Source organism: Leptodactylus fuscus, chromosome 1 (assembly GCF_031893055.1).
Source record: "Leptodactylus fuscus isolate aLepFus1 chromosome 1, aLepFus1.hap2, whole genome shotgun sequence".
NCBI classification, from domain to species: Eukaryota; Metazoa; Chordata; class Amphibia; order Anura; family Leptodactylidae; genus Leptodactylus; species Leptodactylus fuscus.
In genome coordinates, this window is record NC_134265.1 from 93,731,560 (window position 1) to 93,803,648 (window position 72,089).

Consider the following 72,089-nt stretch of genomic DNA (forward strand, 5'->3'; position numbering starts at 1 on the left):
GAGGAAGACAGCCGAGTCACTAGCCACTTAGTGCTTTTAGTGTAGCAGCCCACAATGGCGCTCGGTGACAGGTGGTCGCCCCCTCAGCTAGCCGCTCGCCCTCCACCCCTCTTAGCATGCAGGACAGGCAGCTCATCCTCACAAAGAAAGCGCAGCTGCTTTGTGCGGCCTCTGTAGTCCCGGGCGGGCTGGGGGTTGCTAGGAGCCGCTATTTATTCAAGTCCTATTATCAGTATAAAGAAGCGGCTTCAGGCTCACACACAGCTCTCTGCACGGAGGTTACCTCACAGCCTGCCGCCGGGGAGTGAGGGGTTAATGCGAGCGCTAATAGCACACAGGATTACACGGCGTCCTCTGTCAGGTATCTCCTCGGTAACTGCTGTCTAAGAACTGAGCCCCTCCTGGGAACTTTCTCCATTGCCGAACACACAAGGTAAGGAACATGCGGAGGAGCCGCACGGGAGACACGGAAAGCCGCCTCATCTAACAAGCAGCGCTCTGGGAACTGCGTTACTGGGACGACGGGCTCCGCCTGGCTCACTGAGGTCTGACTGGTCAGCAGCCCCGCACATAGGACGGAGAGCAGCTGCAGCTGGCGGCCTGCCCGGGCTGTGCACTCTCATGCCGGGGCTGACAGCCGCTCACTAGACCAGGTAACGTCATGTCTGTCATTATGTATGTGGCGGCTACTGTGCAGGGCTCACTGACTGCTGCAATGTGACCGGCTGGCTGCACATCGCTCATTGTGGAGGTATCCATACATCTCCCAATAATTGTATAGGCAATTTTAGTCTCACTTTTAATATTTGTATTTTTCCCAATATGGCCCCTATATATATATCACTCAGGCTTGTCGTCAGACCTGCAAACCTGTTCTCTCATTCAGGAGCCAAGGAAAGTTGGTGACCACCCTGTTACCCTGCTGGTAACATTGTTACCGGCATTACAGAAATGGCTGGAGCTATGTACCCCCCCCCCCCCCCCAATCCTTTACAGAAATGGCTAGAGCTATGTACCCCCCCCCATCCTTTACAGAAATGGCTAGAGCTATGTACCCCCCCCCATCCTTTACAGAAATGGCTAGAGCTATGTACCCCCCCCCCATCCTTTACAGAAATGGCTAGAGCTATGTACCCCCCCCCATCCTTTACTGAAATGGCTAGAGCTATGTACCCCCCCCCCCCATCCTTTACAGAAATGGCTAGAGCTATGTACCCCCCCCCCCCAATCCTTTACAGAAATGGCTAGAGCTATGTACCCCCCCCATCCTTTACAGAAATGGCTAGAGCTATGTACCCCCCCCATCCTTTACAGAAATGGCTAGAGCTATGTACCCCCCCCCATCCTTTACAGAAATGGCTAGAGCTATGTACCCCCCCCCCCATCCTTTACTGAAATGGCTAGAGCTATGTACCCCCCCCCCCATCCTTTACAGAAATGGCTAGAGCTATGTACCCCCCCCATCCTTTACAGAAATGGCTAGAGCTATGTACCCCCCCCCATCCTTTACAGAAATGGCTAGAGCTATGTACCCCCCCCCCATCCTTTACAGAAATGGCTAGAGCTATGTACCCCCCCCCCCCATCCTTTACAGAAATGGCTAGAGCTATGTACCCCCCCATCCTTTACAGAAATGGCTAGAGCTATGTACCCCCCCCCCCATCCTTTACAGAAATGGCTAGAGCTATGTACCCCCCCCCCCATCCTTTACAGAAATGGCTAGAGCTATGTACCCACCCCCCCATCCTTTACAGAGATGGCTAGAGCTATGTACCCCCCCCATCCTTTACAGAAATGGCTAGAGCTATGTACCCCCCCATCCTTTACAGAAATGGCTAGAGCTATGTACCCCCCCCCATCCTTTACAGAAATGGCTAGAGCTATGTACCCCCCCATCCTTTACAGAAATGGCTAGAGCTATGTACCCCCCCCCATCCTTTACAGAAATGGCTAGATCTATGTACCCCCCCCCATCCTTTACAGAAATGGCTAGAGCTATGTACCCCCCCCCATCCTTTACAGAAATGGCTAGAGCTATGTACCCCCCCCATCCTTTACAGAAATGGCTAGAGCTATGTACCCCCCCCATCCTTTATAGAAATGGCTAGAGCTATGTACCCCCCCCCCATCCTTTACAGAAATGGCTAGAGCTATGTACCCCCCCCATCCTTTACAGAAATGGCTAGAGCTATGTACCCCCCCCCCCATCCTTTACAGAAATGGCTAGAGCTATGTACCCCCCCCCCAATCCTTTACAGAAATGGCTAGAGCTATGTACCCACCCCCGCATCCTTTACAGAAATGGCTAGAGCTATGTACCCCCCCCCCCCCATCCTTTACAGAAATGGCTAGAGCTATGTACCCCCCCCCCCCATCCTTTACAGAAATGGCTAGAGCTATGTACCCCCCCCCCAATCCTTTACAGAAATGGCTAGAGCTATGTACCCCCCCCCATCCTTTACAGAAATGGCTAGAGCTATGTACCCCCCCCATCCTTTACAGAAATGGCTAGAGCTATGTACCCCCCCCCCATCCTTTACAGAAATGGCTAGAGCTATGTACCCCCCCCCCATCCTTTACAGAAATGGCTAGAGCTATGTACCCCCCCCCCATCCTTTACAGAAATGGCTAGAGCTATGTACCCCCCCCCCCCCATCCTTTACAGAAATGGCTAGAGCTATGTACCCCTCACCGTCTATCCTTACAGGTGTACCCTACCTGCTGGATAGACATTTATTACCTTATCCCTGTTGCATGGAATCCTTGCACCCACCCACTTCCTCCACTATTATCGCCCCTTTTTTTTTATTGCACTGCATTTTGGCTTGTGGCGTTTTCTATTGCTTTCTAACCATAGGCTTCTCAGTAGTTGAAAAATGATAAGAAAAAACAGACAAGTTCCACTAAGGCTGGGTTCACACCTGAGCCTGCTCTCCGCTGAGGGATCCCGGTTCCCATTCCACTTGAAAAATACGGAGCGCTTTTCTCACCAAAATTTTTTTGTCATTTTTGGGCGGAAACTGGGTGGACCCCATTACAGCCTATGGGTTCCACAGGCTTCTGCGGGTAACTGCTTTTTTTTTAAGCAGATTAGGTTTCCGTTCAGGGGGTCAACCGGTATAATTTGAAGAGGAATTTAAGATGGCTTTGCAAATTGCAGCATGTCAATTATATCTACGGAAACGCTGGCGGCTTTCCCGTAGATCTAATGTTAAGAGAAAGTCTGCAGAGGAAAACTCTGTGAACTTTCTCTTAAAAGCGCTGAGCTTGGGTGTAGGGCCCTTTATCCCACTGTGCCAGTTGGTCACTGTTGTTGTTGTTGTACATGAACCCTCAAATGTACAGCACCATGGAATTAACATAATAATGTAATACACCATGGAATTAATGGTACTCTATAAATAATTAATAATAACAGAAGAGAAACGTCGAAGTGATTCCTCTTATATATTTTTTTTTCCCAAGCCATTCCTGACTTTGGCTCAAAAAAACGCAGCAAAATCTGCAACAAGAAATGTTGCGTTTCTGCAATGTAGGGCATTATACTTAGATTGGGGCCCCACGTGGCGTAAACGCTGCGGTAAAAACTGCCGTGTTTAATAGAGATGAGCGAGTACTGTTCGGATCAGCCGATCCGAACAGCACGCTCCATAGAAATGAACGGAAGCACCTGGTACTTCCGCTTTGACGGCGGCCGGCCGCTTAACCCCCCGCGTGCCGGCTACGTCCATTCATTTCTATGCGAGCGTGCTGTTCGGATCGGCTGATCCGAACAGTACTCGCTCATCTCTAGTGTTTAACAGTCAGCGCAAAGTGGATGGGATTTTAGCTATTTGTCAGAAAAATGCGTGCAGTGGAAATGCTGCAATTTCCAAAACCACCATGTTTTTTGAAATCTTGGCGTATCAATTATACCTACGGAAAATACCTATGTATTTTCTGTATAGGTATAATTGAAGCAGAAAGTCCACATAGGAAAACTCTGCAGACTTTCTTTTGGAAAAACTGCAATGTCTTTCCACCTGAGTTTTTCCTGCACTGCTTTTGTTTTTTCAAAATTTTTATTAAATTTTCATAAAGAAAAAGACATACAAACAAGTATGGTATAAACATTAAAACGAGAAACCGTACAATAGTTTTATAAACCTACAAAAGTAGAAGAAAGAGTTCCACAGAACGCCGCTATGACATAGCAGAAATAACACATTGGGTACAACATGAAAAAGAAAAGAGATAAAGGGATGAGGGAAAAGGGAAGGACCAACCTGCAAAGGGTTAATTAACACAGGTGTTGGTAGAAATATGTGTGGCAACATAAGTAGAGAGAATGAATGAATGGAGTAAGCCCAGGAAAGTAGAATACATTTAGTTAGGAACCAGGGATTGGATTATGAGGCAGCCATGAAGCCCAATTGAGATAGAAGTCCTTGAGCTTGCCTTTCTGGCAAACAATCATGTGTTCTTGTATGCAATTAGTAGAAACAATAGATAGTAGTTCAGCAAGGAATGGGATGTGAGTGGATTTCCAGTGGCGAGTGATTAGTAGCCGGGTGGCATGAAGGAAATGGCAAGTAATTGTACGGGATGTAGAGGAGACCTTGTGAATACCAAGCAGAAGGAGAGCCAAAAGGGCAGAAACCCTGATATTGCAACAAATATATCCATTGATGTTGGCATGCCAGAAAGGAGCAATGTACAAGCAGTTCCAAAAGATATGGAAAAGGGAGCCAATTTACTTACACTGCTTTTTGACTGTAGCTTGCTACGTGGGGCCTTAGCCTAAAGGGATTTTCTGAAGGGGAAAAAAAAGCCAGGGTCAGGGACTGTTGTATAATACTGTAAGGAGAGTTACAGCTCTGGAGCTGTCCGCCACTCCCTGTTTCTGGCACTTAAGTGCTAGTTCACACTGGGGAAGTTGGCAGCGGATTTTGACGTGGAATCAACCTCAAAATCCACTGCCAAAAAAGGGCTCCCATTGACTTCAGTGGGAGCCGCTCACTTCTTTTTTCCACTAGCTAGTAGCGGAAAAAAAGAAGTGAGCTGCCCTATCTTGCCGCGGTGCGAGGCTCCAGCCCATTCATTTGGGCACAATACATCGCGGAATGCCAGTGCACTGCATCAGCATCTGCGACGGAATGTGTGCACGTGGACTTCATTTAACTCCATGTGAACTAGCCCTAAGAGATGTCATTTATTGATTTATTTATATTCTTGCTTATTCTATGCTTTGAAACAGGCATAGGGTCAGTCCTGTCAGTGACTCTTTCACTGTATACTTGGACCTCTTCCATGGCTGTATGAATGTTTCTTAGCATAGAAAGATAAAAAGTTACACTTAAGGGGGCAGACTTATTAAGACTGGCAATAGTAACGCCAGTCTTTATAGTCGCAGAGCTAACTGATGGTGTTCCTCATATATGACCAAGTGCACACCTCCTCAATAAATGAGGCACAGCCTCAGCTAGGCTGTGTGCCAAGGGGAAAATGGCGGGTGCACTTTACAATTATACACATTGAACCTCATTTTCTATGTTGATATTCAAACACTCAGGTTACAAGCAGACATGGACAGACCAAGTACATACATTCTGCGTTCTAGTCATTATTGCAGTTAAAACTGCATGAACCCAGCCTTTTGTTGTTTTATTTTAACCCACTGTTGATTTTGACTGCAAAATCTGTATTGAACATATAGAACATACATATTGAACATATAGAACATGTATAGATCATATGTCCTTCCTCTAGTTTAGTGGCTCACAACACCTATGTAAAGGCTTCCTCAGTGCCCCATGTGTAGTATAATGGCCCCCCCTCAGTGCCCCAACACTTCGTATAATGGCCCCCACACTTCAGTGCCCCAGGTGTAATATACTGACTCCCACATAGAAGATAAAAACTCACCGTGCCACAGTGGTCAGTATTGTGGCCCTGTATGGCCCCTCCATGCAGCATAATGGCTCTGTGTGGCCCCTCCATGCAACATAATGGCTCTGTGTGGCCCTTCCATGCAACATATTGGTCCTGAGTGGCCTTACATTATGGCCCTTGCGTGGAGGTGCTAATCAATGCCAATTCCATAGCTTCTGTAGATTTTGCCATCATTTATGCCACTTTTATGGCATAAATCATTATTAATGTGCTGCAGTCCTTGGTCTCGCCCATTCTTGTAAGAGGGATAAGACGGGTGAAAAATGACACTTGCAACTATCTGAGTCGCAAATCAGCGATTTCTGACTATTTTGCGCAGAGAGCATCATGAAGACCAAGGAACACACCAGGCAGGTCCGAGATACTGTTGTGGAGAAGTTTAAAGCCGGATTTGGATACAAAAAGATCTCCCAAGCGTTAAACATCCCAAGGAGCACTGTGCAAGCAAACATATTGAAATGGAAGAAGTATCAGACCACTGCAAATCTACAAAGACTGGACCCTCCGTCTAAACTTTCATCTCAAACAAGGAGAAGACTGATCAGAGATGCAGCCAAGAGGCCCATGATCACTCTGGATGAACTACAGAGATCTACAGCTGAGGTGGGAGAGTCTGTCCATAGGACAACAATCAGTCGTACACTGCACAAATCTGGCCTTTATGGAAGCGTGGGAAGAAAGCCATTTCTCAAAGATATCCATAAAATGTCTTGTTTAAAGTTTGCCACAAGCTACATGGGAGACACCAAACATGTGGAAGAAGGTGCTCTGGTCAGATAAAAACAAAATCAAACTTTTTGGCCACAATGTAAAACGATATGTTTGGCGTAAAAGTAACACAGCTTGTCAAACATGGTGGTGGCAGCATCATGGTATGGGCCTGCTTTTCTTCAGCAGGGACAGGGAAGATGGTTAAAATTGATGGGAAGATGGATGGAGACAAATACAGGACCATAATGGAAGAAAACCCATTGTAGTCTGCAAAAGACCTGAGACTGGGACGCAGATTTATCTTCCAACAAGACAATGAAGCAAAACATGAAGCAAACTCTACGATGTAATGGTTCACAAATAAATGTATCCAGGTGTTAGAAGGCCAAGTCAAAGTCCAAACCTGAATCCAATCGAGAATCTGTGGAAAGAGCTGAAAACCGCTGTTCACTGAGCTCGAGCTGTTTTCCAAGGAAGAATGGGCAAGAATTTCAGTCTCTCGATGTGCAAAACTGATAGAGACAAACCCCAAGTGACTTGCAGCTATAATCGCAGCAAAATTTGGCGCTATAAAGTATTAACGCAAGGGGGCCGAATAATATTGCACACCCCACTTTTCAGTTTATTATTTGAGAAAAAAGTTTAATATATCCAATAAATTTCGGTCCACTTCACAATTGTGTCCCACTTGTTGTTGCTTCTTCCCCCCAAAATTAAAATTTGATATGTTTGAAGCCTGAAATGTGGCAAAAGGTTGAAAAGTTCAAGGGGGCCAAATACTTTCACAAGGCACTGTATATTGTTTTTGTAGGCCCACAATTTGTGGCTCACATTTACTGATGACTAGACAGTGTAAACTTAGCCACAACACAAGACACAAACACTACCAGGAAGTACTCAAAATATGAACACAACTTGGAAAAAATATAAAAATATATTTTATTAGTAAATTTAAAATGCCACAAGACAATGCAATTACACCAACCAGGCCTTTATTAGTAATGCATCCACAATCCTGTAAAAGAATTTATGTTTAATGAACACCAAAGAAAACGTGTACTGAGGATATAATATCCATCAAAATGTACCCATGTGTATATAATAGATTGCTGAGTAGCTATATTCAAATAAGGCTCCCTAGTATAAGATAAGGTGATCCTTTAATAATTCCATTCTGGGGAAATTTCAGTGTTACAACAGCATGGTAATACAGGTACAGGATAATAAACAGTAGGCGACACACATAAACTGAGAAAAATACTAGGCATCCGTAGCAGCTAAGGAAGAAAAAGAAAGAAGACTTCAGGATCATTTAGCTCTCTCTCTTCGCTTGGTCTGATGTAGATTATACAGCCTGATCGCAGTTGGAAGGAAGGACTTGCGATAGCGTTCCTTCTCACACTTGGGGAAAGCAGATGGTCACTTACAGTGCTGCCAAGTACCATCAAGGTCTCATACATGGGGTGGGATTTGTTCTCCCGCATGGAGCTCTCCACGGACAGTGTCCTTCTGTCACCCACCACCTGTACTGAGTCCAAGGGGCTCCCCAGGACAGAGCTGGCCCTTCTGATCAGCCTGTCAAGTCTTTCTGTCCCTGGTTGATATACTGCTCCCCTAGCAGGCCACACCGAAAAATATAATGCATATAGCATAGCATATAAAGCCATAACAAGTGGTATTGTCCAAGTGAAGAACATTATATATAATAAGATAAGCTATATCAAAACAATGTTAACCAGAGTAACACTCCTAAGAGACCTAAAGTCAACATAACCACACTTCTAATTACATGGTACATATGAGGTATGCAAACCCATATCAAGATGTAGGGCCCTGGTGAACCCCAACGTACGTTTCGAAAAGCTTCTTCCAGGGGTGAGCTTTTTTGCTGCAAATTCAGAAACTGCTGTGTTTTTTGTAAATTGGAGCAAGTCAAATATATCAATGGAAACGCTGGTGTTTTCCGTATAGGTATCATAGGATCAGAAAGTACACAGAGGACAGCTCTGCGGAGTTTCTGTGAGAAACACTGGTTGAAAAAACAGTGTTTGTGACATGGTCTTTTCTGCAAAATTTTTCAGTCCCACTTTGCAGAAAAGCAGTTTGTTTGTTTTTTTCCTTCAGCCAAAGGCTGTATTTTATTGAGCAGAAGCGAGATGTATAAGTCCTTCACTTATATTTCCCATTTATTTTTTAACCACGCCTAGCTTGGCTCAAAAAAAACAAAACAAAGTAAAATAGTAGGATTGGACTTCATGGACCTCTGTGTCTTCATCCTACCTCATGTATTATGTAACTGTGATTTGTCGAGATGGGAATAACACTTTATGGCTAGAATTATTAATTATACAATTATTAAGAGACTCTAACCTTCACAAAGTTTTGCCTGTGGATTTTGAGACTGAATCCTCCACCCATTGTAACAAACGGGAGGCAAAAACTGTCAAAAATTGTGACACAGTGAAAAATCAACTAGAGGAAAAAAAAAATTCTGCTGTTCATTGAAATAAAAGGGGAAGGCAAATTCCACCTGCAAATTTTTTTTTTGTGTAAACCTAGGATAAATATTTCTAGGATACATTTGACAGGCAGTGTTGTCTGTGCCCCACACTGTCATTTTTGTGCTCCACACGCCTTGTGGGCAAGTGGTACATAATTGGTGCAAAAAGGGCAGTGTGTGATTTTTTTCACTGTGAGAACACTAAGGCTGGGGTCACACAGGGTTTTTTGGGCCAGATTTTGAATCCATATTAGAAGCCAGCTCAAAAAACCGCCTCCCATTGAAATCAATTCAACCAGTCATTTCCTTTTTCCGCGAGCGGGAACAGACCAAAGAAGCCACATGCCCTTTCTTCAGGCGGATTCTACGGCTGATTCAGCCGCTGACGTCTGCCTCGTAACACTCCCTCCCGACTAGGCCCATTCATTTGGGCCTAATCCGGAGTGGAATGCCGCGATTGGATGCCGGTGCACTGTATCCAGTTGGGAATAGCCACCCCTTTCATGTCATTGCCTTGACTGGTTGCAAGGAAAAGACCATTATTCTAATAATAAGTTAGTTCCAGCTGACTTGACCCCACGTGCCCCACCTCCCCACCTGCACTCTTCCTCACTACATATTTAAAGCTTCTTGGATTTATAACCCACTCACCATTCTTTATAGATACTCTAACTCCATAGAAAGTGGTCAGGGGACCTTTCAAGCCGCTGCATCGTATGTCCAAGTTCCTAACCACATGGACTCCTCCTGAGTTTACTCCCAGCACTGAAAACTCTGCCCTTGTGGAGAGCTTAGAGGGTTCACATCAGTACACAACTTTTTACAGGTGCCAGAATTGACGTACCTAATGTTTGGGGGATGCTGTGCTCAAAAATGGGATTTCAATCTTTCTAATATCTTTCTAAGGTCCATCTTTAGCCTCTCAGCATTTCCTGTCGTATTTCTTTTAAGCTTATGCTTAATGCCATTTACAGCTTTAATATTCCTTCACATCCCAAATCAATTGTTGGGGTGTCCTACATGTCATTTACTCAAGTGCTTCTTTATCCCAGTTTATGGGTGTGCCTAGCCACCATTTTGGGCAGAGATGTGCCAGCCTATTACTCAGATATGTTATCTTGGTTTTCCTCTAGAGCCACAGGTTGTGCTGTTCCATGCAGTCCCAGCGGGGCTTATAGTTTCCCCTTTGGACTAGGTCATGCTATTATTATCATCTGCACAGGCTCTAGTCGACTATACTCACTACTGTGATTCAACAAATGCCACATTTTCTACAAATGGACAGGTTGGAAACAGAAGTTTTTTTCTAGTGCCTTTCATTTGTTTCATGTGGAAAACGGTTATTTGTACTTTCCTGTCATAACAGGAAATACAACAACTTGTTACTCTCTTCAGATCTACAGAATGGAGTCTGAAGACAGATATATGACAAGTGCCCTAGGCAAACTGAAAATCCACTAGGACACCAATAAATATGGCATTATTTACTGATCAATTCCATCTATCCATGGGAGAGTAGGGGCTGGGTAAGGGGTTGTTTTCATGTCTACATGTTTCATTACCAGTATAATAAAGCGATGTAACCAGCTTTCCCATATTGAGTCTTTACACTTCGCCTATATACTGTCTTTACTGATCTGATCAATATGCATATTGATAAAATCTTTAGCATTTCTATATCTAATTTTTTAAATAAATAATTGCATGTTTTAGTCCATCCTAAAACTATAGTTATGCTTTAGACCCATTTATTTATTCATGTAAGAAACTGTTAAAAATGTATGAAGAAATGGCAAATAAGAATATAGTTTATAGGAAGTTTATATAAGAATATAGACTCAAGGTCAAACTAAAAGATGACACGTACATATCCTGTATATTTATATTCTATATGGCGTTGTTTGGGTGTCATGTTTATCCTTGTTTCCAAAGTGTAGTAAAAGCATTCTCAGTTGCACTTTATGCTGTAATATACATGCCAATAAAAATAGTAATAGCATTGATAAAGACTGGTTTAGCCAACCTCTCTTTATTTATTTATTTATTTGCACATAGACTGAAAAAAAAAAAAAAAAAAAATATATATATATATACACACACACACACACACACACACACACACACACACACACACACACACACACTTAGTTTTTAAATGGATAGCAAACAAAAAAACAAACAAACTTAAAACTAGTTATTAGTATTCCCTAAACTTCATTGTCCTTTTGCAGTTTAGAACATACAATGAGAAACAGGCGTTAGGGCAAGAGGTATGTACATATGAGGCCTTAGTTGCCTTATGATGGGTCCAACAAGAGTATTTTGGAGTAGCTTAAAGGGGTCATCCAGGCAAAAATGGCCATTGACTTTATTGTTTAAATAGGCTGGGGAAGTGTGTGTGTGGGGGAATCCTACTTTCCTTTGGCGAATGCTCCGATGGCTCGCAGTGCGGTCTGGTCCTCTCTTTCCAGTGTTACCGTGTGGTGGAAGTCCCGCTGATTGGTCTAAGCGAACACATGACCACTGAGGCCAATTGGTAATATCAGCAGAAGGGATCTGTGAGCAGCCAGTGTGAAGTTTCACTATGAGAAGATGCTGTAGCAGAAGGATCGGACTGCACTGGGAGGACCGCCGAGAAACGGGACAGGTCAGTATGATATATATATATATATATATATATATATATATATATATATATATATATATATATATATATATATATATAATTTTATTTTTTTAAATTGGCTGGGAAAACTCTGTAAAGCTGCACTAGATTTTAATGCTAAAAAAAAAACATTGTTTGGCAAAAGCCACGTTTTGAGGAAATGGCATTTTTGTCCATAATGAAAACTGGTGTAAAAAACCCCAAAAAACCTGCATTTCACAGTCCCAGCAAATTAAGATTTAATTTCACACCTTACCCACACATTGCAGAAGAAAAAAAATGCAGAAGTGAGGATATCTGAAAAGTGTAGCATGTTAATTTTAGCTATGAAAATGCTGTGGGATTTTTTTTATTTCCCCTGTTGACATATATGGGGTGATTTGGAAAAAAAAATATGCAGTAATAAACAACTTAATTTCCACAATGGAAAATGGCAAAACAAAATGAAAAACTCAAAGTGCAAAATACATTTTTCTCAAATGCCTTCCATGCCAGCACCACAGGAGGTTGTATCTCCATCCACAACAGGGACAGGAAAAGCACACAGTAATTTTCCTGTCCCTATTAGGGGCATATTCCCCAAAAGAGTAGTGATAACTTCTATGCCATCTCCTACTCTTCTCCTGGCTCTGCCTGATGGTGTCCATAAACTACTGCACATAGAAATTATTTGTCCTGTTTTCCCTTTAGAGATAGAGGAAGGTCATTATTACCATCTGTTTATGGTAAAAAAGAAAAAAAAAATAATCAAGTGGGACATAAATAATTATTAACTTAAAACCATGAAACAAATATATATTGAAGATTCAAGATGGAATCAATAAAATCCACAATTTCCCTGGTAGGGTAGGATCATTTCATGGCCACCGTCAATCTTGAAGATGCATACTACCACATCCCTATTCATCCCCTCTACCAACAATTTTTAAGATTTGCAGTCCAGCATAGGAAGGTGGGGAAACTCTCCCATTTCCAGTTTCAGGCCCTCCCCTTTAGAATATAATCTGCCCAAGGATATTTGCAAAGGTGATGGTAGAATTAGTATCCCTCCTAAGCAAACAAAATATGATGGTTATCCAGATGACCTCTTACTGGTAGCTTGGTCTTATTCTCTTCTACAAAATCACAGATGGCGTCAGACTGTGAAAATATAGGATGGATCATAAATTAGGAGAAATCCAAAATAGCCCTAAGGTATTGCAAAATATTTCTGGGTATCCTGCTCTATTCCTATCTGCAAACATCTTTTCTTCCATCAGACAAGATAGTGGCTCTAATATCCAAAGTTATGGTCTTTCAGGGGAAGACAAGAGTATCTATAAGAGAAGCAATGTCAGTACTGGGATCAAAGACCCTTTTTGTCCAGGCAGTACCATAGACTCAAGCTCATTCAAGAAATCTCGAATCCATGGTGCTATGAAATTGGGACAAAAATCAGCTGTCATTAGACAAGCAGGACTCTAAGTCTCACAATGTGAAAGCCTCCCTTCAATGGTGGAAGCAGACCTCAACTCTACAACAGGGAATACCTTGAAACCCCTCTCCAGTAATTCAAATTACTACAGATGCACACATATCAGGTTGGGGAGCAATCCTCTCTCAGAAAATGTTATAGGGGTATGGCCTTTGGCTCTCCATAGCCATTCCTGGGCAGAGAGACACCTAAAATTCATTTTGGCTCTCCATCTAAACAGATCTTGCCAAGTATATTTTGCCATATCCGCCTCAAAATCCTGACCGAAAAGACGGCTCCCATTGATTGATTTGGTCAGTTCTTTTTTCCGGGAGCCGTTTCTTCCGTCTCGCAATTCAGCCTGAAGACACTCCCACCTCCCAACTAGGCCCATTCATTGGGCCGAATCCGGAGCAGAGTGTGTGACTGGATGCCTGTGCAGTGCACCAGCATTGACGCGGCTACCCATTTTTTGGTCCAGAACCTGAGGCGGCCTCTGCCTCAGGTTCTGGTCCAAAAACCCTGTGTGAACCCGGCCTAAAGGTCTGTATTATAGATCAGAATGCACCCATGTGCATGAGGCTTTAGGGTTAGTTCACTTGGGAGGAATTTGCTGCAGATTTGCGTAGTGGATTCCATACCTGAATCGGCTTCAGATTCCGCCCAGATTTTTAAATGGGAGGCAGAGATCACAGAAGGACACTGAAAAGCCATGATTTCTGCTGCTTGAGACTCCCTGCTGACTAGGCAATTCATCTGGGCTTAGTCAGCAGCGGAAAGCCGCAACTGAATGCTTTTGTTCTTCATTGGCATCCCATCTTGTGTAACCAGTGGCCAAAAAACTGTAGAAAATGAGGATTTCCTCTTCGTTTCCCTCCATGTAAACTTACTCTTAGACTTTATTCACCACAAATGTTAAAAACGTCTGTTTTTAGGTCATCAGTATTTGAGCATCTCACTCCCGGTCCCTATCTTTTCTATCAGCCTTCAGGTAATAGAAGGAGCGCTACAGCTTACTGGAACCGTCGCTATGCAGTGGATCAGTCATTAGTATGAAACTTTGCTTTACGGACAGAAAACCCCAATCATCCATATTGTCTGCATGTTGACTCATACAGTGCGTGCTGTTTGTTGTTTTGTTTTGTTAATGCCTAATAAATGTAACGCTAGAGTTTAGCTGTCGCCTTATATGTGTCCTCCATATTGTTTTTGCACTACTTGTGAAGATCTGAAAGGTCATTAATATATTAGATTACGTTTTTTCCTTTTATTGCTTAGGGTATATAATTAAATGATGTCCTTCTTTAAATGCAAATTGTCACCCAAGTTCATGGTTGACAACATATTGAAATTTTCGATTCTATTGGGCGTTTCTCAAAGCTGAGGTGCATTCTGGCTTAAAAAGGTGCAAGTTATAAATACAGCGTAAAAGGATCACCATTTAGGCCACACCCTTTTTCTCACCAAAGCGCAAAAGTGGCGAGAGAAGCATTTCAGCATGAAAAAAAAGTGCAAAGGTTTCATAAATGAAGTGTTTCACAGAGAGAGACCTCAAAAAGGCGCAAGTAGCTTAATAAATGTGCCCCATATAATTTTTAATTTTGCACGTTTCTATAAATTTATTTTGCCTCATTTCTTATTGACATTTTGTTCATTTTCCAGGTAAATACTTGAATCTCTGCACAGAGATGGTTCGACGACAGCGAAGTTTTGTGCTCTATACTTTGTTTTTGTCAGCGTTTGGGCTTTTTATCTACTTTTACAAAGATTCTAGAACAGGTGTTGACCCTGTTGTCCTTAGAAAAGCAGATCCAGAAAAACAGGACTATGTCTTCTGGGCTCCTCCTTCCAAAAAGGTCACCCAGTGTTATCCCAATGAATCTGCTCTCAATGTTTCCTCCACATTTCCTGAACTGCACCGCTTATTCTTGATGTACAAACACTGTAGGAATTTTTCAACTCTTATCATGCCTAAAGAATGTGAAAAAGATACCTTTTTAATATTGGCCATAAAGTCTCTTCCTATTAATATAGATAGGAGGATCGCTATAAGAAATACCTGGGGAAAAAGGCAAGAAATTGAGGGGAAGAAGATCAAGTTGGTGTTTCTGCTGGGCAAGACTGAGGCCACTGTCCCAGCTCAGTCACTGGACCAACTCTTATCCTATGAACACAAGGAGTTTAATGATATCATCCAGTGGAATTTTATAGACAACTTTTTTAATCTCACTCTAAAGGAGCTTCATTTCTTGAGATGGTTCACTGAAGAATGCTCACAGGCCAGCTTTGTTCTGAAAGGTGATGATGATGTATTTATTAACACGAACAATATTGTAGAGTTCCTCAAAGAGATGGATCCAGAACTTGATCTTTTTGCCGGGGATGTTATTAGTAAAGCGATTCCTATTAGAAACACTAAAGTCAAATACTTCATTCCACATGAAATGTACAATGAGAGTCACTATCCTTTATATGCTGGAGGAGGAGGCTACTTAATGTCCAGAAGGACTACCCAACGTCTTCGAAGCACAGCTGAAGCCATCGAGCTCTTTCCTATTGATGATGTTTTTGTTGGCATGTGCCTTGAAAAGATGAACGTGACTCCACAGTTTCATGCAGGTTTCAAAACATTTGGTATTCGGAAACCTGTCAATCCATTCGATCCGTGTTTGTATAAAGGGCTAATGGTTGTTCACAAGTTAAATCCTACAGAAATGTGGATCATGTGGACTCTAGTGAGCGATGAAGAGATGCACTGTGCACAGTTAAAAAAGTCTTTATGAAACATGAACATTTATATTTTGACGATTCTCTTGTTAAAAAAAAATGCAAAAGACACATCCACAATTGTATAATTTTGCAAATATTCCTACCTGAAGTGCTTTGCTTGAAGATGAAAAAAAAAAAAAGGATTCTTGAAGGTGTTTCAGATCCAGATGGGGGGCACCAATTGTAATTTATCTCTAGTTAACCAGTCTTCACTGTGGTTCCAGAGGATATAGCACTTTAAGAAATTAAAGGGGTTTACCATTTCTATAAATGTGATCTGTCTTAAGCATTGTTTTGCTGGGGATCCAACCTTTGCAGAAAGGGAGAGGTTATCAGACTCCTAAGAGGAAAGGCTGTCTCTGTAGTACTTGTAATCCATGCTGCTGTGTATAGTACAGTAGCTTAGCCTCATATACTTCAACATGACTGAGCTCAAATACTGCAATACTGTGGTTACCACAGTGATGCACCGCAGAGTAAGGGTCCATTCACACGGAGGAAAATGGTGAGGAATTTGAGCGCTAAAAAAAAAAAAAAAGCCTCCCATTGACTTCAAGGAACCCATTTTTTTCGGCGCTGAAATTCCACACCAAATTCCTCACCGTTTTTCCTCCGTGTGAATGGACCCTTATAGCAAATATCTAACTTGTTTCTTTCTCTTCAATAGCACTTGAGCCTCACAGGTTAATCATTGATGCTGCAATGTTACTTCAAAGAAAACGCTTTAAGAAATCACATTGGACCTTGTTTTAAAAACTCTTACATATGCAAAACCTGTGCAACATAATACAACCATTCATCTAATATACTGAACGTGAGAAGCTGATTTTAGGGCTAGCTAATGTGAATGTATTAAAGGCTTCTGTCAGTATTCTGTACTGAACCGATCGTGGCGCTTGTGTTGTCTGCATCTGGTGGTCAGAACACCGGCTCTGATATTTGTCACACACTAAAAGATAACATTGTTAAAAACTAACTAGAATTTTTTTAAATTAATGGTTCTGAAAGTCTAATAAATGTCTTACAAATTCTGTGGACGTGTCCCCTTATACATAAATGTGGTGTCTGGTATTATCCTGTACTATAAGAATAAAATAGGCAGCCAACAGCAGAAATATTTCCTGCAACACACTGTGAGATCTGACATATCTGTATATCTACTGTAGAACATATATATAACAAGCAAGCTTAGGCTAGGTTCACACCAGCACTCTGTCTCCGCTCTGGGATTCCGTTCCCCCTTCTGCTTTTACAATGTCTTAGCATGTCAATTATACCTGCCGAAACGCTGGCGTTTTCTGTATAGGTCCACAAAAGGAAGACTATGTGAAAGTGCAATGAAAATTGCTGTGAAAAAAGTGAAGCGCTTTTGCCATGTTTTTTGCTAAATATGGCTTTTTTTTTTTTTTTTTTTTTTTAGACTGTTTAGTTAAAGGGATTCTACCACTAAAACACTTTTTTTTCTAGTTACCACGTCGGAATAGCCTTTAAAAAGACTATTCGTCTCTTACCTGTGGAAGTGCTCTCCTCCGCGCCGTTCGTTCAAAATACCGGTTTGTACCGGTATGCTAATGAGTTCTCTTGCAGCGATGGGGGCGTCCCCATCGCAGGAGCAGCGATGGGGGCGTCCCCATTGCAGCTTGAAAACCGACCGCAGCGCCGCCTCTCTGGTCTTCTGTATCCTCCCCTTGCCTCTTCAGCGTCTGTCGGACGCCTGCGCAGTATGCTCTCTGTTCGGCGAAGATTGCCGAACGTACTGCGCATGCGCGAAAGTGCGGTGCCCGCACTATGGCTGGGACCGCAATTTCGCGCATGCACAGTACGTTCGGCAATCTTCGCCGAACAGAGCGTACTGCGCAGGCGTCCGACAGTACGCTGAAGAAGCAAGGGGAGGCCACCGAAGACCAGAGAGGCGGCGCTGCGGTTGGTTTTCGAGCTGCAATGGGGACGCCCCCATCGCTGCGAGAGAACTCATTAGCATACCGGTACAAACTGGTATTTTGAACGAACGGCGCGGCGGAGAGCACTTCCACAGGTAAGAGACGAATAGCCTTTTTAAAGGCTATTCCGACGTGGTAACTAGAAAAAAAAGTGTTTTAGTGGTAGAATCCCTTTAAAGTTTAAAGGGTCTGATGCTGTTTGAAAAATCTGGCGTACTTCAACCACTTATTAGTTGGCTTAGGGCTCAACAAAAAAAAAAATAAGCCAAAATTTTGATGTGTTTTTTGGTTCAGTTTCACACATTAAGCACCACCCTTTTGGCAATCCATGCCCATTTCTCCCTTAGGCCTGCCTACTTTCATACAAGGCACAGAAACTAAAATAATAATAATAATAAAAAAAAAAAAATTAAAAAACAAAAATTGGCAGACGTGTTACACTTAGTTTTCAAACACACTCTACATGCAGTTATTTTGGCTAGACACACAACCATAACCACAGTCTTGTGGGTAGGATTGCTCAAGTTTGTCTGCATTGTGGCTGAATTTCCACTCCAAGTCACAAGATTAATATTACAATATGGTCTTGGTAAGTTAAACTAGACATGAACATAATGTATTTATTGTCTTGTTTCTCTACACATTACTGGAACAGCGATTGTTTTTATGCTGAATACTGGCCACTTCTATAAATTGCCATTGCACAGTCATAATCGCTGGTTTCTTGAGCTGTAATTCTTATTTTCATCAAGCTTCATTCTCCCCTGAGAAGCTGCATGTTATACTCTGCTGTTTATCAGGTACAGGTACCTGATCTGGTAATGCAGATTTAGGCAGTCGTGTGCATGCATGTTGGCTCATTTTTTTTTTTTTTTTATGCACATCTTACTTTATTTCTCATTTGGACAGATCAAAAAGATTCCGCCGTAGAAAAAGGTTGTCCAGTTTAGAAACAAAAATATTTACATATCCAATTCAGAATCAACAGATAAGGGTCCACTGTTTAGGTTTATCATCTCCTGACCCAAGGGAAGATCTGGCTCTGGACGACCTCTCCTTTCCTGCATTACACAAGCAACCCATTGATTTGTATACAGACAATATATGTGCGGTGCAGGCCCATTGTAAAACTTACCGCCAGGTGTCCCTACAGATTATAGCCAATGGTATGGGGACAATGATTTGTTTATTCTCAAGGAATGCATCTAATAAGTAAGAAATATACATTTGAAGGGGTATTCCCACCTCACATACTCACCAGTCTTCACTGCTGTAAAATCTTCTTTCTTCCTGGTTTCTTGCATCATTTGGTGGGCGGGGTTTCACATGCAACCTGCCGTTTAGCTCTGCCCCCAAATTAGCGTGTAGCTCCGCCCACCCATATTGGACTATGAAGTACAGGCAGCAGCAACTCCATTCTGTGTTACATACAGAGACTGCCTGTCTCTGCCATAATGAACACAACTTAATTAGCTAACCTGATAACTGGGAGAACAGAAGAAATGAAAGCATCTCCTCTATCTGAGTGCAGGGAGCTAGGTCACGTGGTGTAGACACAGGAATAGCTGGAAACACAGGCTCGCTCCCTGCACATAGCCCCTCCTCCCTCCCCCCTGAGAGCAGCAGATACATCACTTGACTCATGAGCAGATAAGTCAGGGCTGTGGTCACAAAGAATTGAATAAAGTAAGATAGTGGACAAACAAAGCAGCTTTGCTGAAGCAGTGTATTTAGGAAAAGTCTTACATCCACATTAACCAGCAGTATAGATAGGATCCTTGTGATGGGACAACCCCTTTAAGAAGTCTTTCATTGTATATCAAAAATTCATGTTTTTTTTTATTAAGCAATTGGATTGCATGGACACAGTTTGACAGCCGTTTTATAATTTAAATTGTGAATATATATATATATATATATATATCACATACAGTACTATATATATATGTATATATATATATATATATATATATATATATATATATATATATATATATATATATAGTATTTCCTGTTTCTCAGCAGCACACGTACGGGATAATATTCCCCCAGGTACCATTAGACAGGTTGATAAGCTATAATTAAGATCAATTCATTAACCATTGAGTGCCTATATAATACTGGAGAGAAAATACCACACTTGTATTTTATTTTCTCTTCAAATGCCTAAGAACAATACAGGTTGGATGTTCCTTTTCTTTCTGGAAAGAATGAAAAAAATAGAAAATTTTAATCTAATTTTATATGCACAAGCAGTAAAGAACCAGTAGTTACTCTCTGTCCAGAGAAGCAACAGCTATTGTCTTGCTCTAACGTCAATCTTATAAACTATTCTGATTTTCTCATGGCTGCAGAATAGTGTGAATCTTCTGGTCTTCCCACTAGTAGATGGAGCCTCAAGTCTATGCAAAGTAACTTTTTCCTTCTTATCTCAGCAGGGTCACTCTGTACCCATAGATGAAATGTTCATCAGCTGGACAATTTTATATATGTTTTGTATTCTTCAATTTCTGTCAGATACATAATTGTCTTGAAGATGGTGAACAAGCAGGTGGGTGTCATAGCCATAATGCTATTGTTTCTTATGGACATTGCAGAGTAGATGTTTTCTTCCAGCAAGGGCTGCATATGCTCATGTCAACCATCTTCAGGTCACTGAATCATTCTGAGGCTCAATATTTTTTTTTTTTTATTATCATTATTATTATTTGTTTATATAGTACCATTAATTCCATGGTGCTTTACATTTCGGAGTTACATACAATACACAAAATATACAGGTAGATTATATATATATATATATATATATATATATATATATATATATATAGTGACCAACTGGCACAGTGGGGTAGAAGGCCCTGCCCGCAAGGGCTTACAATCTATGGGGGAAGGGGGTAGAGACAGAAGGAGAGGGGGAGACACCATGGCGGTGTGGTGATAGTGTTATTGGAGGTTGTAGGCCTTCCTGAATAGGTGAGTCTTCAGGGCCTTCGTGAATCCTGTGGTTGTGGGGGTCAGTCTTATGTGTCGTGGTAAGGAGTTCCAGAATATGGGGGATGCACGCAAGAAATCTTGGAGGCGGTTGTGTGAGAAGTGGATGAGGGCAGAGCGGAGTAGGAAGTCCTTGAAGGATCTGAGGTTACGGGTGGGCAGGTAGCGGGAGATTAGTTCAGAGATATATGGAGGGGACAGGTTGTGAATCGCTTTGTATGCTAACATTAAAAGCTTGAACTCAATTCGCTGGGCTATAGGAAGCCAGTGGAGGGACTGGCAGAGGGGAGCAGCCGATGAAGATCAGGGGGTGAGGTGGATTAAGCGAGCAGCGCAGATTAAGGTGGACTGGAGGAGGGCGAGGGTGTTTGCTGGGAGTCCATGGAGAATGGTGTTGCAGTAGTCTAAGCGGGAGATTATGAGGGCATGGATGAGCATCTTGGTAGTTTCCGGGGTGAGGAAGGAGCGGATTCGGTGGCTGTCCTTGAGCTGGAGGCGGCAGGAGGTGTTGAGGGTTTGAATATGTGGCTTGAAGGATAAGTCAGAGTCCAGGGTTACCCCCAAGGCATCGGGCCTGTGGGACAGGAGTAAGTGGGGTTCCATTAACTTTGATAGATGGGTTGGGTGGAGGGGCCATACGGGATGGGGTGAAAATGGTGAACTCTGTTTTCTCCATGTTGAGTTTGAGAAAGGAAGGAGGCTACGGCCGCTAAACAATCTGGAACTCTGGCCAGCAGGGAGGTAATGTCTGGTCCAGAGATCAGGATTTGTCGTCTGCATAACAGTGGTACTGGAAACCATGAGATTCTATGAGTTGGCCCAGGCCAAGGGTGTAGATGGAGAACAGGAGGGGTCCTAGGATGGAGCCTTGGGGGACACCTACAGAGAGTGGGCGCGGTAAGGAGGTGGAGAGTGAGTAGGAGATGCTGAATGTGTGGTCGGTGAGGTATGAGGAGATCCAGGAAAGGGCCAGGTCTGAGATGCCAAGGGATGAGAGAATTTCCAACAATAGGGAGTAGTCGACTGTGTCAAAGGCAGAGGAGAGGTCAAGGAGTAGGAGGACAGAGTAATGGCGCTTGGTTTTGGTGGTTAGCAGGTCATTAGTGACTTTTGTTAGGGCAGTTTCAGTGGAGTGACGGGGTTTGAAGCCTGACTGTAGTCTGTCAAAGAGCAGGTTGGACGAGAGATAGGAGGAGAGTTCGGAGTGGACATGTTGCTCAAGTAGTTTTGAGGCGTACGGGAGCAGTGAGATGGGACAATAGTTGGCTGGGGAGGACGGGTTGAGGGACGGTTTCTTAAGTATAGGAGTGACAGTGGCGTGTTTGAAGGCGTAAGGGAAGGATCGAGTGGCTAGGGATAAGTTGAAGAGATGGGTTAGGGCTGGAGTAATGACTTCAGTGAGTTTGGGGATGAGGTGTGACTGGATCGGGTCAAGCGTGCAGGAGGTGAGGTGGGATTTGGAGATTAGGGAGGAGTTTTTCATCAGTGATGGAGGAGAAACAGGTCAGGGAGGGGGGGCAGCGAGTAGTTGGGTAGAGGGGTTGTCGGGGGTGTAGGGTGAGACTGTCTCTGATGGTGTAAATTTTAGTTTTGAAGTAGGAGGCAAAGTCGTCAGCAGAGATAAGTGATGTCGGAGGGGGGGCAGGAGGAGGGAGTTGAAGGTGGAGAATAGCTGTTTGGGGTTGCAAGAGAGTACAGATATGAGTGTGGTGAAGTAGACCTGCTTCACAGAGGTGAGTGCTTTCTTAAATGTGAGAGCTGCCTCTTTGTAACTGAGGAAATCCTCCTGGGAGTGGCTTTTCTTCCAGAGGCGTTCTGCAACCCGTGAGGCACGTCTCAGTTTTTTAGTCAGGTCGGTGTGCCAGGGTTGTCTATTGATCAGTCGGGCTCTGGTGTTTGTGTAGGGGACCACAGAGTCAGTTTACAGTCAAGAGTTCCAGATCCACCTTACAGCCATGTTTTACATCACCGTTTTGACCAGGGTTACCCCGCGTTCACATCTGCGTTGGTATTCCATCTGGGGGAGTCTGCATGGGGAATCCCTGAACAGAATACCAAATGCAATTGCACGCACTGTGCAGTAAAAGCACTCAGACCCTATAGACTATAATGGGGTCCGTGTGCTTGCCATGCGCTGCCTGCACAAATCATGTGAACAGGAAAGTAGATTGTGAACTACTTTCCTGTCTGCAAGCACACGGACCCCATTATAGTCTATGGGGTCCGTGTGCTTTTACTGCACAATGCTTGCAATTGCGTTTGGTATTCCTTTCGGAGGGTCCCCATGCGGACTCCCCCAGACGGAATACCAATGCAGATATGAATGAGGGGTAACTAGCTTGCAACTCATTATGTTCAACTATTGCAGTGTGGATTGCATGGCCTGGATGATTTAATCTTTAGCAGATCAGTGCTAATAAAAGCTTCTCTGATCCCACCGAAATGATCATTCTTTTACAGATCCCATTTATGTGCTGCAGACAAATGTATGGGAAGTAGAACATTTACTTACTGAAACTGACATGTATGTCCTAGAGTCTGGAGGCAGCACAACTAATCCACCTTGTATTGGGGTCCGCTGGATTTCCTGCAAAAAGTCTAGCTTGCAGGACTTTTCTTTCCACCTATTTAAGGGTCAGTCCACACAATAGAGTTCTATTGGGAAGCTTTTTTGGAGGCTGATTCAGCATCAAAATCCTCGCCCAAAACTCTGTGTGAACTGACCCTGGAATAAGGGGACGGAGTGTTGTACTGAGACTCAAACGCTAGTGTGAACCTAGCGTTAGATCTCTCCTGAATACATCTTTGTTTCTTAAGAGACTGTGAGAAAGTAAGGTCAAACAAGTCTATGGAGAGGGCAGAGGGGAGATAGATACACCAGAATTATTGAGAGGCTCTGAATATCTACAACTCTAGACGATCTATTCATTGACTCTAAATCGATGTGGGGATGATCCATCTGCTATTTATTTTCCTCAGTGCTTTCTGCTTGGCTGCTCTTACCTCACGGTGTCTGAGACAACTATTGGCTACTGCTACTTGTCCCTCCGTGCAGCTTTACCACTCCAGATTTCTGGTCTATGAATAAACACAAGTCTGTCATAGGCTCACTAGGTACAGTTAATAGAAAATGGTTTCTAATATCAGAAGGGCAGAACTATTGTAATGCATATATTACTAGATTAGTGAGAGAATGATGGTACTTGCCCCACATTTACTGAGAGAAATATGCTGTAGCCTGAAATAAATCATTTGTGATCTTTGTGTTGGTGTCAGGTCTTTGAAACATCAGTTGTTTTAAAATTACAAAGTTGTAAAGCAGAAAACTTGAGTCTGTGCACACACAGGACAATACAACCACTCTCTGGTACTTGTTTCAGCAAATCTGGTATTTCCTGGCCCAAAAGGGGAGGGGTTTCCTAAAACCCCACCCAAAAGGGAAAGTGTTTGTTAAAATTCTGTCTGGCCAGCTTTGGGGTGGTCCAAAGAGTGGAACTTAACGGGGTTGTCTCATCACAAGGATCCTATCTATACTGCTTGTTAATGTGGATGTAAGACTTTTCCTAAATACACTGCTTCAGCAAAACTGCTTTGTTTGTCCACTATCTTACTTTATTCAATTCTTTGTGGCCACAGCCCTGACTTATCTGCTCATGAGTCAAGTGATGTATCTACTGCTCTCAGGGGGGAGGGAGGAGGGGCTAAGTGCAGGGAGCGAGCCTGCATATCTAGCTATTCCTGTGTCTGCACCACGTGACCTAGGTCCTGCACTCAGATAGGAGAGGAGCTGCTTTCATTTCTTCTGTTCTCCCAGTTATCAGGCTAGCTAATTCAATTGTGTTCATTATGGCAGAGACAGGCAGTCTCTGTATGGAACACAGAATGGAGTTGCTGCCGCCCGTACTTCATAGTCCAATATGGGTGGGCGGAGCTACACGCAAATTTGGGGGCAGAGCTAAACGGCAGGTTGCATGTGAAACTCCGTCCACCAAATGATGCAAGAAACCAGGAAGAAAGAAGATTTTACAGCAGTAAAGACTGATGAGTATGTGAGGTGGGAATATCCCTTTAAACATTCTCCAACAGTCTATTCCTCAGACTGCAATGTTGGCAACTATGTAAAACTACCCCGATGGACTAAATTCTGTTCCTGGTGTTTTATTTTTAGGAAGGTTCCTAAACCCTTCCTTCAGCTGCTTAATGTAAGACAAATTTCCTCATGGAGCACAACACCAATAGTCATCTAAGCCAACCAACTGGATCAGATCAGATACAGCATTATGACCCTTAGGAAAGTGTGCACTAGAATGTGGGATGGGCGGTGTTTTACTACAGCACCTGTCTCTAGTACAGTATAGAATAGCAAGCTATCAGTGAGAGCAGCTCAGGTTGTACACAATACTATACTATCCACCATGCAAGAAATCACAAGCCTACAATATAGATATTTATTACTGTATAACTGATCACATCAATTCTATACAAGAAATACTGTTTGTCTTTACAAAGTATACTTTGTTGTAACCTTCAAGTATAAGAGTTAGTAAATATACATTTGTATGCTGATCTTTTGTAGGTCATTTCCCTTTTCTCCTTTGTTCTTGAGACACTGGACCCAGCTTTACAATAAGAAGATGGTGCGGTTTTAAGTGTTATTAAAAAATATTGTGCAAGTTATCTGTGCCACAATTTTGGCAAATTTTACTGTGTATATTTCCAGTGTGTGCTACATACTAAGGTTCAGTGAAAAGCTGACAACACATTGTAGATATTTAGCATATGTCATGAGGACAACCAAGGGGCAGATTTAGCAGAACTGCGATACACATACAGTCCTATGAAAAAGTTTGGGCACCCCTATTAATCTTAATCATTTTTAGTTCTAAATATTTTGGTGTTTGCAACAGCCATTTCAGTTTGATATATCTAATAACTGATGGACACAGTAATATTTCAGGATTGAAATGAGGTTTATTGTACTAACAGAAAATGTGCAATATGCATTAAACCAAAATTTGACCAGTGCAAAAGTATGGGCACCTCAACAGAAAAGTGACATTAATATTTAGTAGATCCTCCTTTTGCAAAGATAACAGCCTCTAGTCGCTTCCTGTAGCTTTTAATCAGTTCCTGGATCCTGGATAAAGGTATTTTGGACAAACAATTCAAGTTCAGTTAAGTTAGATGGTCGCCGAGCATGGACAGCCCGCTTCAAATCATCCCACAGATGTTCAATGATATTCAGGTCTGGGGACTGGGATGGCCATTCCAGAACATTGTCATTGTTCCTCTGCATGAATGCCTGAGGATTTGGAGCGGTGTTTTGGATCATTGTCTTGCTGAAATATCCATCCCCGGCGTAACTTCAACTTCGTCACTGATTCTTGAACATTATTCTCAAGAATCTGCTGATACTGAGTGGAATCCATGCGACTCTCAACTTTAACAAGATTCCTGGTGCCGGCATTGGCCACACAGCCCCAAAGCATGATGGAACCTGCACCAAATTTTACAGTGGGTAGCATGTGTTTTTCTTGGAATGCTGTTTCTTTTTGGACGCCATGCATAACGCCTTTTTTTTTTTATAACCAAACAACTCAATTTTTGTTTCCAAAATGAAGCTGCCTTGTCCAAATGTGCTTTTTCATACCTCAGGCAACTCTATTTGTGGCGTACGTGCAGAAACGGCTTCTTTCTCATCACTCTCCCATACAGCTTCTATTTGTGCAAAGTGCGCTGTATAGTTGACCGATGCACAGTGACACCATCTGCAGCAAGATGATGCTGCAGCTCTTTGGAGGTGGTCTGTGGATTGTCCTTGACTGTTCTCACCATTCTTCTTCTCTGCCTTTCTGATATTTTTCTTGGCCTGCCACTTCTGGGCTTAACAAGAACTGTCCCTGTGGTCTTCCATTTCCTTACTATGTTCCTCACAGTGGAAACTGACAGGTTAAATCTCTGAGACAACTTTTTGTATCCTTCCCCTGAACAACTATGTTGAACAATCTTTGTTTTCAGATCATTTGAGAGTTGTTTTGAGTAGCCCATGATGCCACTCTTCAGAGGAGATTCAAATAGGAGATCAACTTGCAATTGGCCACCTTAAATACCTTTTCTTATGATTGGATACATCTGGCTATGAAGTTCAAAGCTCACTGAGGTTACAAAACCAATTTTGTGCTTCAGCAAGTCAGTAAAAAGTAGTTAGGGGAATTCAAATCAATAAAATGATAAGGGTGCCCATACTTTTGCACCGGTCAAATTTTGGTTTAATGCATACTGCACATTTTCTGTTAGTACAATAAACCTCATTTCAATCCTGAAATATTACTGTGTCCATCAGTTATTAGATATATCAAACTGAAATGGCTGTTGCAAACACCAAAATATTTAGAACTAAAAATGATTAAGATTAATAGGGGTGCCCAAACTTTTTCATAGGACTGTATCTTTAGCTGTCACAGACCTACCATTCTGGCTGACTAAAGGGCTAATGTGTATGGCCAGTTTTAAAGAACATAACCCTAAACAAAATTTCCTGTACACGTCATACAGTCTAGGTATTGGAATAGTGACCCAGTGTCAATCTACTCAAAATCAATCTACTTAAATGTGATATGTAGAAGCAAGAGGAATCACAGTCAAGTGATCTGTCTCCTAGTGTGGATTAACTACATTGCTTTCACTGACACACAGTTACAACATGTACAGGTATCCCTTCCACATTGTTGGGGTAGCGGCTGCAGCACCTCAGCAGTGTGGAAAACCCATGTAAATTTAAATGGCCTTTAAGAAAAAATTACTCAGGAGTCCAGCACGGCCTCTTCTCCAGTCCTTCTAGGGAATTACTTGCCTAGTGCATGTGATTGTCACACGGTGCTGTATTACTGCCATATTGGTTCTTTTTACATATCTACAATGCCAGTAAGGGTATGTTCACACAAAGTATTTTGCAAGCGGATTTTGACCCAAAATCCACCTGCAAAAACGTCTCCCATTCATTTCAATGGGAGTCACTTGCTTTTTTTTTTTTTTCCCCCCCTCTAGTGATTTTTTTTTCCAGCTAGTGGGGAAAAAAAAGCGGCATGCCCTATCTTCACGCAGATTCCGCGGCTGAGTCAGCGGTTCGAGACAGACTCCTGCTTAGGCCCATTCATCCGGGGCTAATCTGGAGCGGAGTGCTGCAAAGGGATGCCAATGCACTGCATCAGCTTCCCGTTGCGGCTAGCTGTGCAGAAAAGCCACATGACGGAAAAGATTCCCACCGTGTGAACTATCCCTAATAGGGCAGGTAAAAGCTGCAATAATCACATGGCCTATGCAAGTAAACTGACCCAGAAGACCAGACAAGACCAATGGATTCTGGTGGACAGATGGGTAGTGAATAGTTTTTGTTATTTTAGGCCACTTGCCTCTAGAACCCACAATATAGAAAGTCGCAATGAATGAGGGATCAATGTATACGCAGAGCAATGTTAAAGTATGGTGAAAAGATGGCGTTAAATGCAACTTCAATTTTTAATAAAATGATCAATAAAAATATTTCCAGCGGTTGGCTGTTCAGGTAATTTATATTCTTAGGAAACTATCTAAGGTGACAAAAGAAAAAAATCACACACATTGACAAAAATGCAAACCACAAGCTGAGGAAAGACTTAAGTGCTCCTGGCTCATAACGTCACTACGGTACCATGATAGTGCGGGTGCCTTATTGTCTTCAGTAAGCTACACCCACATTTTGTACTAGTCTGTGCCTGTGTAGGTGAATGGACTACTTAAGGCAAGGACAGCTGTTACTGCTGTTTGTGATTGTTTAAAATATATTGAGAGTTTTAGCACCAAGGGACACACCACATTACTCCAGGGACTGTTTCCATGAATACATGACAGCATAGGGAGAGATTCTCAGCGGCAGATCAGTTTCATGTTATAAGGCAGGGGATCCAGCAGTGACTCTGCCCTCACTATTAGTACATAGACTGTCAGTAGTACGCTGTACAGTTAGTAGTTCTTGAGAAGCAAATTACATATAGTTCAATCTTCTCGCAGATAAGCTTCAGGAATTTCTTCAGGACTGCCTACCGGGCTGCCTCCATCTGGGGGATTGGTTTTGTCTTCTATAATTGTCTTCAGAATTTCCTCAGACTGAGATGCTGTCAGCAGGGCCTCTGCTTTTTGGGCAAGTTCACGGGTCTCTTGAACTTGGATCTGCACCAGTTGTATGTGATTTCTTACAGTGACAGAGGCATGGTCTGCACCTGCACAATATAAGAAGAATCTACCCAGTGAATACCAAATCATACAAACCAAGAAATACATCATTACCAGTTGTTTAGTTAGATAAATTCATCAGTTTCCTTTTGTTACACTGTATCAGTCCTAAACTCCTGGATGATCTCTTTTACCTCTTATGATACATCGTAACACACTACAGCTGTGGGATGTGTCACCATTTTATTTATTAAAGCCAGAACTTTACTGACTGAAAAGATTTTTTTACTCTATGGTCTATGCTTTATTATAGGGATTGACAATGTTGCCCAAACTTCTCTGTTCTGTTAACAACATTTAGCAATATGCTGTACTGCAGTCTCATAGGCAGCAACAGACTAAAGCTGAATCATTGAGGGCTATGGCAGGGCTTACTAGGCATGCTTTTAGTATGGACAGGGAGTAGATAAACGGGGACATTATTTAGTGTATGTAATTGTGTTATCTATCTTCTATTGGGATCCTCTCTGTCTTGTCTATAATGTAAATTACATGACTACTGCAATGAAAACCCTCCCAGAAATGACAAGGGTCAATTTATTTCAGGCCTACTGGTCAGAGTGAAAGTTGCAGGGTATAGTAATTTTATTTTATTTTTTTAATATAGATAGGGACAATAAAAAATAAAATAAATAGTCTTAAATGTTTAACACAAAATCTCAGAAAAAAATAGGTCATTTTGTGGTGGTATAATTCCTTTTACAGTATACAGGAATGTTTCCTTTCAGCACAAATACTAAAAATACTGAGGAATTGAAGATTTAGATAGCATAGACTTGGAGATGACTGTGCTAACCTGAACACTGCAGTCTCTCAAACAGCTGATCAGTGGGGGTACATGAATATCTGACCCCCAAAATCTGATATGCTGATGCATTCTAAGAAACAAAATCACCAATCCTAGCAAACTCCTTTAAACACTTTTCTTCCTTAAGCCTTGGTTGGCTTACTATATGCCAATAACTTGCACCAAATTTCAGCACTCATGGGTTTTTCTCTGATCGGTGACACCCCCACTGATCCAGAGAATAGGAGAATTTCATCCCCACTGGCCATGCAGCTGCAGGAATAGCACCGAACCCCCTGGTGGACAGAGATGCGTCCTGGCTCCCATTCACTTCAAGAGTAATGGCAGAGATAGTGTACAGCACTCGACTATCTCTGGGGCTCCCATTAGAGAGAATGAGGGCAGGATTGTGTCTTTGTCCATTACCTGGGGAATTGGCTACATTCTCCAGTAGGCTAAAACACTCCCATTCTCAGAATCAGTGGGAATTTCCACAGTCAAACCCCCACTGGTCAGCTATTTGTCTTCTATCCTACGAATAATGTGTTTTACAGCTTACAAACACACAGGTTATAAAATAACTTCCACATATTGCATATGTGTGTTACAACATTATGCACGCTACACATACGCCTTAATAGGCATTCATAAAATAGTCCTGAGGACCTTTTTCCTAGATCTACGGCTGTCTCCATATGATGCCATCGCTAGTGATTATTCCTCTGGAATGGGCAATAGTCCTTAGAAGTAAGGGGATATGAGTGTTCCTCTGTGATACAATGCTGTTATTATGACTGATGGGTTACCTTCCATGATCCATCTAGTGGTGCACATTTCACTTGATTCCTGATAGTTGGGGCAGGAGCAGGTCTATACATTTCACAGGTATATACTAATGGCACACACAAACTCATCATGACAAAAATGTAGATCGCTGTGTGGAAAATGACACTCTCATACCTGAAAATAACCTGTAAAAACCTCTGTATTCACAAAATATAATATAAATATAATATACTGCATACACAACAGTCCCCTAACGTACTTCTATTACTGGAATAATAGAAGTATAATAGCATAGCAGTGAAATAATAGAGAACTAATATATTCAGTTAAAAAAAAAAAAACCTAATCAGCACTCCCTGAGATAAATTTTGATGGACAGGATGTACATAAATGTAGCACTCACTTAATGGAGCCCTTTAATGTGCGCCGTATACTCACCAGCTTGATAAGCAGCTTCTGCTGCCATTTCTGAAAGACTAACAGCCCGCGTCCAGTTGGCCTCATACTTTAGGTATTCGTCTTGCAACTTCTTCATCTTCACATGTAAGGACACATTTCAAGATTATTACAAGTAATTTCATGAGAACCAAGCAACAGAACAACACTATAGTAGTATTATTCAGGTAGTATTATTAGTAGTATTATTCAGGTGAATGCTTACTTCATTTTTACCTACATAACGTGACCTATAAGGAAACTACAGGCAGAAACAACTTCATTCTATAGCAATTCATTATATTCTCAAAACTAGATGGAAAATATAACTGGAAGGCCACTATTCATACTTGGTTGTCTTCCAACTACCTCCAGTTGGACTTGTGCTTATGTAAAATATATATGTCACCAACACACAGAAACTGAATAGATCATTGGATTTCTGGAAAGTGTAAAGCACAAAATCACTTTCCACTCTCCAGATCCAGCACATGAAATCACATTATTCAGGATTTCATAGCCCCTAGAATGAATAGAAAGAAATATTGTACAGAAAATGATGACACTATAATGTGACAAGGTTTACCTGCACACGTGCCCCAATGATCACTTGCCAAATTGCACTCTCTTCACTTGAGTTCATCTTATCCAGAAGGGATGTGTATTTCTTATGTAAAGACAGAAGTGTGTACACAGCCTGTATATAAAAGGATTAACATGTTACTGCACGTGTTGTACAGGCCAGTGCATTTGCTGGCGGGAACAAGCGTGTTAAATCCTGCTATAGATTACACAAGCTACTACCTCTGTGTCCTTCCCTTCTAATACCAGATTGAGGTATTAATAGCTGATCCTACTAGATACTCATCCAAAACTACAGTCTATCACCACAAGCGGTCAGTGCTGCTGACTGAACAGGACACTGCAGTTACTGTAATGGGGAGAACTCTTGGTTTTATTCAAGTGCTACGGAGGAGCTTTGAACTAATTTCTTAAGACAATTCTGGTCACATGACTTAGAGGCTATATGTTCTGGGACAGTACTTTCCACTGTTTTCCTAGGTTTTTTTCCTTCTAATATTTAAAGGGCTATTCAAACCTCATCAAACTATCTCCTACCCTTAGAATAGATAATCAAGTTAATATCAGTTGGGGTCCCACACCCAGGTTCCCCTCTGATCAGCTGTTTGAAGAGACCACAGAGTTCAGAAAAACATTGCAGCCACTTCATGCTGAGCACCATACATTTTAAAGCAGCTGTGCTTGCTATCACAGCAAAGCCCCTTTCTCTTGAATGGGACTGAGCTGTGAACAGACCATGTGACTGATGAATGTAATGTCATATGGCCTGTGCAACAGAAACAGAGATTATAGTGCTGCTACCACTTCAGACAGCTGATCCGCAGTGATCCCATGTGGTGGATCCCCACGGACCTTCAAATGATGACCTAAGCCAAGGGTCAAAACCCCTTTAAACAAGTTCAAAATTCTTTTGTGACTGAGGGTTATCTCAGACTTTTTTACCGATTGCTCATTATTAGGATAATGATAAGCAATCAGTAATGATCATTAGGATGATGGGGGTCTGAAGTATCGATCAATCATAAAATTCCAGAGAACCCCTTTATAAAGTTTTCCCAGTAAGATATTCTATTTTTGAAAGATGACGACAAAGTAAAATAAAGTGAAAATGTTTAAAAAGGGAAATAAAACCACCATCATCTGCGGCTTTCTTACCTTTGTGTATTCTGTGAGGGCTTCAATAAGAGCATAAGTAGTTTGTGACAGGAGGGTCTGTGTACTGTCTGTTACCAGAGATGCCGCCCTTCTTATCAGGTAATCGTTTGATAGTGTAGGATCTGATCTCTTCAGGGGTATATGTGAAGAAGAAATGTGAATCAAACAATCGAAGAATAGACAATTAAAGGTGGCATTGTGACATGTAAACTGTAACTCTCAATTTACAGCCTGCTTTCTATTAAACGGAAGTTAGATAGGTTAAGAAAGTAGAATATACTGAATATTCTAAACTACCCAAAATGAAATCTTGTCTAGTTTAGCCAAGGCTTACAAGTGAGCTTAATTTATAAGGGTATGTTCACACAGCAATATTCTGCTTAATATTTTGCAGCAGTATTTGTAAACCTAAACAAGGAGCAGAGCAGACCAGAGGAGGCAAAAATCTTTACTTTGTGTTTTCTCTCCATAGATTCTATTTTTGAAGTGAAATACTGACAGAATATTGCTGTGTGAACATACCTTATAGCTAATGAGTAATTGGCGACAACTATTATATTTCTTATTAAATTAAATAAAAAGTAAGCCACGTTCCAGCGTGGAGATGCAACATGTTCACTTTCTAAATCTCTGCAAAATATGAAAGTTCCACACAGCAGATAAGAGAAATTGCTGTCACAGAGGGCTACTTTCCATAAAGGTGACATGCTAGTGCCGCAGGCCTTTGTGCTGGTTGGCAAAGGGGAACACAAGACACTCAAGACTTTATACTGCATCTTTATTAAGTAAATAACACGAACAGGAGAGGGAGGGGGTGGAGCTCCCTAGGGGGCTGGTTCTGATTATGTGATCTGGGGTCCCTTGGGATTCCACGATGAATAAAAGAGCAGAGAAAGGTAACTAACTCCACAGACAACCCCTTTAAAGGATTTATTTGGTATAGGGATAAGCAAAAATGTGAGCAAGTAGGGGGATCAATATCTTTGCACTCAAGCCATATCTCCAGTTATAAACAACTTTTTATAAATTAATAATGCATTTAAGAAACTTTGCAATATATCTTATTAAGCAGATCTGATTTCTTCTCCATGTATTAAGTCGTTCTCTAGTTCCTTATCTTCAATCTGACTACTTATTTACATTTGATTTGTCTCTGTATTCAGCCTTACACACAACTCTGTGGAAAATATAAGATGGAGTAGGATTGTTAATTGATTTATTGCCTCATTCTGTTTGATATCAAGAAGCAGGGCCTCTGCACCTCTCCTACAGATAAGATCTATCAGCCCTCTGGTATTGTCAGCTACCTGGCAAAATGGTAAGGAAGCTAACAGACTTTGTGGAAGAGTAGGGGGAGACAACAAAAAAAAAACATATGAAGAATGAAAATATTATTACAGTTTTTATAAAAGAAATGTAAGGCCATCCAGTCCAGAAAGACATTTGAGGACATCCCCTAGCTTGTCAAAAAAGACGTCTTTACTAAGATGGGAGACAATCTCCTCACAGTTTCTGACTTGTATCAGCAGGGAATGGAAGGATTGCCCAGAATGATCTAAATAACTTTCCTTGAAACGGAACATTACAGATGGCAATACACATTACATAATAGTCAGCTGTGCCTGCCAATTACATAATGTGAATAGGAGTGTCCCAGGTCTCCCTGATGATGGGGTGGGGGTAATGAAGAATGTGGCTACTAGATTTCAATACACCTGATCCTCTGTCTGGCAGCTACTTAAACCTGTTGGGGCTCAAACGTTCACCAACAGCTATCTAATGTATGTCACCAACCTTACAAGCCACAGGGTGGCTCCAAACAAACTACTTGATTTCCTCCATTTGTTGGGATCAAGTAGTCTTCAATATTTTTTTTCTTTGTCCAACATTTCTGTTATTGATTTCACTAAATGAAATGGGTTTTTCCTGGCAAACGATATTTAGAACCTATGCTTAGGTCATCAATATCAGATCGGCAGGGGTACAACACACAAGACCCCCACTGGTCAGCTGTTTTCAGCATCCAATACAGAGAGAACACAGCTGGGAGCAGAGTGGTGTGTTCTTTGCGTAGTGGTGTCCTGAATTACTGCAGCTCCTATACAAGTGAACAGGAGCTGAACAGAACTAACTCAGCACAGCCAACTATCTGCTTCTGGCTCTTCTCTCCATATAGCGACTGGTAAAAACAGCTGATCGGTAGGGGTCCTGGGTGTCAGACCTGCTGATCTGATATTGATGACCCTAGGATATGTCATCAATATTATTTGCCAGGAGAAATCCTTCAGTAACCAATGGATCTTGATAGGGGAAAAAAAAAAAAACACACACAAATTCATATTACCTGTCCCACTGGAATAGCACAGAGACTGGCCCCCAGTCCCACCGACAACACTTGGCGCCATGAACCTTTAAAGATGCGCAAAACATGTCTTCTGTAGAATAAGGGGCTGGACTGCCTGGAAACAGAGAGTAGAAGATCTAGTGAGGGCGGGCTAGAAGGATGACAGCATGTGACAGCCATGTATGACACAGATGCTCCATGGCTGAGGTTTATGTTCAGTCACAGTGTACTATAACTCCCAGCATGCCCCACGTAGAGTAGCCTGTGGGGAGATGATGGGAGTTGTAGTTTCACATGGTGTGACGTGCTGTGTTATGGGTAGACACCTAAGCAGGTCACATAACATAATAGACATAAAGCAGGACGAGCAGTGTTACACCAGCCGTGTACGAGCAGCCTCTTCCCGGCACACACAATAACGACTCCTCAGCTCTGTCACAGCATTGACACCAATAATGGCCACAGTCTACGTATAAGCCAATGAGCAGCTCCGCGTACCTGAGGAGATGGGAGAAGCCCCACAAGACTCTTCTACTGAACGACGCCATCTTACCGGCGGCAACAGGAAGTATCAGGCAACTTCCGTACCGGAAGTGGTAACATCAGCTGAAGACGGACGTGACGGGCGCTGAACCGGAAGTAGACGGGTGACAGCTGAGACTGTGTGCCACCCTGTGAGACTGCACTGCGGTGCTACGGAATACTGCTGTGACCTGTAGTGCCCGCAGCAACAGTCGTGCCTGTTCTTTTTCAGTGATGAGAAATAGCAGCCACTATGCCAGCTTTCCCCCCATTACTGATATGGACCGTGTGCCCCCTAGAGGTCAGGACCTGAATAGAAGCAGTAGTGAGGCAGCTCCCAGTGATTTGGCTAGATCCCATACTTGGTAAGGGCTGAACTCTATGCTCGGACCTGGCCCTGGTCAGTGATGGGAATAGCCGGCTCATTGGGAGCTATTCCCTTTACTGGCAGGTACGGAGGCTTTAGCCCCCCTAGTGGTCAGGCTCTGCACTGCAGTGGACTCTAGGCAGCTTGAAACTTCTTGTGATGAGAAGAGAAGTGAAGTTTGGAAGTCAACGATTCACCGCTCAGTCCGATTAAGGGCAATTTTGCAGGAAGTCTATTGACCTCTTAGCAGACATTTGATAGTTCATTATTGTTTATTATGGTTTTCTTCCCCTATGCTTTTACCAACACAATAAGTGACAAAGATGAGATAGAACTTTGCAGAATATATGGGTGTCCTACATTGCAGGCAGCAATATCTCTGACATCTGCAGCCAGTGAGTGTCCAGTATGGTTGCAAGGTGTCAATCTGTAAATGTCAGATTAACAGCATAGATCTCAGTACAATTTAGCAGGGTAAAATCCGGAATATGGGATCTAGCCACCATTGAGGTGTCCAGGGCCCCATACAGGCAAATTGGTTGGGCTCACTGCTGTTGCTTTTTCTTAGTGTCTCCCAGGATGGATAATTTCCTCATGAGAATTCATACCAAAGACAACAGTTCAAATAACGTGGTCACATGTAACACAGGAAAAATCCATAGCAGTCACCATATTTAAAGATCCAACATCTGCTATATTAGGGGTTGGCAGATTTTCCTGAGGAGGCAGGTTTGCACAGTGTTTTTATTTGGATCAAACTGCTGTGCAAAATAAAAATGCTATTATTTAAATATAGAGCAAATGCCCAGGGAAGGTGATCAAACATAAAAAACAATGTTATCTTCCCTGGAATCCGGAATCCGGCTCCCTGTTCTCTTCAGCGCTTCTGGCTGACGTCAAAGACTGCTGATTGGGCCTCAGGAGTTACGTAGGCCTCATAACACATAATGAGGCCGACATGATCCCTGAGACCCAATCCGCCAACGTTGATGTCAGGCAGAAACACCAAAGAGAACAAGAAGTCACGCCAGGGGCCAGTGTCCAGGGGCCTCCACTGAAGAGACCCCAGAGTATAATAATAGAATGTGAGTGGTAAACTCCAAAAATTGTGTGGAAAATTTGTTGGCGGCACTGTCGGATTCTATACTATGTGATGGGGCCACTATGGTACATTATGCCATGTGGAGGGGTTACTATGGGACATTATACTGTTTGGAGGGCCGCAATCGGATATTCTACCTTGTGGCACAAGGGGGTCCTGGATGCATACATTTGCTACTAATTGAGGGCTTTACATGTACTTTCATTGCTTTTAAGGAATTATGAAACTTACATTAAATTCAATAATACAGGTAGTCCTCGACTTACGACGTTGATCCGTTCTTACGTGGCGTCGTAAACCAAATTTCGACGTAAGTCGGAAACATACCATACAATGCTGTGTAGGAACAGAACAACGTGATTTAGTTGCAGTGGCTCGGAACCAAGGAAGACTGTACCATATACAGTACAGTACAGTCTTCCTCGGTTCTGAACTGCTGCACACTAAATCACGTACTGTACAGGGAGAGCTGGCAGCTTGCATTTATGCTGGAGCTGACTTTTTCTCATAGGAATGCATTGACCAGCGTTGATTGGCCAGTGTACAGCATTCAACCAATCAACGCTGGTTCTGCCGGAGGCTCGTCTGTGAGGAGGCGGAGTCTAATATCGGACCACAGCAGTCTCCATTGTGGTCCGATATTAGACTCCGCCTCCTGGCCAGCGTTGATTGGCCGAATGGTGTACACTGGCCAATGAACGCTGGCCAATGCATTCCTATGAGAAAAAGTCAGCTCCCGCATAAATCCAAGCTGCCAGCTCTCCCGACTAGCAAAGACCTACTTGCTCATCTATAGTCGTAACCCGAGACCGTCGTAACCCAAGGACTACCTGTATTTGTTTGGTACGCACACCCTTGTGGTGGCCATAGTCAGTCAGAATGTTATATTTTAAATAAATGTCTATTAAGGGTTTGTACCAGTGTATTAGAAATACCTCTTGCATTTTATCGTATGCACAGAAGGTGCCGAGGACTTTCTCAATCTGAGTGTTTCATACTTATGTATGTCCTTTTATTAAACACAATCTATAATTCGGTAACATCCTCACTTCTATCCTAGATTATATATGGTTACATCACTTCTGAATGAAAGAATATGTTGTTCTTGGAAGATATCAAACCATGTGCCCTTATTTTCTATATTTCTAGTAGTGGCGAAAGAAGCATTTTTCTCTGATAACATATATCACAAAGTCTCATACATGTGCTTACTATTAATTTGTGCAATGTTTAATGAAAGGGTAACTATTTAAAGGGAGTCTATTGCCACCACTATATCCTCTACACCACTTATATGCCCTTATACTTTCTTTGTGTCAAATTAAAATCTTGCTGCTGAAAAAAAATTAACTTCCATAAGCTAATGAGCTGTTTGTTAAACGTGGGGCAGGGGAACACCTGCTAGAGTACCCACTTTCTGGATTGAAGATTGTGCTGACCCGGCCCTTAGAACACTGAACAACTCATTTGCATATTAAATAAAGGTTTAATTTCTAAGCCACAAGATTACACTTTAAGTAAGTAAGGTATGGTATGTTCACCATACCACCAGCTCTACAATAGCATAATAGGTATGTTGATGGTGGTAGACTCCCTTTAAGTCTTTAAGGCACCATCATACTCGTAACCACTAGCAACAGTAAGTCCTGGTGCTTCCATCCTATTTTCATCATGCGAGCACACTCATCAATGTTTGCTCACAATGGACCTGTACAGACCACATGCCTGTACAAGTCTTTAAAAGTGGGGACAAGACCAACCTGAAATGAGTCGAGGGGTGTGTCATTGTTCACATCTGTGTCTTTGTCATAAGCATCAGCGCATTTTTTTTTTAACTAGTTTTATTGAGGAATGATTTGAGATAAACCGCACGTTTCGTGCTGCATATGAAACAGAATAATTTGTACAACATATTTACAATAAAATGGAATTGTACAAAACTGCCTCGTGCTATTATAACAGCAAAAGGGGGTGCAACACATGGCATGATGTTAACATTACAATTAAAACTGAAAACAAACCATGAAATGCCTAGTGTAGGAGCGTCAGGCAACGGCATTATTACAGGATAGAATGGAGGATAGCACTGATCCAGTAGCGTGTATGAATGGTTACTTGCACCACTTGTCCTACACCTTCAGGAACTTCAGAGGACAATCGCTGTTCTTACTTTTGTATGGAATTACACAATATTGAATAATTGATTTCCATTGAAATACGTTAGGATGTTTTTCCTCTATCCAGCACATTGCTTTGGTGGCTGGGAAGGTGAAAAAAAAAACACCTTTCCCCAGTATCCCAGGCCATTGTCCAATCCTACAAGACCCCGTACTTTTCTGTTGGGTGAGCTCACTTTCAACTAATGGTTCTGATCATTGGGTAGAAATAGAAAAAGGTCTGAAGGTCTTAATCTTTGCATTTTGGCCATTGTCAGCAGCAAGGGCAGGATGTCCAGACTCTTAGAAAGGAATAATTCTTTTTTTTTTTTTAATTCTTTATTTGTAACAAATATATAAATTAGACAACCAAGACAAAAAGTACAAAAACAGAGCAGGTCCAAACGGCAAGGGCCTGTAAACATACCAAATAATGGAACAACGGCAACGCAGGGAGAAAAGAACACAGCAGTAGAACCAAATAATAATAACATTGTCAATTCCGATAAAAGGGAAAAAAAATGGGGGTGGAGAGGAGTGAATGGCAGGAAGATAGGGAAGGGGGGGGGGGGGGGAAGCAAAGCAAGCAGCCCTGGCCCCCTGTCCACGACCATATAACCTGGGGATCGGCAGTCAACTCACCAAGTCTCTGTAGGCCTGAGTACCCTGAAGGAGAATCCATGGTGTCTAGGCATCTATGAAGGATTCCCACGCAGCTCGGAGAGATGCAGTGAGATCTTCCATTCCCTGGATGCCCCCCACTTTGTGGATCCAGTGGTGGAGAGAAGGTTAGTTGAGTGATTTCCAGAGTGCCGAGATACATGCTCTGGCAGCATTGCTCATGTGCCATAAGGAAGATCTACGGTAGGCATGAAGGGACTAGTCCTAGAGGTGTAGCAGAAAGAAGGTTGGCGTGTAAGGGAGAGGAACTTGAAATATCTGGCTGATCACCATATGGACATCGTCCCAAAAATCTCTCAGCTTAGCACATCCCCAAAAGATATCCAAAAGTGTCCCCTCCTCTGTGCCACAGTGCCAACTACTAGAAGAAGAGGATAGGAAAAACTTGTGTAATTTGGATGGAACATGGTACCATCTGGTCAGAATTTTGTATCCCGCCTCTTGATGCTTACTGGCTATTGAACTATTGAAGGGCGAACTCAAGGATTCCGGTGCACTGCGAGTCAGAAAAGATCAGGTTCAAGTCTGCCTCCCACTTGGATAATTAGGAAGGTATGTAGTCTGGAGGAGGGGAAACCAACAGCAAATAGAAACCAGAAAGGGACTGCCTGACTGGGCCTGACCCAGAATAGGCCGTCTCAAACTGCAAGAGCAGTCTATCATAGCACACAGAGTTGGGCATCAAGGAGAGGAAGTGGGTAAGCTGGAGGGCTTGCCACAAACCCAATGAAGGGAGGTTCGGCTCGGAGAGTAGGTCACGATGGGACAGCCAGTTGCCAGCAGATCTGAAATGTATTGCCCTCTGCCTGGCCGTCTCCCACTACTGCGGGAACGGCCCAGGGGAAAAGCCCACCAAGAAGGCGGGGTTACCCAATATGGGGAACAGAGGGGGAGGGGAAATCTGCTCCTTATGAAAGAGCAACTTACCATATATATTCGGAGAGTGGGTCCTATAGTAGGGTGGGACCTCAGAGTAGCAGGTTATGGCGTGTCAAGCCAGGGAAGTAAGTGTAGGGGGATACTAGAGAAGGCACTTTTTTTCTTTTCTTTTTTTTTCTATGTAGATTGTGAGCCCCACATAGAGCTCACAATGTACATTTTTCCCTATCAGTATGTCTTTTTTTTTTTTTTTTTTTGGAATATGGGATGGAAATCCATGCAAACACGGGGAGAACATACAAACTCCTTGCAGATGGTTTTATGCCCTTGGTGGGATTTGAACACCAGGACTCCAGCGCTGCAAGGCTGTAGTGCTAACCACTGAACCACCATGTGGCCCCTTAGAGAAGGCACTTTTCAGGGAGATCCAGGAGGGAATAATTCTTATGTGATGTTTCCCACCCATAATTTTGACCTACCAAATACTGAATGCTACTGTAGACAAAGATCTGGATTTTCTTATCCCATAATGAATTTACATGACTGAACTGTTATGAGGTCACCCAACATGATCTGCCATAGTCTATAGTAGAAACGTGAATCGCTGTCTATAGCATTAAGTAAGGCGTCCACATTGTTTACAAGCATCATGGCTCCCTCATCTCTGCTTACCTCTCTGCTTACCAAACACAAATGCTTTGAATGTACAGTTAATTCTCTGTACTCTTCAGCTTTAGTACTGCATGTGCTTTCACACCAACATTTGTATGTAATTATTATTATTCTCACAGGGGATTCTGTGTTTTTCCAAATGACTTTGTCTTGCGTCAGATGGATAGAAGACTGTTTTGTTAGTAAATACAGAGGTAGAATCTGCAAAATTTGGGATAAACCTGCCCTGCAGTGTAAACCACAATGCCTAACACCTTAACACTTGTCAGACCCAAAATGTCCATCATCCATGAGCAGTTAGGACCTCAGTTTGCACATATTTTGCATTCAGATTACACCATATGAATCCATTTTTGCATTTAGAGTTTGCATCCCAAATTGGTGATAAAATTTGTGATGAGTGCGGGAAATATATTCTGCAAAATCTAGTCTTTATTAAAAAGATATCTCTAAACCATAGGCCTCCATATTGTAGGTTGCACCCTTTATAGAACATACGGTATACTCTTAGAATATATGCTAATCAAATATTTCAAATGTAAAATATATTCAGATGAGTTAAAAGAAATGTGTTTTTTTTTTGTTTTGCTTTGTTTTTTTGTTTTTTTAAATCAAGACAAGATATTGAAATATATGACTTTTTCTTTTTTTAAATTTATTATTCTATTTTCCGCACATAATTATGGATGTTGTAATATTTAAGCAATCAGAGAGCTGATAAACAGCTTCAAACAGCTGACTGGTGGAGGTGCCAGATGTTGGGCCACACTGCTCTTATGTCTATGTCTAGGTCATTATTATACTATATACCAAGGGTGCTCAACTTGTGGTCTGAACCTGTACCGATTGCTGTCCCTTTTCCACTGATGCATTACAGTCGCTACAGGAGGGGTAGTCAGTCATCCCTTCTTCCTGCATTATAACATAGTCATACTTGTGCTACACCTATACAAGAAGCAGGGATAATTGCCAATCCCTGTAGACGATACTGTGATATGTAAATGCATAAGGGACAGCAGTATGGAATCAGTCTTTATCCCAACTGTTGTCATTCTGAAGGAGGGAGAGCTCCCTGTGGGGTCCCTATACATCACCAGTATTGTTGGTAGAGGGGGTACTATAGGGGCATTGTACTGGTTGGGGGTACTAATAGCTGTATTCCTTGTTTTAGGTATTTCCACATATACAAATATAGCATTTATGCAAATAAACCTTAAAAATGTTTAAACAGATTTCTTGATAAAGAGTCAAGACTTTCTTGCAGACATCACATGGCATGAAACAATCTTCTCCATCTTACTGGTGTGATACAATGGACGCTACACCATAGTTGGTGACATGAATTGTCGGTGGCAGAAAAGTTTTTTCAGTGTGACCTTTCAGTTGGGGGTACTAATAGGTAATTGTACTGTGTTTGGACATTAATAGAGAGCTATACTCTGATGGGCACCACGGGATCATTATGTTGTGTGGAGTCATGATGGGCCATTATACTGTGTGGAGGCCACTAAGGCGGAATTGTGTGGGAGAACAAAGGTGACATCATACTGTATAGGGACACGATGCAGGCATTATACTGTTTGAAGGTACTATGGGAGGATTATACTTTGCAGGGGCACTAAGGAGGCTTCATCACTGTATGTTAAATAGAGAAGGGCACTATTACTAAATTAGGGCACAAAGGGACTGGGTGGGATTGGCTGGATCGGCTGGGATCAAAAGGGACATGGCAGTACTGGGTGTGGGTAGACTCATGTCTTAACATATATAAATACTGGATATGTTCAGCTACTGTTCAGGTCAGACCTTCATCTTATGGCAGAGCCAAGTCATTGTACTTTTACCAAAGTCACTTTTAAGACACTTGCTATACAGTATACTGAGGATAGGTCTTCATTTTTTAATTTTAAGTTCTGGAAAAAAAGAACATTTAAGCAATAATAAATAAAGTAGGACTTATTCCTTAATATACTATCAATAGGGCAGATAATGACATTTCCAACTAGTAGACCTTAGAACTGGACATGAAACTATGGACTGTTGTTTAGGAGAAATTGCAGGGTATGTGATTTTATCATTATGTCCCTATGTTACTACTACAGAAACCAGCAGCCCTGGGAATGAAGACTCAGAGCAGAAACATTGTATGCAGTAATAAAAGGATCACTATCAGGTGTGCTTCTGGTTTCCCTGAATTATGTGTTGTCTGGCAGAACATTGTTCATAATGCGGGTTTGTTCCTGTCTGATATTCTATGTAAGGTGCTCTGAATCTGGAGATGCACATTAAGTAACAATGCAGACTGTCAGAAGAATTGGACCTACATTTGATGATATGATGATTGACTGATAACCATGATATTTGTTATTTCCTTTCATTGGTACAGTACAGTCATTTTCCATAAGGTGGCCTGTTTACAGATACAAAGCTTGGCCATATAATATAAAATTATAATAATGTTGGAAAGGATATTGATATGAAACTTCATACAGCTTAAAGGGGGAAATAGTGCAATGCAGCACAAAAGATAAAGTATTGTAATTCCCCACATCCACCAATCACATTGCTTATTTTAATATATACCTCTATAAATGAGGTTTGCTTCCTATATTTCTCCACCTTTCCTTTGCTGCTGCTCTTTTTTATATCGATATGTCTTTTTACATTGTCAGGAGAAATTACCAACTACTGAGCACATTGCTGAATAGTCGGACTTGACAACCTAACAGATAACACTACCTTTTATGTTGGCCATTACATTAAATCTATCCATCAATTCAGCCCTGTAAATTTCATTTGAAGGTATTATAGTAGTAGTATTACATTATCGTGTTGTATAGCAGAATTTGATAATATTTCATGATATTTTTTTCTGACTAACACAGTACCATACAATTTTTCCCTATACATTGTATAGCAGTAAATGTATAATGCATACAGCACTATTCGCAGATAGCTTCCTACTGCATATAAAATATAACGTAAGAGTTACCTTCCAGATATATTAAGGACTTGCTAGAGTAACAATTGCTAATATGTTAATTTCAGCATAAATGTCCTTGGTTGTGTTTTATAAAATCCCATAGTCTCATATTCATTGTTGTTCACTATCTGGCAGCAGATAAAGACTTCAGTTCAGTTCAATATACAATATATTCTGCAATGTAGCTAGATAATCTATTGCTGGTTTTATATACTAATATTAATTCAGAAACCAATCTGGATTTATTAGATTAACAATTACAACAAAATTTTTTACTAGTATTTTTAATGCAAACATATGAAGGTTATTAATATTACAGGACATGAAATCCAGCTCAGTCCTGAGATACAGTCATAATAAAGTGTACTCATCTTAAAGAGTTAGGCTAACCATCTTGTACAAACTATCATCTCTGCTAATATCTTCCTTGTCGCATTTACAACATAATATCAATATGCAAACATGAAGCAGGTAAATACATATCACCTTATCTATTAATAATTGGATTGGGATTGTGCAGAGCAGAAGTTGGATAAGTCTGTACAAATAGAAGCTTATTGTGTTATATTGCAGTAGGTGTTCATTTAAGGACTAGCAGGTAAGTTGTCCAGCCAGCCACTAGCAGGGCCCCGATCAGAACCGTGTAACTGAACAGCACGAAGGCCAACATCTCCTTCAGCACCCGCAGGTAGTGGACAGCGAAGGAATCCCTGGGAGCCATGAGGACAGCAGGACAAGTGCCTAGACAAACAGACCAGAGTCAAAATCGCCCCAATAATCCAAGACTGTGACACAAAAGTGACATGACACCAACCCAGATCACTAATTCCCTGTGACTAGTCTCAGATGCAGGTGACAAAACTCACTGAAAATTTACATGGTGTATATATATAATTTATATTATTATATAGCAAAATAAGGGGCTTTTTTGTTGTTCCTGGGGTGGTGTACTGACAGGAATTTCCATTACTGGCAATGTTCTTGGTGGTGATGAAGATTTATTGACATGGAAGCAATAAACACAAAGTAAAGGACACAAGATATTAATTTTTAATGCTATAATAGCTCTTAATGCACATACTGTGTGTTGGGATAAGGGAGTCAATTCTGCAGGAAGTTTATTCAAGGAACTGAAATAGATAGATGATACATAAATAGATAGGCGATAGATAGATGATAGATAGATAGATAGATAGATAGATAGATGATACATAAATAGATAGGCGATAGATAAATACATAGATTGATAGATATTTAATAGCTAGATAGGGATAGATAGATAGATAGATAGATAGATAGATAGATAGATAGATAGATAGAGAACAGATAGGTAGATAGATAGATAGATAGATTAACAGATAGGTAGATAGACAGATATATAACAGACAGATTTTGGGAAACATGCCTGCCATGGGTAAATACATCTCTATTACTAGGAAGTTTTGTAGTGCTGGACTAGACAGGATTTCCAGCTGGTTTTCCTATGTAAAGAAGGAAAATAAAGCCTATAATACAGAAAACAATTGTTGATCTCTTCCACTAAAAGTTGTAGAATGTGTGGGACACAGCCTAAGTTTTATCACAGAGGTAATATAACATTGTCTATGTGATGCCTCTTACCTTATATAAGGTGCTGCTGATTTTAGACTTTTTCTTGCTGGTTGTGCCTTCTGTTGTGTTTGTGTCCTATGCAGGCAGGGGTAATGCAGTCTGATCCTCTTCCTCTTTGCTAATCCCTCAATAATGATCCTGTATTCTGTCTGTACAGTTAATGGACTAGGTGTGGTCACAGACCAATTACTACAGATGACATAGGCAGTTTGATCTAGAAGCTTTTATACAAACCAAATCTATTTATACAGCTCAGCAGGTTATACAGAGGAGTGTATATAAGATATTTATATCATACAAATCTGACACTATAAACCAACTAAAAAACGCAGAGTTCTGTACTTTTATCTCTTACAGTAATATCCCTGATAGCCACAGCTAAACTACCTCTTACCTATTATATTTTCTGTATGTAGTTAACATTTGTATTTATTTCCCTCATGTTTATGTAAAGGTTAAAATAAATCAGTTCATGTAAGAAAAATGGAAAATACATCTCACAGGTTTCTACAAAGGTGAGCAAGTGGCCCAAAATATAGGGCACCAATATATGTAATATGAGAGCCTTCAGGTATAATCGCTGATTCTTACTACATACTGACTACTGAATATTCTATCCAGGCTGCAGTTTTCTGGATGTATGTAAATAAATATGGAATAACTATGAGAAATTCTAAAAATAGTCATAAGGACATGGTAATAGGCAAAGTACAAATGTTGTGGTTTTCTCCAGAACCTCCTGCACCAAAGTGTCCAATGACCTCTCCAAGGACCTCAATGCTATACCTAGATCATAATGGTTTAGGGGTCCTGCTATGTGTTTTATTTGGAGCCCAGGAGTGTCCAGCTATAACTCTGGTCACAGCAGTATGTTGATATGAAAGCATGAGATAATCCATTGTATATATGATTTGTCTTTTTGTTGTGACATGTGGCTACACACTGCTTAACCCCATTGAGTGGGGCAAATGAATGTATTGATCTTTGGCAATTCACAACTGAAAACTGGGGCAGAATCCCAAGATTTACATTACAAAAACATTTTGTTTCGGACATGTATTTTCTGCCAGGTGAACATCCCATAATTCTGTAATTTTTTACAATATATATTTGGGGACAATATACCTTTACATCATAAATACATACATACATTGATTCATACACATTAAAGCCCCATCACTTCTCAGTGCAGATACAATGTACATCTTAGGATCCATTCACACAGAGTTTTTGGCAAGGATTTTGGCGCTGAATCCGTGTCAGAATCCATGTGGAAAAAAATCCTCCCCATAGAGCTTTAGTGGATTTTTTGCAAAAACCAAAGCAGTCAATGGGAGGTGGAAAATCCACGTCACAGATTCGGGCGCGGAATTGGCAAAAAACGCTAGCGGTTTTTTCAAGGTTCATATACTGTGCTGGTGGAAAAAAAAATTTCCTAATTCCTGAAGTGGATTTTTTCCTCGCCAAAATCCTCGTCAAAATATTCAGTGTGACTGGACATTTAGGCTGAGTTCACATGGAGTTTTTTCGTCAGGATTTTGAGGCAGAATCCGCCTTACAATCCTCCTCCAAAAACGCCTCACCATACAGTCCTATGTGATCTGCTTGTAATTTATTTCCGCTAGCGGTATTTTATGCTAGTGGAAAACAGAAACGACATATCCATTCTTCAGGCAAATTCCACCTGAAAAAATCAATGCAAGTCAATGGGAGGCGGGAAATCCTCCTCGCAGTTTTTGGACGCGTTTTTTGTCAGAAACCGCCTCAAAAACCACAAAACATTTTTTGAAAATAATGCATAGGCACATTCAAAAAACGCCACACAAATTTTACTAAGCAGATTTTTCCTGACCAAAAAACTTGATGTGAACTCAACCTTAAGAATCTGCAACAGCTGGATCAATATATTATAATATACACCCCAGCCTCAGAAATACTTTGTGATGAGGATACAGAATCTTTTTGTCAACCCCTGTCTCCTACAAAAAATGAAGTTCTGCAATTAGGGTATCTGGAGTATGTAGCAGACGATCCTTACTTTTTCTAAAGGAACCAATATTACATGAGAAATAATGCAGAGTTTCATGCAGAGTTCTTAAAAATTACAAGGAATATAGAGAATATTAAAAGTAAATAAACCACGGAACCAATCTGTAACTTATTGCCTATCTTGTGGGTAAACTGCTAGAAGAAATGCAAATACAACAGCAATTTTATGTCAATGAATTTAGACTCCAAGTGTCAGTTTAGAGATGAAGGTGAGGAAATAAATATAGTATTATGTATACCGCCATTTTAAGCTTTGCTGTCAGTAAAACCATACCCCTTGTGTTACAGGTAATGGCCATGTATGGCACATTCATTTACCCCAAATCAAATCTCTCAGTTAAGACAAAACATAATATGGTACCAAGTGGAAGCAAATGGCCTGATAATGTAATCTGCAGCTCTTCTTATTACATTACAGCCTCCATGGCAGTCCGGCCTCACAGAGGAGAAGAACATTATCAGGCTTTTCAGGAAGCTTGTTAGTGATCATTGCTCCTCCAGAGAGATACGTCTTGTAGAGTCCGGACCCAGAATCTGCAGCAGGGCAAGAGATGAGCATGTGAATGTAGTCACATTGTACCTCCTGGTACCACGTCATGTTAATATGGTCTGGAAAATAGACAAAAGAAAGTGGAAGAACTTGATATAATTGAAAGATAATGTCTATTCTTAGCATATCTAAAGGAAATCATAAACACATTCATCTCTGTATTCTAAAAGACACCCTCTGCTTCTCCATAAAAGTATTACATAATGTATGAAGTGCCTGGTACCCTCCTTTTATCCTGCTGACTAGAGCTGAGCGAACTGATTCCTCACAACCCTAATATTGTAGATTGATCATTTTTTAACAAAACCAAATAACTGTCGATTTATAAAATAAAAATGTCCACTGCTGCATGTATTAGTAAAATACAGAAAAGGTAAGTGCCTTATGCTTATGAGTGATGTTCTTGTACCAAATTACAGCCTCTCAGCCAAATGACAGTGGTAAGTGGACACCTTACAGTGCTGATGTCATATACAGTATATAAGGTTGTGCAGGTTGGTGCACTAGGCATTCCAGTGATGGTGGAAGTAGGGGATGGATGTGTTATTCATCACTGCATGATAGCAGTGCTGTAAAGCTTGCAATACATCTAGATCAGGGGTCAGCAAACCCTGGCACGCATGCCACTGTTGGGACATGTGGCATAGTAGGCTGGCACTGCAGCCAGCACAGGACCTGCAGGTATCTCTTACTTCCCTCTCAACCCACCAATGAGTCCAGGAGGTGGAGCTCACACTGTACATAATAAGGACCCTGCCTACTACAGTGATGAGCTCCTGCCATCTGCATCCTGCGAAGAGGAGGAGAGGAGAGCTCCGTTCAGCAAAGTGAAAGGACCTTAATGATGAAGATATTTAATTATTACCTCCATCACATATCAGTAGGTACATGACTATGACAATTGTAGATTCACACTGAAGGAATCAAAACTCAGAAGCAACACGTGGTTTTATATACTTACCAAAAGAGTGTGATACAACTGAAAATCTGTTTTATATTCTAGGTTCTTCAAAGTAGCCACCTTTTGCTTTGATTCCTTGCATTACATACATGTTTCTTCAATACAGAATGTGGCGAGTCTTAACACCACAGATCCATCCTAGTTGCAGAGGGAATAGGCAGGTCTGAAGTCGCCTGATATTAACACCTTGCATGTGTGAGTGTTTATTGCAAAGCTTCGTATATCACATAATCTAATGTTAATTAACAGCTTTATGTAAACATAATTATTAGACAATGCCTAAGAAATATCCTCCTGGGATTCTACATATTCTTTTAAAAGGTTATTTACAGATATTCTACAATGATACATGACATGTCATTCTGGTTGGGATGTATACAAATCTTTTTCAGCTCTTCTGTTCACCAATTTCTGATCAGTTACATAAGACTGTATTCTCATATAGAACTTGAGGTTCAGTTAAATCCACATGGTTATTGCCAGGGATAGGTAAGTATACAATTTAAATTTTATTTCATGTCATGGCAATGGAACGTTAGCCAAGGATCTCATTCCTTGTGCCGGTGATCCTAACAAAAACAGCAATGCCCATGCTTTGTCTGAGGTCCCAGGGGCTTCAATTCCAACAATCAGTACAGTCAGTGATTGTGGGCATTACATCTGGGTATTTACTGTATAATACAGCAAAGACTAGGCGGCTAGATACCAGGCATCCCTTAAAGGGGCTCTATCACTGGGAAAAGTCATTTTTAGCTAATCACATGCTTGCATAGGCTTTAGAAATGCTATTTCACACTTACCTTTAGTATGTAAATCACCTCAGTGGTTTCTGATTAAGTCAGTTTTTATTTATATGCTAATTAGCTTCCAGCCAGCTCAAGAAGTTCCCAGCAGCACTTGTCTCTCCTATTATCTTCTATGTGTGTGAAGCAAACAGGAAGCTGAATCATCATCATCATCAGCAGCCTGTGCTGTATACAGCCATAGGAAACAATAGCAAAGAGGAGTGCACGATGCATCATGCACCAGTCTAATTAGCATATGAATAAAACGGACTCAGAAACCACTGAGGCAATCTACATACTAAAGGTAGGTGTGGAATAGCATTTCTAAGGGCTATGCAAAGATGTGATTAGTTAAAAATGACTTTTCCCAATGATAGAGCCCCTTTAACCACTTAAGCTGTTCTCATGCATATTCAATCTGACTGCTTGCTTACATTATATTTGTCTCCATAGTCAGCCTCACTCATAAACCTCTATGGAGCAGGGAGTGGTGGAGTGGGATTTATTGCCTCATTCAGTGTACTAACAGCCTCTTATCTGCAACCATAGCAGAGCAGTGTAAACATTTTACAGAGTAGCAGCGCATAGGAACAGCAAATACATAGGGTGTCTTTTCTATTTCCCCTCCCCTCTTCATAGACTAATATGTAGAAAGTCACTGACTGAAAACTGGAGAAAAAAACCCATAATTCTTTAATAAGATATGAGCACTGCTTCCTTGGCAGCTGCACTGTCAGCTTTCCCCTTATGTGTATTGGGGCTGGAGATTGGTGCTGTTACCGATGTCTGCCCAATTTCAGAAGGGCGTTCCTGACATTCTAGCTAGGCTGTGAGGAACGCCACTACTGGCAGTACTCATCTATAGAGATGAGCGAACACTAAAATGTTCGAGGTTCGAAATTCGATTCGAACAGCCGCTCACTGTTCGAGTGTTCGAATGGGTTTCGAACCCCATTATAGTCTATGGGGAACATAAACTCGTTAAGGGGGAAACCCAAATTCGTGTCTGGAGGGTCACCAAGTCCACTATGACACCCCAGGAAATGATACCAACACCCTGGAATGACACTGGGACAGCAGGGGAAGCATGTCTGGGGGCATAAAAGTCACTTTATTTCATGGAAATCCCTGTCAGTTTGCGATTTTCGCAAGCTAACTTTTCCCCATAGAAATGCATTGGCCAGTGCTGATTGGCCAGAGTACGGAACTCGACCAATCAGCGCTGGCTCTGCTGGAGGAGGCGGAGTCTAAGATAGCTCCACACCAGTCTCCATTCAGGTCCGACCTTAGACTCCGCCTCCTCCGGCAGAGCCAGCGCTGATTGGCCGAAGGCTGGCCAATGCATTCCTATGCGAATGCAGACTTAGCAGTGCTGAGTCAGTTTTGCTCAACTACACATCTGATGCACACTCGGCACTGCTACATCAGATGTAGCAATCTGATGTAGCAGAGCCGAGGGTGCACTAGAACCCCTGTGCAAACTCAGTTCACGCTAATAGAATGCATTGGCCAGCGCTGATTGGCCAATGCATTCTATTAGCCCGATGAAGTAGAGCTGAATGTGTGTGCTAAGCACACACATTCAGCACTGCTTCATCAAGCCAATACAATGCATTAGCCAGTGCTGATTGGCCAGAGTACGGAATTCGGCCAATCAGCGCTGGCTCTGCTGGAGGAGGCGGAGTCTAAGATCGCTCCACACCAGTCTCCATTCAGGTCCGACCTTAGACTCCGCCTCCTCCAGCAGAGCCAGCGCTGATTGGCCGAATTCCGTACTCTGGCCAATCAGCACTGGCTAATGCATTGTATTGGCGTGATGAAGCAGTGCTGAATGTGTGTGCTTAGCACACACATTCAGCTCTACTTCATCGGGCTAATAGAATGCATTGGCCAGCGCTGATTGGCCGAATTCCGTACTCTGGCCAATCAGTGCTGGCCAATGCATTCTATTAGCTTGATGAAGCAGAGTGTGCACAAGGGTTCAAGCGCACCCTCGGCTCTGATGTAGCAGAGCCGAGGCTGCACAAGGGTTCAAGCGCACCCTCGGCTCTGATGTAGGAGAGCCGAGGGTGCACTTGAACCCTTGTGCAGCCTCGGCTCTGCTACATCAGAGCCGAGGGTGCGCTTGAACCCTTGTGCACACTCTGCTTCATCAAGCTAATAGAATGCATTGGCCAGCGCTGATTGGCCAATGTATTCTATTAGCCTGATGAAGTAGAGCTGAATGTGTGTGCTAAGCACACACATTCAGCTCTACTTCATCGGGCTAATAGAATGCATTGGCCAGCGCTGATTGGCCAGAGTACGGAACTCGACCAATCAGCGCTGGCTCTGCTGGAGGAGGCGGAGTCTAAGATCGCTCCACACCAGTCTCCATTCAGGTCCGACCTTAGACTCCGCCTCCTCCGGCAGAGCCAGCGCTGATTGGCCGAAGGTTGGCCAATGCATTCCTATGCGAATGCAGACTTAGCAGTGCTGAGTCAGTTTTGCTCAACTACACATCTGATGCACACTCGGCACTGCTACATCAGATGTAGCAATCTGATGTAGCAGAGCCGAGGGTGCACTAGAACCCCTGTGCAAACTCAGTTCACGCTAATAGAATGCATTGGCCAGCGCTGATTGGCCGAATTCCGTACTCTGGCCAATCAGTGCTGGCCAATGCATTCTATTAGCTTGATGAAGCAGAGTGTGCACAAGGGTTCAAGCGCACCCTCGGCTCTGATGTAGCAGAGCCGAGGCTGCACAAGGGTTCAAGCGCACCCTCGGCTCTGATGTAGGAGAGCCGAGGGTGCACTTGAACCCTTGTGCAGCCTCGGCTCTGCTACATCAGAGCCGAGGGTGCGCTTGAACCCTTGTGCACACTCTGCTTCATCAAGCTAATAGAATGCATTGGCCAGCGCTGATTGGCCAATGTATTCTATTAGCCTGATGAAGTAGAGCTGAATGTGTGTGCTAAGCACACACATTCAGCTCTACTTCATCGGGCTAATAGAATGCATTGGCCAGCGCTGATTGGCCAGAGTACGGAACTCGACCAATCAGCGCTGGCTCTGCTGGAGGAGGCGGAGTCTAAGATCGCTCCACACCAGTCTCCATTCAGGTCCGACCTTAGACTCCGCCTCCTCCGGCAGAGCCAGCGCTGATTGGCCGAAGGTTGGCCAATGCATTCCTATGCGAATGCAGACTTAGCAGTGCTGAGTCAGTTTTGCTCAACTACACATCTGATGCACACTCGGCACTGCTACATCAGATGTAGCAATCTGATGTAGCAGAGCCGAGGGTGCACTAGAACCCCTGTGCAAACTCAGTTCACGCTAATAGAATGCATTGGCCAGCGCTGATTGGCCAATGCATTCTATTAGCCCGATGAAGTAGAGCTGAATGTGTGTGCTAAGCACACACATTCAGCACTGCTTCATCAAGCCAATACAATGCATTAGCCAGTGCTGATTGGCCAGAGTACGGAATTCGGCCAATCAGCGCTGGCTCTGCTGGAGGAGGCGGAGTCTAAGATCGCTCCACACCAGTCTCCATTCAGGTCCGACCTTAGACTCCGCCTCCTCCAGCAGAGCCAGCGCTGATTGGCCGAATTCCGTACTCTGGCCAATCAGCACTGGCTAATGCATTGTATTGGCGTGATGAAGCAGTGCTGAATGTGTGTGCTTAGCACACACATTCAGCTCTACTTCATCGGGCTAATAGAATGCATTGGCCAGCGCTGATTGGCCGAATTCCGTACTCTGGCCAATCAGTGCTGGCCAATGCATTCTATTAGCTTGATGAAGCAGAGTGTGCACAAGGGTTCAAGCGCACCCTCGGCTCTGATGTAGCAGAGCCGAGGCTGCACAAGGGTTCAAGCGCACCCTCGGCTCTGATGTAGGAGAGCCGAGGGTGCACTTGAACCCTTGTGCAGCCTCGGCTCTGCTACATCAGAGCCGAGGGTGCGCTTGAACCCTTGTGCACACTCTGCTTCATCAAGCTAATAGAATGCATTGGCCAGCGCTGATTGGCCAATGTATTCTATTAGCCTGATGAAGTAGAGCTGAATGTGTGTGCTAAGCACACACATTCAGCTCTACTTCATCGGGCTAATAGAATGCATTGGCCAGCGCTGATTGGCCAGAGTACGGAACTCGACCAATCAGCGCTGGCTCTGCTGGAGGAGGCGGAGTCTAAGATCGCTCCACACCAGTCTCCATTCAGGTCCGACCTTAGACTCCGCCTCCTCCGGCAGAGCCAGCGCTGATTGGCCGAAGGTTGGCCAATGCATTCCTATGCGAATGCAGACTTAGCAGTGCTGAGTCAGTTTTGCTCAACTACACATCTGATGCACACTCGGCACTGCTACATCAGATGTAGCAATCTGATGTAGCAGAGCCGAGGGTGCACTAGAACCCCTGTGCAAACTCAGTTCACGCTAATAGAATGCATTGGCCAGCGCTGATTGGCCAATGCATTCTATTAGCCCGATGAAGTAGAGCTGAATGTGTGTGCTAAGCACACACATTCAGCACTGCTTCATCAAGCCAATACAATGCATTAGCCAGTGCTGATTGGCCAGAGTACGGAATTCGGCCAATCAGCGCTGGCTCTGCTGGAGGAGGCGGAGTCTAAGATCGCTCCACACCAGTCTCCATTCAGGTCCGACCTTAGACTCCGCCTCCTCCGGCAGAGCCAGCGCTGATTGGCCGAAGGCTGGCCAATGCATTCCTATGCGAATGCAGACTTAGCAGTGCTGAGTCAGTTTTGCTCAACTACACATCTGATGCACACTCGGCACTGCTACATCAGATGTAGCAATCTGATGTAGCAGAGCCGAGGGTGCACTAGAACCCCTGTGCAAACTCAGTTCACACTAATAGAATGCATTGGCCAGCGCTGATTGGCCAATGCATTCTATTAGCCCGATGAAGTAGAGCTGAATGTGTGTGCTAAGCACACACATTCAGCACTGCTTCATCAAGCCAATACAATGCATTAGCCAGTGCTGATTGGCCAGAGTACGGAATTCGGCCAATCAGCGCTGGCTCTGCTGGAGGAGGCGGAGTCTAAGGTCGGACCTGAATGGAGACTGGTGTGGAGCGATCTTAGACTCCGCCTCCTCCAGCAGAGCCAGCGCTGATTGGCCGAATTCCGTACTCTGGCCAATCAGCACTGGCTAATGCATTGTATTGGCGTGATGAAGCAGTGCTGAATGTGTGTGCTTAGCACACACATTCAGCTCTACTTCATCGGGCTAATAGAATGCATTGGCCAGCGCTGATTGGCCGAATTCCGTACTCTGGCCAATCAGTGCTGGCCAATGCATTCTATTAGCTTGATGAAGCAGAGTGTGCACAAGGGTTCAAGCGCACCCTCGGCTCTGATGTAGCAGAGCCGAGGCTGCACAAGGGTTCAAGCGCACCCTCGGCTCTGATGTAGGAGAGCCGAGGGTGCACTTGAACCCTTGTGCAGCCTCGGCTCTGCTACATCAGAGCCGAGGGTGCGCTTGAACCCTTGTGCACACTCTGCTTCATCAAGCTAATAGAATGCATTGGCCAGCGCTGATTGGCCAATGTATTCTATTAGCCTGATGAAGTAGAGCTGAATGTGTGTGCTAAGCACACACATTCAGCTCTACTTCATCGGGCTAATAGAATGCATTGGCCAGCGCTGATTGGCCAGAGTACGGAACTCGACCAATCAGCGCTGGCTCTGCTGGAGGAGGCGGAGTCTAAGATCGCTCCACACCAGTCTCCATTCAGGTCCGACCTTAGACTCCGCCTCCTCCAGCAGAGCCAGCGCTGATTGGCCGAATTCCGTACTCTGGCCAATCAGCACTGGCTAATGCATTGTATTGGCTTGATGAAGCAGTGCTGAATGTGTGTGCTTAGCACACACATTCAGCTCTACTTCATCGGGCTAATAGAATGCATTGGCCAATCAGCGCTGGCCAATGCATTCTATTAGTGTGAACTGAGTTTGCACAGGGGTTCTAGTGCACCCTCGGCTCTGCTACATCAGATTGCTACATCTGATGTAGCAGTGCCGAGTGTGCATCAGATGTGTAGTTGAGCAAAACTGACTCAGCACTGCTAAGTCTGCATTCGCATAGGAATGCATTGGCCAGCCTTCGGCCAATCAGCGCTGGCTCTGCCGGAGGAGGCGGAGTCTAAGGTCGGACCTGAATGGAGACTGGTGTGGAGCGATCTTAGACTCCGCCTCCTCCAGCAGAGCCAGCGCTGATTGGTCGAGTTCCGTACTCTGGCCAATCAGCGCTGGCCAATGCATTCTATTAGCCCGATGAAGTAGAGCTGAATGTGTGTGCTTAGCACACACATTCAGCTCTACTTCATCAGGCTAATAGAATACATTGGCCAATCAGCGCTGGCCAATGCATTCTATTAGCTTGATGAAGCAGAGTGTGCACAAGGGTTCAAGCGCACCCTCGGCTCTGATGTAGCAGAGCTGAGGGTGCACAAGGGTTCAAGTGCACCCTCGGCTCTCCTACATCAGAGCCGAGGGTGCGCTTGAACCCTTGTGCAGCCTCGGCTCTGCTACATCAGAGCCGAGGGTGCGCTTGAACCCTTGTGCACACTCTGCTTCATCAAGCTAATAGAATGCATTGGCCAGCGCTGATTGGCCAGAGTACGGAATTCGGCCAATCAGCGCTGGCCAATGCATCCCTATGGGAAAAAGTTTATCTCACAAAAATCACAATTACACACCCGATAGAGCCCCAAAAAGTTATTTTTAATAACATTCCCCCCTAAATAAAGGTTATCCCTAGCTATCCCTGCCTGTACAGCTATCCCTGTCTCATAGTCACAAAGTTCACATTCTCATATGACCCGGATTTGAAATCCACTATTCGTCTAAAATGGAGGTCACCTGATTTCGGCAGCCAATGACTTTTTCCAATTTTTTTCAATGCCCCCAGTGTCGTAGTTCCTGTCCCACCTCCCCTGCGCTGTTATTGGTGCAAAAAAGGCGCCAGGGAAGGTGGGAGGGGAATCGAATTTTGGCGCACTTTACCACGTGGTGTTCGATTCGATTCGAACATGGCGAACACCCTGATATCCGATCGAACATGTGTTCGATAGAACACTGTTCGCTCATCTCTACTCATCTATAGTCCTGTACTGTGAGAGGAGGCGTTCCTTACCGCCCAGAAAATGACACTAAGCTGTGAGGAATGCCCCCCCTCCACCGACTGCTTTTTTCCCCGTGCCCTATGCATTGTGGTTTGATTAAGATTTCCTCATTTGAACCAGTGGAAAAGAATGTGGCAGTCAATATTGATATTGCTTTTTAGAGACCTGTTTCCAAGGAACAGATTGAAATGGGTATTTTTGGTAAATATAAATAATAAAAAATTTGCAGGGTTGTAAAGACTTTTTCTATCCATCTTACTTAAAGGGGTCTTCACTGCTGTAAAATCTTTCTTCCTGGTTTCTTGCATCATTTGATGGGCGGGGTTTCACATGCAACTTGCCGTTTAGCTCTGCCCCCAAATTAGCGTGTAACTCCGCCCACCACATAGCGTGATCCTATGGGGCGGCTGAAGGGCCTGTGATGTCATCAAAGGTCCTTAAACACTATATGCACAATATTGGACTATGAAGTACAGGCAGGAGCAACTCCATTCTGTGTTACATACAGAGACTGCCTGTCTCTGCCATAATGAACACAATTGAGTTAGCTAGCCTGATAACTGGGAGAACAGAAGACGTTCAGAAATGCAAGCAGCTCCTCTCCCCTATCTAAGTGCAGGACCTAGGTCATGTGGGGTAGACACAGGAATAGCTAGATACACAGGCTCACTCCCTGCACTTAGCCCCTCCTCCCCCCTGAGAGCAGGCAGATACATCACTTGACTTTTGAGCAGATAAGTCAAGGGCTGTGTCAACAATGAATTGAATAAAGTAAGATAGTGGACAAACAAAGCAGTTTTGCTGAAGCAATGTATTTAGGAAAAGTCTTACATCCACATTAACAAGCTGTATAGATAGGATCCTTGTGATGGGACAACCCCTTTAAGATCTGTCACTTGTGGGAACCATGGCTGGGTTTCTGACATTAAGCCAGGTTATCAGGCGGGTTATCGTTCATGAAAATATAACCCTGCTACAATAGGGAAACCATGGCTGGTTTTCTGATAATTCCCAGAACATAAAAAGATCCTTCATTCATGGTTGTATCTATTCACAACCAATCATAACAACTGACTGTCATCACTAAGACTGAACATTTTACATAGTTTTAAAGATTTTTTCTATCATTTATATTTGCAAAAATGTTTGTCTACGATGTTTAATATAATTAGGTTCATGGGAATACGCCTTCAGGCTAAGGCCCCACTTAGCATCCCGCAGCAAAAAAGCACGGCAGAACTACATCCATTGTACCTATCGAGAAACAACTGGCCTGTCTGTAGGTATAACTGCTACAGTTTAGGAAATCGCAGTGTGTTCACTGAGCATATTTTCCTGCAATGTGTGAATGGGATTTGCTAGAATCTCATCCACTTGGTGTGACTGTAAGATGCAACTTTTTTTTTTTCCCGTAGAATTTTCGCCATGGAGCAAACCGTGAGGCCTCAGCCTTAACCGGTGATGTCTTTGACCAAACCTAGGTCACCATTTTTAGATCATCGGTGGAGGTGCAGAGTGTAGGACCCACAATCATCAGTTTGTCGTCAGGTGAGCACTGCTTCAGCTTCACAGGCCAGTGATGTCATGTTCATTGGTCATATGACCTGTCTATAGCTCAATTCCATTCAAATGACTGGGGCTGGGCTGTAATACCAAGCACAACGCTCTACTTGGTAAGTAGTACCCCATATGTTTCAATCTCCGACTTCAGAGCAATTCCATCAATAATTTGGGGTTTTATTTTTATTACACATTGTGGGAAATCTTCTTCAATTACCCATTTATTCCTTTTTATGGGGAGAGATGATGACCAAATAAGTCCTGCATTTTCAGTTTATTTAAATGAGTTGTCCGGGATAACTTGAAATCCATGCACCACTCTAGACACCCTTCCCCCTCCTACTTTCTAAATAACATCAATTCTGAAAAATGTATAGTTACCCAGATCCCTGGGACAGTCATTTTCTGATTATCCGGTGACGATCCGTTTCGACATTTTGGGTAAGTGAGGAGATTACATAGCAGAAAGCCCCCAGAGACATCTAGAAAGCACTCAAAACACGCTAAAAGGTATATGGGTGCATTTTTTTTTTTTTTTTTTTTGCTCGGAAAACCCCTTTAATTTATAAATGGGGTAAAATTCTTTTTATAAATCTTAAATTTTTCTAATTTTCACACTTTTTTTTTTTTTTTTCAGTCCCACAAGAGAACTTCAACACACAATCACTTGGATAATGTACTGCAATACTTCTGTTCTTCAGTATATGGTTAATACACCACGTGCTCATTAGGTGCTATGTCTGACTGGGCCTAACAGGTAATACATGGCAGTCTGTAGAGGGCTAACCTACCCCAATCTGAATTTTCAGACTCCAGAAGTGAGAGCCAGGTGCTGGCTATATAATACAGTGAGTACCCAGCAGCAATGGCGCAGCTTCTGTGCCAGCACCAAACTATTACAGTGCTGAGCATTAACTGCACCCTCACTACGAAGTAATAATATGGGGTAGAGAACTGGGGATTAAGTAAACTTCAAGTGCATTTACAACTATTGCAGTTGCTGTGTGGAGGATTTAGGTTAATCTCTCTGTAATATACCTTGAGCATGAATGTAGTAATAGAAGAACAAAAGATTTTAAACAGTCACCATTTTTTCATGCATATTTACAGGGCAGTAAAAATCTAAACCATCACAATCAGCAGCAACTTGTCAAATGTATGAATGAATAAATGAATGAATGACCACTGCAATGTCTGTATCGATTTTTATGACAAGCAATACAAGATATTGCTTCATACAGTGAGAATAATACAGACATTTGCTTGATGCCTCCATTGCCGAGATATCACCGTTTTTCTCAATATGCAAATGAACTCTTAGGAGCAACGAGGGGGTGTTGTTTAATTCAGGTGAACCTAGCATATATCTGCAGGGCTGGGTTGACATGCTCGGTTCTGGTGACAGACCCCTCTCGATAACTTGGGTCTGTGTTCCATTTACCTGTAACATATGAACTGTTTCTTTAGATTTACAGTGACATCATTTTGTAAGACCGTATAGAAAAGGGTTTTTACTGTGTTGCTAAGTTCTTACTGCACATCCAGTAATCCAAAGTTAAATACACACTGTTAGCCACAGAAGGGTTTACAGACGTGACTCAAGGCATTCTATGTTATATATGGAGATTGCCTCAACCAAGTTCTCTTTTCTTTGAGAACAAGCAGAACTAAAAATAAAATCTTCATTTTCAAGTTTCACAGTGAGCTGTACAAAACCTAAAGGTCATTTACAACACGGAAATATTCAAAGCAATGGCATTATGTGTAATCCTTGTCTTCCACAGTGCCGCTGCTACTTCCAATAACCCTTGCTTAGTATTTTGTAGAGATTTACAAAATGTTAGAAAACTTCTGCCAGAGTGGAATGTCTTTGTATTTCCCAGATAATGGGAATTTCGTTTAAAATGGAGGGGGCTCAAGTTTTTCCATAAGAGATTTAATCCATGTAGTGCCATTGATCAGTTTGGTAGTTGCAATTATGTATTCTGTTCCGCCATCCTCTAGTTGGGAAAGGAAACGCAAGGCAGCAATTTCCGCAAAGGTTACACCGCCAAGGAAAAATATCAGCATCACTTTGTTCTCCCCTTGTTGACCTGGAAAATGAAATGTATATTTATATATAAACGTGCAAGATGTCATACCAGACAACAACAACAACAAACACTATCAAGGAAATCGAGACATTTGCACCAAACGCATATTAGATATAAAATCTACCCCAGCTCCTAGGTACCCTGTGTTTCAGTTTCTGGTGTATGGGACTACACCAGTAAATTGCTGCCTGTATGTCAGCAACCACTCTAACAATGGTGCTGTTGGGTTTAGGAGTGGTATTGTAATTTTTAAAGTTATTGATTTTTCGTACACTACTCAGGATAGCAGAGTAGGGTTCAGCAGGTTTTACCAGAGCAGTTTATCTTACGGGTTTAGGTTTTGTTTACTTGGGCATTCGTTTCATGTTCCTGCCAATACACATTGGTAACACTACTATAGTCTGTATCCTCTGTCCTCTATGCCTACATTTAGTGCCTCCCATGTGGTTGTTCTTATGACTTCCCTGTTCAATATGCTTACCAAGAAGAACAGAAGTTGGAGCTTCTTCTCAAACTGTGAAGTTAGTGGTGCCTTTGCCATTTCTCTACAATAGTCGCAGGTTTGACAAACTGCCAAATATGACTAAATTTGGGAAATTACATACTGTACATCCCAGTATCTCTGGGAAAAATAATTTGTAGTCTAGATACAGGATGCGCGTTGGAGAATATAAAATAAATAAATAAAAAAAGCTAACTTATGGTAGTCTAGTGATTTTGTAGGGCTTCTGTAGTGATTTACCACTATATGTATACACATAGGAGCAGATTTACTAATGAAAATGTGCCAAAGAAGTTGGAGTACGTTTTATACTTCATTTATTTAGCCACAATTTCTGCGCCTTGCCTGATAAGTTGGTAGGGCTGATAATGTGCCGAAAATGCACCAAGATTTTGTAAAGGAAAAATAAAATGGTACCAACAAGCTTGATAAATTTAGCAAAGTTTAAGACAGTCTAAAAAAAAATTTTTGTCTAAAAACATTAGTACGTCTAAAGTCCATATATAAGCTACACAGATTCTTTTGTGTTTAATTGTGAATGAATATACAACAGGCCACTTACGTTTCTTCATAAGACCAGCTGGTAGGGATTGCCGCTCTTCAAATTGAGGACCAGGAAGAAGTTTAAGAACCTCCTCAATGCTTCGCCAACCTGGACGAACCAGAACCTGTGCCAGCCGTACACTCAGAGGAGCATAGCCACTGTACACATACGAGATGTCATTAGGATTCTAGGTGGGCAATAGCAGAGGGGAAAAAATGTTAGAGATGTTCATCTTCTACAAAATTTTACACAAATAACCCTCAATATTTGGTACTTTGGCTGAAACTACCACAATGTTTTATGACCAGTACCTTAAAAAGAAAAACAAATGCTGAAATGGACCACTATCCAAAACTAGAAGCCGGATGAACATGGCGGGATGGCTCTTCTGTATGGTCTTAATTTATTATGGATTTAGCAGTGGTAAATTTTACACAAGATGCAAGTGAAGAGATGATCATCTAGACATGTGACATTTGTCTAGACCTGTAAATGGTTAATGTGCACTCCAACTGTTTGTTAATACATCTGCTCTTGTTGCAGGTTTCACATTGTTAGAGCTTTGTTCCAGGAACAGAGATAAGCTGAACTGGTTGGGTGTTCTGAACACTTATTTCTATTGGGGTCACCTGCTCGTTCACATCATCCATCCAGAGGCGCAGAGTTTTCCTGATGGTCGGGTAATTATTTCTACTGCCCGATTGTGCCTTTAAAAGCCCGGCCTTTTCCAGATTGTGCAGCGTCAGTATGTGGTCATAGCCATATGTCTGTAAAGCAATTAGAAGATTATATAGAAACACAAGAAAAGTTGGTTCTGATAAATCTTTTGCACCCCCACACACAACCTTGTCTTACCTGTAAAATTTCTTTCTTGTAGAAGTCCAGCACCTTCTGCTTGAGGCCAGTGTTACACACAGATTGAAGGCAGACCAGTCTTAAGATCTTTATTAAGGGATCCTTTTTTGCAATACAATCTTCTATGTATGGATTAATCTTATAAAAATAAAAACACAATGTCATGTCTGAACAATATTGTACTGGTTTTGTAAAGAGTCAACTTAAAGAAAATCAGTCCTTCTATGGTAAGATCAATGTGACAAAAGAGATGCACAAAGTCATCATATCAGCTAGAAAAGCTGACAAATGACTGACTGACATGCGCTTCATGGGACTGTATCTGAGAGCAACCACAGCATACATATATTTAACAGCACAGTGTCCCTGAGCTTTAATCTAATTCCCCTTAGCAGTGTAATATCTGGCCCCTGTTCTATTTATCCTCAGAGGAAAAAACTGGAGACTGAGGTTCTATAGGACTAAACTTAGGTTAGTTTGGCAACATGTGGACCTAGATGACTCCTGGTTTAACCTGGTGATAGATGTAAACTGGCCACACACTATAGGTAGCGGTCAGAGGAATGGACAGGGAGCCCATCAGTGTTTCTTCTGCAAAACAGACTGAAGTAATGCATGCTGACATTTTTTTTCCACACAGATCATGGGTTCAGCAAGAAAAATGTTTGCATGAATTGCAGCATGGACTACTATTGATCATTGTGCTGTCTTTGCAGAGTTTATTTTTCATACAAATAAAAGAAAACATGGGTGTGTGAATGATGCCTTAGGCTGTTCTCTGTAATAATGATATTTCAATAGAATTTGTACGTGCTACAATAATTGTAGGATCCTGTATTCTGTGAAACAATCCTTTGTAAACTACATTATAACATTATAGTGATGTTCTAGTGAATACCAACCTTATCGGTGTCAAAACCAGACATGAATTCTTGCTCCACTGTTAAATTATCAAAAAAGGCTTCTGATGCTGAAAAGAAATAAATATTGTAGTATTATTGTAGGCTTATTTTTTTCCTATGACAAAGGTATACATCAACAGTGTTCCCCAACATTTACCTCTGATGGAAGGCTCGATGTATGCAACTCTATAGGCATACATGGGCCAGTGACTGCTGCTACTACTTACACATATGTGAGTGCACAGGGGCCTATGGACATGTTGAGAGAGTACACCAGAAGCTGATCTGTGTAAATGTATATATGATCACCCATTTGTTCACACCCATGTGGCAATGATGAGGTGCTGCATGTAAGAGATAGGAAAAGCATGTTCCCGAGGAATATCTGTTCTTCATTATTGCTGCCGTGTAGGGGCCTTTATGATGCCATTACAAATACCTACAAGTTTGGATTCTATTTGTTCACATTTTCTATCATTACCTATCTAAGGTGTAGATGACATATTATAGGATACACAAGGAGAAAAATTGCTTTCAATTAATTTAGGTGAGAAATAAGCGGCTCTTACTGGTTATATCCTTTATGAGTTCAGCAATAGATGTGTGATTTGCTAGAGATGCCCGTTCCGCTTGCATATGCGGCAGTTGTGAGACAAACTGCTTGATTTCGCCTACGGTTTTGGCGTTGTGTCTCCCCTTCAGTTGAAAAAAAAAATTCTTAAGTAAAATGGATAGCAGAAATATGGATATGAAATATGAAAATGGTGATAAGCTGAAAAATATGATTTACATTACCAACTGCATTCACATAAAACCTCTTAAACTGGTTGGCAACAATATGCGATCATCAGAGCAGTATAACATTTACTAAATAAACTGATAAAAATATCAAAAGCATTGGCGCAAGATCAATATTGAAAAACATGCGCTAAACACAACTGGCAACCAGATGCATAATGCCGAGTGTGACGTAGTGGGCAAGCCCTGGCATGAACTGGGTAATGATGCCTGGCTGGTAAACCATCGCTTTCAGCAGGGTAATCTCCAATCTCATTATCACCTTTTACAGACAAGTCTTTCCTTCAGGGTAAGTATTTAAACTGGATAAATAGTATAAGACAGAATTAACCTTGTCATCACGTCACAAAAATGAGCAATAAACCTAAAGTAAACTTATGACAAGTTGTCTTATATGAGATCAGCAACATTCAAACACATCCAGACAAAAAAGCCCTAATTCAATGGATATCGCCTTTACTTAATTTACATTTACTGCCTTCTGTAATACGATTATTCCACCTCCCACCCCTAATACCCCTTATAATCACAAGCATGTTATTTCAATAGAAGGAGAGAGCCAGCTGTCAAAGTTCTACAAACATAATTTAATATTCTCCCTACAAGTAAAAAATGTATTTTCCTTTTACAACCCTGGGGAAGATTTCTTAATACTGGCACACAGAGGGTGTAGTACACCAATCTGTCTCCAACATGCAGCGTATACTAGAGTGACCAACAGTAGCGAATAATCTGCTGTCAACTAAAAGGACAAGTCATTTTCAATAGATCAATATACTCCACTCTTTGCCTTTGTATGCTTCCACAACTGACATTTTTAAAAGCTATAGTCACTTTTGACAAATTATATATATATATATATATATATAAATATTAATATTATATAATATATAATATATATATATACATATATATATCCTATTAATATTATAAATGTGAAAGTTTGTGAGTTTGGATGTTTGTGGGTTTGTGTGTTCGGATGTTTGTTAGTCAATCACGCAAAACCCGCTCGACCGATTTGGCTGAAATTTTCCACAAACATAGTCACTACACCCGATTGCGCAATAGGCTACTTTTCGTCACAATAGCGCACATACGTTTTTCCCAGGACCCTCACAAACCCCAAACTCACACCACCATCTCTGCAATCTCACACACTTTGGACCATAATAAGCCACAAAATTCATATTGCCCTCTACAGCCTCGCCCCTAACCCCACACAATCACATATACAGATACTTTACCACTCTGCCCCTCACTTTAACGATACTCCAGGAGGCGCTCTATAACGCTCCAGAGCAGCCATGTTTGCCGACCCCCATCGCTCTGATAATCCGCGACACCCCCCACCCATGTCAATACCCCTAGGCGGTCTAATAAATGCAAAAAAAAAGTTTAAAAAAAGTAAAAAAAATATTAAAAACAAAAAAAAAGGATTAAAAATTCAAATCACCCCCTTTCCCTAGAACACATATAAAAGTAGTTAAAAACTGTGACACACATACATGTTAGGTATCCCCACGTCTGAAATCACCCGCTCTACAAAGCTATACAAATATTTTTCCAGTTCGGTAAACGCCGTAGCGGGAAAAATGGTCAAAAGTGCCAAACCGCCGTTTTTTCACTGTTTTGATTCTGATAAAAATTTGAATAAAAAGTGATCAAAGCAATAACATTTCCCGAAAATGGTAGAACTAAAAAGTACACCCAACCCCGCAAAAAAAAGACGCCATATGCATCCCCGTACATGCACGTATAAAAAAGTTACAGCTGTCGGAATATGGCGACTTTTCAAAAAAAAAGTTTTTTAAACAGTTTTGGATTTTTTTTAAGGGGTCAAAATGTAAATAAAACCATATAAATTTGGTATCCCCGGAATCGTAACGAAGCACAGAATACAGGGGACATGTCATTTTGGTTGCACAGTGAACGCCGTAAAACCAAAGCCCGTAAGAAAGTCGCAGAACTGCATTTTTTCTTGAAATCCACCCCATTCAGAATTTTTTCCCTGCTTCCCAGTACATTGTATAGAATAAATAACGGTGGCATCATGAAGAAAAATTTGTCCCGCAAAAATTAAGACCTCATATGGCTCTCAGAGCGGAGAAATAAAAAAGTTATGGGGTTTAGAAGGAGGGGAGTCAAAAACGAAAATCAAAAAATGCCATCGGCGGGAAAGGGTTAACTTCAAATCCTTCTGTCCCAAAGTCACTATGTAAAGTTTCTCACAACACCGTATATATAGCAGCTCTAATACAAAGTAACTGCAACACAAAAGTCTCACGGATTCTCTGAATTACAGCAACAACAAGATACAAAGTTACATTTCATATCCCATACCATATACACACTACGAAAACCTTACCCACGCCTGTATATACCCACTTCTACAATCACCGCAGACGAAGTCGCGGGTAACAGCTAATATATATATATATATATATTATATATATATATATATATATATATATATATATATATATATATATATATATATATATATATGAGAGAGAGATCATTCTTACATATTAATAGTTACATAGCATTATTAAAAGCTGCCATACATTTAAAGGGGCTCTATCACTGGGAAAAGTCATTTTCATCTAAACACATGCTTGCATAGGCTTTAGAAAGTCTATTCCACACCTACCTTTAGTATGTAAATTGCCTCAGTGGTTTCTGAATAAGTCCATTTTTATTCATATGCTAATGAGCTTCCAGCCAGCACAGGAAGTTCCCAGCAGCCTCCTCTCTTCTATTATCTTCTATGTGTGTGAGGCAAACAGGAAGCTGAGTCATCATCATCAGCAGCAGCAGTCTCCCATAGGAAACAACAGGAGAGGAGTGCACGATGTATCGTGCAACAGTCTAATTAGCATATGAATATAAACGGACTTATTCAGAAACCACTGAGGCAATCTACATACTATAGGTAGGTGTGGAATAGCCTTTCTAAAGCCTATGCAAGCATGTGATTAGATAAAAATGACTTTTCCTAGTGATAGAGCCCCTTTAAGGTTTTAATCTTTTTCAGTCCCCTTTGATATTGAGTACACTGCCTGCTACTAGTTTATCATGTGTACATGTTTCTCCATGTGATACATGCTAGATCTGAATTCTGTGTATCCAGGATGCTACTGTCTTCTATAGCTCTTAGGTACCAGTGCAGCTTCATTTTGTTCTGCTTTCTGCAGCACATGGGGTCTCTATTCTCCCCAGTACAGGTATATTGACATGATGCTGGGAAATGTGTAAGATCTCCACTCAGCAGCCTTAAGTTTACTCTCTCTGCAATAGCTTGTTCAGCTGTATACAACCTCTTCTGCTCCTTGCTGGTACCTTTAAGGCTAAGGCTGGTCTTACACGACCGTAGTTTAAGACCGCAAATGGTCAGCAATTGAAGATTTTCAATAGCGGACCATTTGCGGACAAATTATATTCAATGCGGCCTCTTACACCACCGGTGTTATCCGTGGTGTGGCCGGGCCGCAACCGAGGTCCGCACTTTATAGAACATATCCGTAATGGCCGTAATTCACGGCACTGCACAGACACGCCCATAGAACTCTATGGGCGAGTGCGGCAGTTTATGGGCATCTGCGGAGTCTATGTTGATGATCAGCAACTAGTATTGCTAATCAGCAACTTGCAGACCGTAAAAGCATTATGGTCGTGTACGACCAGCCTAAGAGAAGGGATCAGGAGATCAGAGAAGACACATGAAGTCAGCTTTGAGCAGACCACATGCAACGAGCAACGTGCACTTGGATCCCTGTCAGAAGTTGCAGCACAGTCAGCTATGGAAATCTTTTATGAAAAGCATTTGTTAAATTTTCCATTTATAAAACAAATGAACAAATAAAAAAAAACCAAAAAAAAAACCCAGTACAAGTTAAAAAGAAAAACTGTTCCCAAATAGAATTATCTGTCAGAAAAAAACTGAAATGGGAACAATAGCGGAAATCATAATGCTGCAGAATGTGTACGCAGAGTCTGAGTTCTACCTTACCTCAAAAGCTGCAGATATAATTTTGGCCTTCTTACTCAGCACTGAGCCCACAGCGTTGAAGTTTTTGTCCCTGATCTCCGCATACAGCTCCTCAGCAGAGTTTAGCAGCAGCTTCTTGGGTTCTGTAGGGAGATCTTTCCCACTCTCGCCCTGTTTCTTGGGAGCAAATTTTTCTGGGGGAAGTTTCACATTGCCTAATGCAAGTACAGAAATAGAGATTTTGTCATAGAAATTCCTGGGATGTAATAACACAACCTGGCTGACAAAAATAAATCTGGAGCGGATTATAAGAGGGTGCTCACACATAGGAATTTGAGGCACAATCCCCCTCCCATTCATTTCAGTGGGAGATGGTAGCTGATTTTTTCTTATAGATGACTATCAGCTACCGGAAAAAATAAGTATCCTGCTCGTTCTTCAGGCATATTCCACTGAAATGAACAGGAGTTGGGAAATACACTTTTATTGTCGCTGCGGAATTGGATGCGGTATTTGTAAAAATCCACTTGTGGAATTTATCCCTGCCAAATAAAGACAAAATACAGTGGCATCTTCTCCAAATTCTGCACATTGCAGAAAAATATGCAAAGTAGAAATGATGCGATTTCCATAACCGTTGTGGTTTTGGAAATCACAGCATGTCAATTATACCTACAGAAACACTGGCAGTTTTCCTATAGGTATAATGCAAGCAGGAATCCTTTCAGACATTCTGTCAAAAGCACTGTGGGAAAACTGCGATGCGTTTCCGCCATCGTTTTTCCTGCTATATGGGGCCTTGCAAAAGACAAGATCAGCTCAAAATTTCACCCAATATGTCTCTCATTCATTTCTATGGGAGGCAGATTTTTTTGCAGAAAAAACCCCCCAAAACTTCTAGCTCTTTCTTCTGATACACCCGTTGAAATGAATTGGAGCAAATTTTAGAGTGGATTTATAGAATCAGCATTGAAATCAGCTTCAAAAATCTGTTTCAAATTCTGCCTGACTGAACTCCAGGTGAACATCACAAGTACAGTAAGGTAAACATAGGGCAGATCAGAGAATATACTAAGGAATGATAAGCCAGTGTAACATACACTAAATAACCCATACACTTACTATTTTGGATCCCATAGACTTCATCGATAAGTCCTTCATAAGTAAGCTGGGTTGCCAGTGGTGTCAACAAGTCCACATTACGATCCAGCAACAAAAGGGTGTCAAACACTGGAGTTATCTGGTTGTTGCTTCCCCCAAGCTCTCGCTTCATCCTGATCATCATATTGGCGACATGCTAGAAGCACAAAAAAGTTATGTATCCCTTTCATCTAGCAGATATCCATTTGTTACCTTGCTACAGAATAAATTACCAAGTGACTTATTTGCTGTAAAATGTGGAGAACAACCGGCTGTAGCAGTGAAAAACTACTCCGAAATTAAAATAATAGTTACGACATGACTATAATGCAATTATTGTTTCACACAGAAAACTTAGTCATATGTGAAGGATAAAAGAGCTGCAGCCATACAGAATGTGATGAGGGGACAGGCGTAAAGTCACATAAACACAAGATAGCTGACAGCCATGGTATTTCAATAGATTGACAAATATGTTTGGATAGATTAAAATCCATCTTGTCCACTAGATGGGTCATACCACTGATCTGATATTAATAGCTTATCCTCGGGATGTACACTCAGTGAGCAAAAATAATGAACCCAGACAGAAATGTGAGATTGCTCAAAAACTCGACATGCAGTTATGCAACTATTGGTGAGAGATCGCTGACAGTTACACATACCTCTACAATGAAAGACATTTTGCCCACTTGACAGTCTATGAGAGGGGGATACATTATTGGACTGAGAGAATCAGGATGGTCATTTTGTTGAACTGCCCACCATTAAGCTGCTCTGACGTGATTGTAGGCTAGTTCACACTGAGTTTTTGGTCAGGAATCTGCCTCAAAATCAGCCTCCAGAAAAAGCCTCTATTGGGAGGCGTTTTTTTTGAAGGCTGATTTTGAGGCGGATTCCTGACCAAATTCATGACCAAAAAACACTGTGTGAACTCAGCCTTGGGAAGTGTTGGGAGCAGAGGTTGCATAAGGGCACACGCAAGTCTTCTGAATGGCTCAAATGCACAAGCAGCTCCCACAATTTCCTTGTCCACCATCCATACACAGATAGCACCTTCAATACACACCTCTCTAATCCGTGTGGACATCCTTTGGCTACATATGTGGTCCCTCGTGGTAGGGCTTCCAACTGGCATGTTTCATTAAGATAATGCTTACCCACACATAGCAAGGGTTTCCCATGATTGTTTATGCCAAATTTCAACACTACCTTATTCTGCACAGTGCCATGTTTATTGCTAATACAGTATCTATCTGGGATGCCAGCTTCAGCAACTTACAAGTATGCAGATTCAACAAAACCAGCTGAAAATCTGTGGGCACATGTGCCGTAGGATACCATACAGAACCTATAGGTCTCAATGCCCAACTGTATCTTATCTTGTATCCAGGTTGGAGGCAGACCCACAGTTTACTACAGCTTCCTTTCAATCACCTTCTCCAATAAACTTATCCTTTTGCTCTGATATCGTAATCACTTCTATAGATCATCACATACAATTTCAATCAATTCTAATAACTCCTTTTAATGCATTATTTTTTGACAACGAGCATTTAAGCAGTAATATTTCTGATCAATGACCTCAGACACAGGAAACTTTCCTTTAGAAACACTGTAGGGACCCGTGTTTAGACATCTTCCCGATCTGGAGAGGACATGAATTAAGACTGCACTGCATCTATCTTATTGCTCTATAATGGCTTCTCGGACCACTATTTTTCAAGCACAAGCTGTACTGACGTATTACCTAGTAAAATCAGTTTAATAGGAATAATATACAACACGTGTTCTTGTATTCTTTACAAAAAAAAAAAAAAAAAAGTAATACGAAACCTCTAACGGCTAGTTCACACGGAGGGCGGATTTTGGCACTGAGAGTGGCACTTCGGATCAAAACCTGCCTGCCACGACTGTCCCGGATTCCCCC

The 72,089-nt window shown here is 42.0% G+C and overlaps 4 protein-coding genes across 4 annotated transcripts in view; 1 reads left to right on the top strand and 3 right to left on the bottom strand.

The window, feature by feature from the left end:
- Window positions 1-581: 581 nt before the first annotated feature.
- B3GNT4 (UDP-GlcNAc:betaGal beta-1,3-N-acetylglucosaminyltransferase 4) lies at window positions 582-16,062 on the top strand. Its single transcript, XM_075273740.1, has 2 exons — window positions 582-653; window positions 14,923-16,062. The coding sequence occupies exon 2, from the start codon at window positions 14,949-14,951 to the stop codon at window positions 16,041-16,043; it is 1,095 nt and encodes a 364-aa protein (XP_075129841.1). The 5' UTR covers window positions 582-653; window positions 14,923-14,948; the 3' UTR covers window positions 16,044-16,062.
- An 11,331-nt stretch (window positions 16,063-27,393) lies between these two features.
- On the bottom strand, window positions 27,394-35,892 carry DIABLO (diablo IAP-binding mitochondrial protein). The gene is made up of 6 exons (XM_075273873.1): window positions 35,822-35,892; window positions 35,324-35,438; window positions 32,980-33,108; window positions 31,829-31,939; window positions 31,246-31,342; window positions 27,394-29,221 (listed from the first exon to the last, which is right to left on the bottom strand). Exons 1-6 carry the CDS (start codon window positions 35,869-35,871, stop codon window positions 28,998-29,000), a joined length of 726 nt encoding a protein of 241 aa, XP_075129974.1. The 5' UTR covers window positions 35,872-35,892; the 3' UTR covers window positions 27,394-28,997.
- Window positions 35,893-45,246: 9,354 nt separating this feature from the next.
- Window positions 45,247-45,454, bottom strand: LOC142193213 (uncharacterized). Its single transcript, XM_075262465.1, has one exon. The coding sequence runs from the start codon at window positions 45,404-45,406 to the stop codon at window positions 45,266-45,268; it is 141 nt and encodes a 46-aa protein (XP_075118566.1). The 5' UTR covers window positions 45,407-45,454; the 3' UTR covers window positions 45,247-45,265.
- Window positions 45,455-59,878: 14,424 nt separating this feature from the next.
- VPS33A (VPS33A core subunit of CORVET and HOPS complexes) overlaps window positions 59,879-72,089 on the bottom strand; it is a 15,957-nt gene continuing 3,746 nt past the window's right edge. Inside the window, exons 6-13 of the mRNA XM_075273456.1 lie at window positions 70,142-70,316; window positions 69,041-69,234; window positions 64,803-64,929; window positions 64,234-64,301; window positions 63,332-63,469; window positions 63,106-63,243; window positions 62,495-62,663; window positions 59,879-61,430 (exon numbers count right to left, since the gene is read on the bottom strand). Of these exons, the coding sequence (XP_075129557.1) occupies window positions 61,237-61,430; window positions 62,495-62,663; window positions 63,106-63,243; window positions 63,332-63,469; window positions 64,234-64,301; window positions 64,803-64,929; window positions 69,041-69,234; window positions 70,142-70,316 (1,203 nt within the window). The 3' untranslated portion in view covers window positions 59,879-61,236. The remainder of the gene's footprint in view (window positions 61,431-62,494; window positions 62,664-63,105; window positions 63,244-63,331; window positions 63,470-64,233; window positions 64,302-64,802; window positions 64,930-69,040; window positions 69,235-70,141; window positions 70,317-72,089) is intronic.

Bases quoted from the DNA above. Each gene is read 5' to 3' on its own strand.
- DIABLO (XM_075273873.1), bottom strand. From the start codon at position 35,871: ATGGCGTCGTTCAGTAGAAGAGTCTTGTGGGGCTTCTCCCATCTCCTC. The intron at 33,109-35,323 runs GTAATATGAATT...ATACCCCTGAAG, and splicing joins GTGCTATTCCAGTGGGACAG to AGATCAGATCCTACACTATC. The intron at 31,343-31,828 runs GTAAACCTTGTC...TTACATGTGAAG, and splicing joins TCATTGGGGCACGTGTGCAG to ATGAAGAAGTTGCAAGACGA.
- B3GNT4 (XM_075273740.1), top strand. From the start codon at position 14,949: ATGGTTCGACGACAGCGAAGTTTTGTGCTCTATACTTTGTTTTTGTCA.
- LOC142193213 (XM_075262465.1), bottom strand. From the start codon at position 45,406: ATGGCTCCCAGGGATTCCTTCGCTGTCCACTACCTGCGGGTGCTGAAG.